This window comes from Temnothorax longispinosus, chromosome 8, assembly GCF_030848805.1.
Source record: "Temnothorax longispinosus isolate EJ_2023e chromosome 8, Tlon_JGU_v1, whole genome shotgun sequence".
Classification (NCBI taxonomy): Eukaryota; Metazoa; Arthropoda; class Insecta; order Hymenoptera; family Formicidae; genus Temnothorax; species Temnothorax longispinosus.
The window spans coordinates 5,062,811-5,133,628 of record NC_092365.1 but is presented as its reverse complement, the minus strand read 5'-3'; the positions used below and the strand labels follow the sequence as shown (position 1 = coordinate 5,133,628).

At 33.2% G+C, this 70,818-nt stretch overlaps 8 protein-coding genes and 1 long non-coding RNA gene across 17 annotated transcripts in view; 5 read left to right on the top strand and 4 right to left on the bottom strand.

Annotated features, from left to right (window-relative positions):
- Positions 1-1,032, bottom strand: part of LOC139817812 (uncharacterized) — a 1,914-nt gene extending 882 nt beyond the window's left edge. The window contains exon 1 of the mRNA XM_071786105.1: positions 1-1,032. This exon is cut by the window's left edge and continues 882 nt beyond it. Within this exon, the coding sequence (XP_071642206.1) occupies positions 1-1,032 (1,032 nt within the window).
- Positions 1,033-10,401: 9,369 nt separating this feature from the next.
- LOC139817437 (uncharacterized) lies at positions 10,402-13,518 on the top strand. 4 transcript variants are annotated; one of them, XM_071785531.1, is made up of 9 exons: positions 10,402-10,556; positions 10,645-10,845; positions 11,076-11,477; positions 11,707-11,788; positions 11,858-11,920; positions 12,008-12,116; positions 12,227-12,348; positions 12,606-12,881; positions 12,952-13,518. In XM_071785531.1, exons 1-9 carry the CDS (start codon positions 10,551-10,553, stop codon positions 13,371-13,373), a joined length of 1,683 nt encoding a protein of 560 aa, XP_071641632.1. In that variant the 5' UTR covers positions 10,402-10,550; the 3' UTR covers positions 13,374-13,518. The 4 variants fall into 4 exon arrangements, with proteins under 4 accessions (XP_071641632.1, XP_071641633.1, XP_071641631.1 ...); XM_071785532.1 differs by having other exon boundaries at positions 11,707-11,920; positions 12,606-12,647; positions 12,738-12,881; XM_071785530.1 differs by having other exon boundaries at positions 11,707-11,920.
- Positions 13,519-17,530: 4,012 nt separating this feature from the next.
- On the top strand, positions 17,531-21,263 carry LOC139817810 (atlastin-like). Its single transcript, XM_071786104.1, has 6 exons — positions 17,531-18,195; positions 18,906-19,174; positions 19,374-20,153; positions 20,279-20,500; positions 20,623-20,763; positions 21,204-21,263. The coding sequence occupies exons 2-6, from the start codon at positions 18,947-18,949 to the stop codon at positions 21,261-21,263; spliced, it is 1,431 nt and encodes a 476-aa protein (XP_071642205.1). The 5' UTR covers positions 17,531-18,195; positions 18,906-18,946.
- Positions 21,264-24,180: 2,917 nt separating this feature from the next.
- LOC139817439 (uncharacterized) lies at positions 24,181-25,933 on the bottom strand. Its single transcript, XR_011733236.1, has 2 exons — positions 24,514-25,933; positions 24,181-24,318 (listed from the first exon to the last, which is right to left on the bottom strand). It is a non-coding gene; the product is annotated as an uncharacterized lncRNA (long non-coding RNA).
- Positions 25,934-26,036: 103 nt separating this feature from the next.
- Positions 26,037-29,703, top strand: LOC139817438 (uncharacterized). The gene is made up of 9 exons (XM_071785535.1): positions 26,037-26,230; positions 26,300-26,330; positions 26,422-26,620; positions 26,862-27,254; positions 27,474-27,687; positions 27,778-27,886; positions 27,979-28,100; positions 28,352-28,561; positions 28,644-29,703. Exons 3-9 carry the CDS (start codon positions 26,423-26,425, stop codon positions 29,045-29,047), a joined length of 1,650 nt encoding a protein of 549 aa, XP_071641636.1. The 5' UTR covers positions 26,037-26,230; positions 26,300-26,330; position 26,422; the 3' UTR covers positions 29,048-29,703.
- A 7,829-nt stretch (positions 29,704-37,532) lies between these two features.
- Positions 37,533-43,045, top strand: LOC139817657 (uncharacterized). Of its 2 annotated transcripts, XM_071785901.1 has the most exons (7): positions 37,533-38,049; positions 38,178-38,317; positions 38,595-38,808; positions 38,898-39,006; positions 39,109-39,230; positions 41,267-41,491; positions 41,545-43,045. In XM_071785901.1, exons 2-7 carry the CDS (start codon positions 38,303-38,305, stop codon positions 41,919-41,921), a joined length of 1,062 nt encoding a protein of 353 aa, XP_071642002.1. In that variant the 5' UTR covers positions 37,533-38,049; positions 38,178-38,302; the 3' UTR covers positions 41,922-43,045. The 2 variants fall into 2 exon arrangements, with proteins under 2 accessions (XP_071642002.1, XP_071642001.1); XM_071785900.1 differs by lacking the exons at positions 37,533-38,049; positions 38,178-38,317 and having other exon boundaries at positions 38,499-38,808; positions 41,557-43,045.
- Positions 43,046-53,861: 10,816 nt separating this feature from the next.
- On the top strand, positions 53,862-57,194 carry LOC139817646 (uncharacterized). Of its 3 annotated transcripts, none has more exons than XM_071785892.1 (7): positions 53,862-54,255; positions 54,479-54,868; positions 55,095-55,305; positions 55,404-55,512; positions 55,609-55,730; positions 56,181-56,255; positions 56,326-57,194. In XM_071785892.1, the coding sequence occupies exons 1-7, from the start codon at positions 54,052-54,054 to the stop codon at positions 56,727-56,729; spliced, it is 1,515 nt and encodes a 504-aa protein (XP_071641993.1). In that variant the 5' UTR covers positions 53,862-54,051; the 3' UTR covers positions 56,730-57,194. The 3 variants fall into 3 exon arrangements, with proteins under 3 accessions (XP_071641993.1, XP_071641992.1, XP_071641994.1); XM_071785891.1 differs by having other exon boundaries at positions 53,864-54,255; positions 55,989-56,255; XM_071785893.1 differs by having other exon boundaries at positions 54,115-54,255; positions 54,622-54,868; positions 55,989-56,255.
- Positions 57,195-60,365: 3,171 nt separating this feature from the next.
- Positions 60,366-67,327, bottom strand: LOC139818134 (F-box/LRR-repeat protein 4-like). 2 transcript variants are annotated; one of them, XM_071786672.1, is made up of 8 exons: positions 66,114-67,327; positions 64,605-64,856; positions 64,393-64,498; positions 63,835-64,288; positions 63,554-63,752; positions 63,111-63,465; positions 62,715-63,033; positions 60,366-62,561 (listed from the first exon to the last, which is right to left on the bottom strand). In XM_071786672.1, the coding sequence occupies exons 2-8, from the start codon at positions 64,845-64,847 to the stop codon at positions 62,249-62,251; spliced, it is 1,989 nt and encodes a 662-aa protein (XP_071642773.1). In that variant the 5' UTR covers positions 64,848-64,856; positions 66,114-67,327; the 3' UTR covers positions 60,366-62,248. The 2 variants fall into 2 exon arrangements, with proteins under 2 accessions (XP_071642773.1, XP_071642774.1); XM_071786673.1 differs by lacking the exon at positions 66,114-67,327 and having other exon boundaries at positions 64,605-65,552.
- A 118-nt stretch (positions 67,328-67,445) lies between these two features.
- The window catches only part of LOC139818147 (uncharacterized), a 15,101-nt gene continuing 11,728 nt past the window's right edge, over positions 67,446-70,818 (bottom strand). For both annotated transcript variants that reach the window (XM_071786689.1, XM_071786688.1), the window contains 4 exons: positions 70,064-70,218; positions 69,459-69,606; positions 68,991-69,176; positions 67,446-68,647 (listed from right to left, as the gene is read on the bottom strand). In XM_071786689.1, the coding sequence (XP_071642790.1) occupies positions 68,487-68,647; positions 68,991-69,176; positions 69,459-69,606; positions 70,064-70,218 (650 nt within the window). In that variant the 3' untranslated portion in view covers positions 67,446-68,486. The remainder of the gene's footprint in view (positions 68,648-68,990; positions 69,177-69,458; positions 69,607-70,063; positions 70,219-70,818) is intronic.

Sequence of the window (70,818 nt, the reverse complement as noted above, 5' to 3'; positions counted from 1 at the left end):
AGATTGTGAGCGGGGTGTCCATTTTACCATTCTGCATTTTTCAAATGCTTGTAGGGAATGCAGACGATTGAACAAGAAGTTCTTGAATTGATCCCAAGTGGGGGGCTGTTTAGCCGATCCTAAGTGATTCTCCCAAGCCTTTACCGATTCCGAATCTAGACGTTGAACGGCAGTGAAAACAAATACATCATCCCAAGTTTCTACAGGGCGTTGTAAAGTTTCCAGCGTACGATATATCTGAGTGAGATTAGTATAAAGCGTTTCCATTTCCTTATGTGACTCCTTCGTCATGCGTTTCAAAGAAAATAAGGCTTGAAGAGCCTCGTTAACAAGTAATCTAGTGTTTTCGTAAAACGCAATTAAGGCATCCCAAGCCTTTTGAAAATTGTCAGAGGTGAGCGTAGTATTTTTAAGTAATAAGGCAGCTGATCCGGACAATCTCGTTTTTAAATACTGTAATTTCTCGACAGAGGTCAATGAAGGGCGTTTTATAACAATTGAACTAAATAGATCCTTAAAGGATAACCAATTAGACTGCACTCCGTCAAACTTGGGCAACTCGATTTCCGGCAAACGTGAATGATAATGGTAATCTGGATTATTCGAACGAAATTGCGTAGAAGTCGAAGGCGGTACTGACTCTTGTTCTCGCGAAAGAGGTTGAGTAAAAGTCGTAGGCGTTGCTGAAACTTGTTCCGGCGCGGGATGCTCAGGCGCGAGTAGAGAATTTAACTTATCTATTTCCCGAAGGTAGCTTTGATTCGTCTTTGAAAACAAGCCTTCCGAAAAATACGCGTGATTGATTACACTTAATCTTTCCTCTGCATTTAATCCGCGCACAGCCATTCCGATGGCATGGTGTCGTATCGAGAACTGATCCCAGTTATCTTGTAGATCTGCAAGACGCGTGTGCACCATATGCGGCATAACATTTTCCCGCCCAATAGTCAATAAATTATCAACCGTTTTTGCAATTATGCCCATCAGGGTGAGCTGTTGATCTATATGATTTTCAATATGACTGAGTCTCATCTTGCAACATACGATGCCGTACACCGTATCCGGCTCGAAGGACCAAAATGTTTAAAATATAATGTATACAAGCAGTGAAATGTTACTAAGGTGAACGAGCAACAGGGATTTAGTTATCTCAGTATATTTACAAAAGCTCTTCCTGATGAGCAGAGACACAATATTAATAAAGCATACAATAGTAATCAATATAAATGGCAAACACATAGAATAATAGCACATTTTAACTTAAAGTCGAAGGATAATCATCCTTATATCCTAAAAATAAAGAGCAAATTAAATATAATATAAAGGTTGGCAATAATTATGTTATTATTGCCTCTTAAAGACACTGTACGTGTCGTGATCGCAAATCACATTACTTTTCTATCTCGCAACGAAAACTTGAACTAATTCTTTGAATAATGCGCAACGTAATATCGAAACTAAGAAATATAAATGAATATTAATAGAACGCTATATAATTTGGTATAACATGTAATGCCTTTTCCGAGAATCTTTACTTTTGTTACTGGAACGTAAGAGACCCGCGTGACGGGCTAAACAATGAGGTATCAAATATCAAGGTTGTTTTACCGTACCGACATAACACAACGAAGCGTCTCGAGTCAAAAACAACGCGGAATTCGGTAGAAATACAATTAATGCGTGTACACGTGGCGTAAACCGATGCGCGGCTTATCTATATTGCGATCTATCTCGCGATAGAAACCGTCATTAGACAGCGTTATCCGATGTAATCGGAAGGGCTTGAAAGAGCCCGCAATGGCGTGGTCCACGCTTATCCGAAACCCGGACAAGAAAGAAACGAAGTACTTAACGTTGAAGAACTCAGCTCGATCGTCATAGGCTGCATTAACCAGGGATGTAATTCTCGAGCGCCAGCGGAATTCGTCCTTCTTATTAAGCACGCGTCCTTCGTCCTTCGGGCGTCGGCTGGAATGTTCTCGCTCTCTCTTTCTCTTTGTCTTAGGCAGTAATAACCACGGAAATCGCACGCACGCAGGAATCAATTTCGTCGTGATCTCGAGAATCACACCACGCGTGTTAACGCGGGCACGAGGCCGAAAGTACTTATTCAATGGCGCAGCTTTATGCGATACTTTCCGAACAGAATATTCTTCCGTATTTTCCGAATCACGCCTCGTACAATTAATGTATACGACCGAACGATCTAACTCGATCGTACTTTATCGGGATTACGCTGATTCGAACGAATCTTCCTAATCGAGCAAAAGAACCACGATCTCGAAACGTGCGTACTGTATCTTATACCTGAGCGAATGGCGCGGAACGCGGCTCGTCGCGTCGCAAGCTCGGACCGGTAACGACAAAAGAGAATCGGTAGCGCGCTCCTAGCTTCCGGCACCGTGGTCGCCGCTACGCTATCGATTTCACGAACGAGTCGATATTTTTGAGAACGCGCTAAATTCGAACATTTACATACTGAAGTGTTATTGTTCCGTCTCATTCATCATCTCGCTAAGTAAGACACAGCTTGAGACATTTGATATGACCCCGTAAAAAAAAATCTTCAGATCTTGTGCTGTTAAACTCGGGAAAATCTGTCAAATCGCTGAAGTTATAGTACTAAACGAACGTTTCGTCGTGCCCAACGATTTGTTTTCTACCTTCGACGCCAACGTAGTCTTGATCTTTTTTCGAATTCATCGCAGCAACAATTTTTTCAGAAAGATCAACATCAGAATCAAGTCTTGTACCAAATTCATTGTGCAAAAAAAACAAGAAACTCGACAAAAAAAACGAGCTTTAGGAAGTAACTTATTATCCAGTTTATGATCTAAAAGCTTAAACTTTTGCTTAATATCACCATGCACGGCTTCAACTACCCAACGAATTTTGGTAACGAAACGAGATTGATTTGACTCATTTGTAGTAAGCTGATTGCGTTTTCCTTTAAGAGCCGGCATTAACACTTTGAATCCCAGTTGTTCCAAATGTTCTACTACATCACGAAAGCCTCGATCGACTACAATAATATCATCTTTTTTTTCAGTAACTTAATTAGACCATTCGGATCATCAAGACGATTTTCATAATTTCAGCATCGTTCATATTAGCAGTGTATGGCCCAAGCATATCTATAACGAAACCATTTGTAGTGCATATCGTAAATGGCTTGCACAAAGGCACCTTTTTTTGGCCAGAGTAAGATTTTCTCTGGTATTCATTATTTGTGCTTTTTGATGGCGAATATACGTTCCATCACAAATAATTACTAATTGGTCATCTTTTAAGTCATACAATTTTCTTGCTGTATTTGATGAATTGGAGATTAATGTTTCCCTACTAATGGCATCAATTCCAAAATACAGAGGCAAAACATCTTTTTCAAATGAGGATATCACTTCGTTACAGTAGTCAGATACCATTTGTTCACGGACTAAACCGAAAATCGATGATATTATAGCATTCGAATTTCCGGTTCTTAGTTTAAATAAAAATATGACAAGAGCTTGAGTACATGCGATTTATTGAATTTTCATCGATGTTAACATCTCACGGAGTTTTATGAGTTTTTCCCATGTAAGACCCGTGAATATCTCTAATTGTTTCTCTGAGAACGAGTGATCTCCAATTTTATCAATGATAGATGAATCGCTACCAACAGCCAGTTGCCCAAGTAATTTTTCTAAGTCCCGAACTTCAATTGCACTAATATTGAATGGATTCGAAAGTTATTAATATCTTCATCGTAGAATCGCCGTTTTATAAGATGATCTTTACAGCACCGGTTCCCGTCAGGAATAAGATTCGTCGTTTAGCAAATACTTGTTTGCGTGCTTCAAATGGAACAACTGTGATATTTTCTGGAGACCCACAAATGCAACAATATTTATGAGTTGCGATAATTCTTGGAAAACCTAATTCTACAAATTCTAATTCTTCTTCCATTTTTTTCTTCAAAAAAAAATGAAGGATTTTCAGTTGATGATATGGTTGAAATAGTAGCTGAAGACGATTGAGAGAGCTGGCACTCAACACTCACTTGGTCTGCAGATGAATCTTCATTTTTTAATGTTGTTGGTTGATCTTGTTAAAATGGTCGACATTTATTACAAAAAAAATGTTGTTAATAACAACTTTCTTCCCCAATTTTATCGGTTGCCATATTAGCCTCATCGATTGTCATAATTTGTTTTTTACGACCAACAATCTTGCAAAGATGAACATTACAATTAACGCATCTTTCATTCGGTCGATCCATGTTAAGGACTGCATTAAAAAATAACGTATATATTAAAACTGCATGAATACATAAGAGTATAAAGAAATTACTTACTGCAACGATAGTAAATGAACGTAACACTGTTTAGATTACAGTCTTAAAATTGATTGAAAAAGAACAATACATACATAAGTTAAAAGTCCAATTAAACACAATAATGGTTGTATCATCATTTTTAGGTTAACTCTAAAGCCCCTTGCACAATGCCAGGCAACAGGCAATAGGAACAGGAAATAACCAAAAATCGTTAATTACAACCTAAAAAATTCAAATGCTATGATTGGTTGGCAATAGGCAATAGGCACAGAATTTCCAACGTGACGGGAAACTCTGTGTCTATTGCCTGTGTCACTGTTTATTCTGCATTTATACATGATTTCTGATTTCTATTCCTGTTCCTATTGCCTGTTGCTGGCATTGTGCAAGGGGCTTTAAGCTAGCGCTAACTTCAATGAAGTTCTGAAGACAATAAGAAATCAAAATGAGAGATACCAACATTAAAAACGTCAATTCAAAAATTTTTAATGTCCTTTATTTTTTGAAGTAATGCATTTCTTAATTTTTTAAATATTTTTGTAAGTAAGTTGTGTTTTTTTAGTTGAAAAATTATTTTCTATATATTTCTCTAGCAGTATAAGAGTTTTAATGCGTTCAAACGCAAGATTTTGAAAAAAAAAATAGTTTTTATTTTTTTTCATAATGTTCCACCATTTCAAAAAAAATGAAAAAATTCCTGAGTGTAAAGGAGTATAGAAGACATTTTCTGACAAAGTTTGGCGGTGGACACTTTTAAATAACACGGTAAAAAAAATGATTATAGTTTTATTTCTGTTCTTAAAAATCGGCTTTCCACCTGAGATTCATAATGAAAGTGTTTTTTCATCCCTTTTACTCCTAAGAATTAGAAAAAAAATCACCATTCATTAATTTTGAATTTTACTATTGAAAAAAAAGTCAAATTCCTCGTTTAAGAGAAGGAAAAGAATTTAAAAGAAAAAAAACAAAAATTGACGCTTAAAAGAAAATATATTAGAGTTTAATGTGACGTGCATTACCTTACTGCAAAAATCTCTTTGACTTGTTGAACCATTATACGGCAAAGCTTCTTTGACTAATTCAAGCTCAATACCAAAATTATTCTACCTGTTTATGACGTGTGTAGATGGCTATTCGCCACTCGGTGCTAATTAACTACTAAGAAAAAGAAGAGAGATTAGCGTTAGTAACTAAGGAACACATGGTGCAATGTAAGTAAAAGAAAAATAAATGAATAAAAGTAAGTAGTGCAATTGTTTCTGCGTTTACTTCAGCAAGCATGTTTAAATACTTAATTATTGCATTGATATTATTTTCGCATATACGGTTTTAGAATGGGAAATAATAACAATAAAAGTGTAAAACCGCGCGAAACCCTAGATACAGTGACAATGATTCTCAAAGAGGAGCAATTCGAGGTTGAAAAGCAAAAACTAATCGACAAGAGTCAGTATTTTGCTGCGCTTTTGTCCGCGAATTATCTAGATATTGACCAAATGGAACACACTATCAATTATGACATTTCCTCGATTTCATTGCAGGTGAGCAGATTTTAATACTTGTCTGTGTTCCCAAGTATAAAGTTGTTTTTTGACCGTACAAAACATTGTTTTTTTTGTGTGTAACAGATTTGTTACACAAAAAGTTTTAACAAAATGCACGTTGTTAATAGATAATTAAATGTATGTAGAAATATATATCGGATATTATATCGGCATGCATCATCTCATTGTGCAACCAAAATACAGAGATAATAATTTTGTAGAATTTTATTGGTTGGATTCACAATGACAAAATTGCATTAATATATCCAACAAGTTATAATTATGAAGAGCTTGATCGTCTCTTGGGTCTATTGGAATTAAGCTTTCTATTTACAGCAGATACCTTACTTATTAGTAGAAGATTTAACCCAGGTAGCAAGCACTCGTCATTTTGACGTCAATTGACGTCAAAAAACGTCAAAATGACAGACTTTTGACGTCAATTGACGTCAAAATGACGAGTGCTTGCTACCTGGGAACTGATAGGCTCAAGAGACATTCTATATCACCAAAATATGCCATTAAAATTTGGCTACTGGCATACAAATTGAATAATAATGTGCTGCTATCAGATCTTTCTTTGGCTCTTTTCTTAGATCGTTTCAACAAACTGCTACTTGATTCAATTTATGAGTTATCGAGGGAGAATTTTTTGACGTTAATCGGAACATAAGAATTACAAAGCTTTATTTATATCAAATTATACATAAGTGGATGAACCAACGTCATGTGAGTATGTTATTTTCAAAAATAACATTTAGTTATTTTTGATAATATAATGTTAGAAATAGACAGAGAGCTATATAAGCTCTTACTAATATATTTCAAATAAAATAATGATTTCTAACTCCAAGATCTATACTATATCTGCCACATATTTATTTTGTTTCCTTACCATACTATTATTTTCTATTATACATTAATGTTTAATGATTAATGTATTTTTCTGAATTACATTTTTCTAATTAATAAAATCTTTTCTTTTTTTTTACAGAATTTTACAGTTCCTTTAAAAATCATAGAGGATAAGAAAGCACAAATTTTACCTTGTATTATATCTTGTGAATATAATAACCGTGGGCAATATATTCATTGCTACAGGGATGTTACAGATTTTTTTGAATTAATCTTATTTGAATACCCCACAGATATTATCGAACATTGTTCTAGCACTGGCAAATTTCTTAAAGGAATGTAAATCACCGCAAGAAGTATGCAGTCTGTTTATTTTATATCGTCTATTTTAAAACAGTATTGTTTTGCTTACTTAATTATTACGTTTTATGATCTTTTTTTAAGGATACAATTTATATCTTTGTGGTGGAGAATATGGTATTGGGGTTCAGGAATCTTTAACAAAAATATATGGCGTTATTCTTTGATAAGAAATGGGTTCATGAGACAGTGTAAATATCTTAACAATTAGATAAATGATAAGAATAGCTAGATAAATGATAGAATAAATGAAATGTTATCTATTAAAATAATGTTTGCAGATATTTTAGTATGCCGGTTGAGAGAAGAGATATGATTACTGTGTTTCTGAAAAACAAATTGTATCTTGTAAGCAGTTTTGGACGACATGAAGATGCACTGGACACTATTGATATTTATGATATTTATACAGGTGATTTCAATTATGTAGCTACGTATAATGCGCATTTCGATAATATGTGCAAAGTATACATGTAACGATTTACCCAAGTATATGTATATAAACATATAATGGATTTTAGACAGAGATTATAATGTATACTTTTCATACAGAACATGTCATTGCTTTTCATAATTCTCATAATTATCATTTATGAATTTAGTATTAATCTCTTTAAAATTATTATCTTTAAAATTACACAGGCCGACAAAATTTTGCGAAACTTCAGACCCTGAGACCAGCTTAGAATATACTTTCTCAAAGGTTTTCGGTCCGCTGAATCCGAATCCGCCAGCGGAATTGCTGTATCACATCAGGTTTTCGAGATATCCTAACCTGAAAGTGCAAAAAACACAGTTTTTCGCTATATTCGGGGTTGTATTAAAACGCGAATTAATTTTTCTCCACAAAACTGGGTGCGGCATCTGAAAGTACTACTCTTCGCCTTCAAAATGCTTTTTGAATTTTTCAGATATCTTATTTCTTCTCGGAGATATCGTCCGTTGAAATTTAAGTGATGTCAAGTCTTCATGTGAATAAAAATATTCACTCTATACTACATTGAGTGAAAAGCGCAGACTGCAATTTCAAATTCATCAGCTACTCCAAAAACATAAGAATACATAACTGTGGTCTGCCTAATTGACAAAAAAAGGCGAATTCGAAAATCTTAATAGAAAGTTTAAAATAGAATTTTAAGATTTTTGAATTCGCTTTTTTTTGTCAATTAGGCAGACCACAGTTATGTATTCTTATGTTTTTGGAGTAGCTGAATTTGAAATTGCAGTCTGCGCCTTTCACTCTATGTAGTATAGAGTGAATATTTTTATTCACGTGAAGACTTGACATCACTTAAATTTCAACGGACGATATCTCCGAGAAGAAATAAGATATCTGAAAAATTCAAAAAGCATTTTGAAGGCGAAGAGTATAGTACTTTCAGATGCCGCACCCAGTTTTGTGGAAAAAAATTAATTCGCGGTTTAATATAACCCCGAATATAGCAAAAAACTGTGTTTTTTACACTTTCAGGTTAGGATATCTCGAAAACCTGATGTGATGGAGCAATTCCGCTGGCGGATTCGGATTCAGCGGATCGAAAACCTTTGGGAAAGTATAGTCTGGTCTCAGGGTTTTAAAAATGTCGGCCTGTGTTATCTTTCATCGATAAAACATATTATTTTGATATATTAATTTTTGCATTTGTGTTTAAAAAATTTACAGGTATATGGACTTCAGGTGCAAAAGTACCTTGGAACATTAATACTTACTCATTTGATTTGTGCAGGGATCATCAAGCAGCACATGTTACTTTTAACGACAAATTAATTATATATCTATTTATTATTCCTTATCATTTCTATGTTTATCTTCCTGATAAGAACGTATGGGCAATGAGAATTTTGTCAAATATTTTTAACGCGCATTTATTAGCCGATATACCAATACAGACGTTTCAAACTGTGCCATTTTACATTGGTAAATATTACAATTTGTGTACTAGATAGGTGTAAAAGTTTAAAGTTCACATTAGTATGTTTTTGCAGATCTTGTCCGAGATGAAATGGTTCTAAATGCTGTCACACGTTATGAGACATATGTAACATGGAAAGTTGTGATCATATAAAGCTCAACCATTACTTAATGAATAATATAGACAAGGAACTAGATCCTGCCGACTATTTACCGAAATGTTTTTATCATTATCATTATACTGCTTCACGCAACACAAGAAAAAATGCATATGTGTTCAATTTACATTCATACTATCCCGAATTTGGACCAGTTTTTCTCTGAATTCGTTCTCTGATCTTTGCCAAGAAGTCGGAGGCCAGAAGAGTTCTACTTCATCCAAAAAACTTGCACACCATTACGAACTTGTCTAAACTTTGATTTATGCAATTCAATAATTAATTATTTTAGTGATTCGATATTTATGAGAGAGAAAAAGACAGACAAATCTAAATAAAAATGTAGAAAATATAGTAAACATTGCAGGAAATATTGCAAAGAACGGACAGTAAATATATATGTCAACATATTCCGATAAATATCATGTTGACTTTATTTATATTCATCGTGATGTTTTATTGATTGTCATATCATTCAAATCATTACAAATACCAACACAGCAAACACCAAAAGTAATATGCAGAGAATACAATTCATAAAAGCTTTGCATCACTATATGTAAATACTTTTCGTATGTGTATGTATAATTTTTATATAAAATAAATTTTCAATTCTATACATATTTTTTCTCTTTTATTGGATTGAACCTGAATCGTGCCTTTTGGGAAAGGCAGTACTATGTGGACGTTTGCTTGATCTAGCCCTAACTTTAGAATCTTTCGATGACTGGTCATCGGTAATATCGGAATCTCTTTTGTACTTCTTCGAAGGATGTTGTATCGCAACGGGATTACAGATATTAAAATACAGTAGTGAACTTGATTAAATGAGCTCTAAACTGTATTAGAAGTTCATAGTCTACAGAGGACCGTGACTTTGAAGAGATGGACATATAATAATTTTAATTTTCTGTCTTTTTTTTTATGTTTGACTAATTGAGTTGAAAATGTATCCCATCTAACGTTTGAAAAACAAAGACGGCGTCAAATTTTAAGATCTTATCCCTTCATTCTATTTATCGATTTAAACATCAAACTGGAATAGAATGTAAATACTAGCTGTTAATTGTTTTGTGTATTTTCACAAAAGTGTAATAAAACGGTTTGATTCTCAAAGCATACATATATAAAGTTAATGGTTTTAATTATGACATTATAATAGCATTAATAAATTGAACCCCTCTTTTGATCCTATTACACGTGTATCCTTTTTTAAGGAAGAGAAAATTTACCCCCCCTTCCACCACTACCACTGCCGTCCAATCCTTCAGCTCAGTACAGTCACTATACTATTCCAGTGTATGCAAAACGACAGAAAGTAGCGTCAGTAGTCAGAAGTAGTCTGCAATAATTATCAGTAATTTATATGTGATGTCGTATAAATATAGACGAGAGACGCACGAATGACAGTAAGTTTTATAGTGCCAAACATTTCTGCGTTTATTTCAACGAGCGTATTCGAATGTATTATCACATTGATAACACATGCTTTTTCAGAATCTGGGAAGTAATAGTAATGACGGCGGGAAACCGCGCGAAACAGTGATATTGGTTCTCAAAGAGGAACGATTCGAGGTTGAGAAGCAAAAATTGATCGACAAGAGTCAGTATTTTGATGCACTTTTGTCCATGAACTATCTAGAATATGGCCAGACCGAACACATCATCAACTATGACATTTCCCCGATTGTGTTGAAGGTTAGCTTATTTCTAGTTCTTGTCTGTGTTCAAGAATACAGCTGCTTTTTGAACATACAAACCGTTAATTTGTTTTTATTTTTTGTGTAGTAGTTTTGTTATATCAAAATTCTTAACAAAATGCATGTTTTCAATAAACAAATAATGTATATTATAAGAATTGCATTGGGTTTTATCGGCATGAATAAATTTCACTGTATAACCGAAATAAAGAGATCATAATTTTGTAGGATTTTATTGATTGGATTCATCATGACAAAATCATATTTACATCTGCGACAAGTTATAATATCGAAGAGATAAGATCGCTCGATCGTCTCTTGATTCTATTAGAATTGAGCGTTCTATTTGCAACAGATAAATTAATAGAAGATATAACCGACAGGCTTGAGAGACACTTTATGTCACCAAAATATGTAATTGACATTTGGTTACTGGCACAAGAACTTAATATTAATGTGCTACGAGATCTTTCTTTGGCTGTTTGCTTAGATCGTTTCGATGAACTGCCACTCGATTCAATTTGTGAGTTGTCGAAAAAGCATTTTATAAGGTTAATTGGAAACATCAATTTAAGAGCTACAGAATCTCATTTGCTTGATATTACACGCGAGTGGATGAACCATCATCATGTGAGTATATTATGTTCAAAAATTACATTTAGTTATTTTTGATAATATAATGTTAGGAACACAGAGTTATAAGCCCTTTAATATATTTTAAATAAAATAATGATTTCTAACTCTAAGATCTATATATCTTCCACATATTTATTTTGTTTCTTTACCATACTATTATTTTTTATTATACATTAAATTAATGCATTAAAATTCTATGAATAATAAAACTTATTTTTTGCAGGATTTTACAGTTTCTTTAGATATCATTGAAAATAAGAAAGCAAAAATTTTACAGGGTGTTATGTCTTGTGAGAATATTAATGGTGAACAATATATTCATTGCTGGGATGGTAATGATTTTTTTGAGCTAACCTCATTCGAATATCCTACAGATGTTGTTGAGAAGAGTCACGTTACTGGTAGACCACTCGAAGGAGTGCAGATCACTGCCAGAAGTATGCAGTGTTTTTTTTGTTCTATTTTATCTAAAACAGTATTGTATTATTTACCTACTTAAATATTGTTTTATGTGATTTTTTTAGGATACGATTTATATCTTTGTGGTGGAGAATATGGTATTGGTTCAAAAAAGTTTAACAAAAATGTATGGCGTTATTCTTTGATATCTAAGAAATGGATTCTTGAGACAGTGTAAATATCCTAACGATTAGATAAATAATAAGAATAAATAGATGAGTAATAATAGAATAAATAAAATTGTAATCTGTTTACAAATTAAAATCTGTTTACAAATATTTTAGTATGCCAGTTGAGAGAAGACATATGATTACCGTGTTTTTGAAAGACAAATTATATCTTGTGGGCGGTGTGGGGCGGCTTCGACAAGACCGGCAGACTATTGATATCTACGATATTTATACAGGTAATTTTAATTGTGCAACTATACAATGTGCATTTTATTAATATCATGTGCAAAGTATTCATGTAACGATTTACCTAATTATATACATATATAATTTGAATAAAAATTAGTATACATTTTTTATAAAAATCATACCATAGGATTGCTACTCACTATTATCATTTATGAATTTAATGTTGATCCTTAAAATTATCTTTTATTGATTAAAAAACATTTTATTATATTAATTTTTGCTTTTGTATTTAAACAATGCATAGGTGTGTGGACATCATCACGTGCGAAGATAACATCTTTTACAGGTGTTCCTCAACATTTCATTTTTAATGATAAATTAATTATACAACAGAATAATACTAATATGATTTACCATATGTATTTTCCTGATGAAGATGTATGTGAAACTTTGAGTGCATTTATCTCATGTACACCTAACATAAATGCCAACATATCAGAATCATACGGAATACGGATCCTTAGACATACGACAGCCGACATACCAATACTGACCCTTAAACATATGTCATGTTACATTGGTAAATATTACAATTTATGCACTAAATAGATGCAAAAGAAACTTAAAGTTTACATTAATATGTATTGCAGATGTTGTTGACCAAGATGAAATGGCTTTAAAAGTTGTCACAGAGACATGCAACGTGGAAGGTTGTAATAATATAATAAATACCTTTTTGAAATCATACCATGAAAGGGTGGAGGGGAGAGATATATATAAAGAAGAAAACTCTGATTTATATTACTTATTGCATGCAAAGTGCGCTGAATGGTTTCTAACTCCATTCTTTCACTTCACTCATTCTTTCAATTATAAAGACCGACCAGCAATACTATTATGTAAAGGTACTGACGAGAGAGACCCCTTAAGGAAGTTACACCTGCATAGTATTCCTATTCAAGAACCAAGAAAGTTCCGTTCCTTGTTACTTACCAAGAAGAACTTAACTAAAAAACTTTTTAATATACATCATCCAGCTTACTTGCACACAACAAACTTGGATCATATTTGATTTATGTGATTAAGTATTTAAAAAATTAATAAACGGCGAATAAGAGAGAGTCAGGCGCGATATGTGGTGCGCAAATAAAGAAATTAATAGTTACAGAAGTAACAAATTACAATGTATATAAAAAATATACATATATTTCTACTTATACACTACGCGTCGATTTATTTGTCTGACTTGAAACACAGCTATCGTTGGAATATTAATACCCTTCCCTCCCCGAAATTAAATCAATGCAATTTAATTATCTAAAAACTGTAAAGAAATTATTGCGAAAAATATTACCTCAGCCAGGAGGGGTGACGGCTGGTCTAGTGAGTAGAGCGCCAGATTCGTAATCCGGAGAACCGGGTTCGAATCCCGCTAGGCCTCGGAGGAAAAAAAAACCCTGCCCCCCCCCCATCTAGCGGAGAGAAGTCTCTCTAGATGGAAAAACTGGGCTCCGTCTTTCGGAAAAAGACGTTAAACCGTTGGTCCACAGAAAAGTTCGGATAGAGTTGGGTACGTCCTTTCAAAACTCCCTTTAAGACCCCCTGTGGTATATAAAGTATCTTTTGATATAAAATATCTTTATTCTTTTTTTTATTACCTCAGCCAGGATTTGAACCTGGAACTTCAGGATTTGAATAATTAAATATTTAATTATTCGATATTTCTGTGAAAGAGAACGAGGGAGAGAGAGGTAAATCCAAATAAAAATTCAATATAAACGTTGAAGAAATTTCAAAGAGCACTTTAAAGAACGGACAGTACGTCTAGTCCGATATCATGTTGACTTTCTTTGTATTAACCGTGATATATATATTTTAGTGATTAATCATATATATCATTCAAAAATTATGACGAATTCCACAAATAATGTAGGGTAGACCGGGGCACGTTGTCACACATTTGGTTCAATATTTTTTGTATTTTTTACATTCAATATTTAAGAGTACTTTGATATGCCAAAATTTCGAGTGAACCCTCAGCTTCAATTGGACAGTATCGAATTTTGTGTGATTGTTACTCTACAGTTGTTACATAACAATAAAAACGACAGGTCGTTTGTGACAACGTGCCCCGGTCACGGGGCACGTTGTCACATCAAATGTAATTGCATGCAAAATGTTATCTAAACTGTATTCAACATAAATATCAATATATTATAGTGCGCTGCAATGTAAAAAAGTAAAATCCTTCACAGAAACATTTATTTTATTTCAAAAAAATACAAAAAGCACGAAGTTTTCGTCTTAATCTAAATACAAGAATTCCACTCGAATGCGCAACTTATTGATACACATTTTTTCTTTTATAATCATGTCGGTGATTAAACATAAAACATTTTTACTCGTTATCGTCATCCGAAGATTCGCAATAGATTCCCATCAAATTCGTGACAACGTGCCCCGAGGGCATTTTTTTACTTCAAACAGCCTCATGGCTGACACGTTTGAGATATTCATAAGGTTAGGTATTGCACGCGGTAGGTAAAAGTACATACTTTAAGATAATATAAAGGTCTATTCTGAAAAAACATAAGCTTCATGTCTAGTACGTTGAATATTAGACAATAAAATTTTACTTACGGTCACAAAAAACTTTCAAGTTGATTTTACGTCAACACGGCTGGAGCAATCTCAACACTGTAAACACACCAAAGATGGGCATACACTAACACGTTTTGGGAATGACGGGTGCTGCCCTGTGGTTATTAATTTTTTAAATAAAGCCGATGTGACAACGTGCCCCGTGTGACAACGTGCCCCGGTCTACCCTACTTAATAACTGTAATAGTTTTGAATCATTATGTGCAAATGGTTTATGTATGCCTGTGTATGTAATTTGTATATGAAATAAATTGTTTTTTGTATTTACATTTTTTCTTCTTTTTTTTCATTGGACCTCAGAGCTTGAATCGAGCCTTTTATAAGTCAATTAATGTGCCGTTTTTTCGTAAAAGACTACGAATTTTTAAGGTTTATGTTCGGGTTATGATTTAGTCATTATTTGTTCAAGTTGCATGTTGTAAAACATTTTACTTAATTTATAATAAGAAAATAACAATAAATTTGGTCAATTCTCAAAGTGAAAGGCGTTGTAAAAAAAAATTCAGAAGGGTAAAATTGGGATGAATGATCGACGTTCCGAACTCGATATTACACACACACACACACACACACACACACACACACACACACACACACACACACACACACACACACACACACACACACACACACACACACTGTACGCATGCACGCACGCACGCGCAAGCACGCGCGCGCGCGCGCACACACACACACACACACACACACACACACATACACACACACACGCGCGCGCGCGCGCGCACGCACACAAACAACACACACACACACACACATATAGGGTGAGTTTTGAGTATAATAGAGTATAATAAGAAATTTTATAATAAGAGTTCTTTTTTTACACTAGAAATTTAACAGTGTAGAAATGTTAAAATTGCGTGTTAGGAAATTGCGTGCACGTGATGTTACTGATACCATTATATGTAGGTAGATGAGAGACGAATAAATGGAAAAGCAAATAATTCAATTGTGTAAAAGTTTTTGTCTGTAAGCCTAGTTATGTATCAAAATAAAACAAGCGATCTTTAAAACATCGAAGTTACTTAGAGTTTTATTAAACGATTTAACGACGTATCGCACTCCGAGAAGAATACTGTCACAATTCAACAATTCAACATTTCAGGAGAGAGGAAAAACAAATTAAATTCAATTTTTTTGAATTGTGAGATAACTAACGCGATTACGATTTCGCATATAAACTTGTCACAATATTGTAGGACGTAAGTAACATCTTAGGTATACTTTTTATGGGGTTAACTCCAAAAATTGAAATTTTTTTAGTTGTGACGGTATTTTTCTCGAGATGCGATATATTCGTGGACAATCCTTATAATTATTGTGTATATAGTTGTAAAGGTCACACCGAAGGTTTTATCAGGTTAACCCGGAAATCAGGAAGGAAGGCGGGATTTGCTAGTGGAAAGCGGTCGTAAATGACGAGTCGTATTACTGTGAGAACGACTGTATTTAACAAGAGCGAACGCGATACACTGCAAACGATACACTTTAACTATATATCCGTATCGTTCTCGGTATCGTCTACGCACGTTCACGCTACCGCGAAGAAGAACGCAGGGGATCGACGTCCGGTCGACTCTCCTTGCCGCTAGGCTGAATACGACTCGTCATTTACTTACGACTGTTTTCCACTAGCGAATCCCGCCTTTCTTCCAGATTTCCGGGTTAACCTGATAAAACCCCGGTGACCCTTACAGCTGTCTCTATTTAATTATTATTTTATGTGATCATTTTTTTAAGGATACGATTTATATATATCTTTATGGCGGAGAATATGGTATTGGTTCAGGAATATTCAACAGAAAAGTATGGCGTTATTCTTTGATATCTAAGAAATGGACTCATGAGACAGTGTAAATATCCTATAATTATTAGATAAATAAGAATAAATAGATAAGTAATAAAATGAACAAAATGTTATATCTGTTAAAATCGTTTACAAATATTTTAGTATGTTGAGAGAAGAGATATGATTACTGTGTTTTTGAAAGACAAATTGCATCTTGTAGAAGGTGTGGGACGGGAGGATCAATAGTCTCCAACAAGAGCTGAAGACAATTGATATCTATGATGTATATACAAGTGATTTTAATTGTGCAGCTATCACAATGTGCACATTTCGTTAATATTATGTGCAAAGTATGTATTAAACAATTTATCTATATACTTACATAATTTAAGTAGAAATTAGTATATATTTTTCATAGAGATTATGTCATAGGATTGCTTTTCATTATTATCATTTATAAATTTAACGTACAGCAAAATTTAAAATTCCTTAACCAATTTTGTACCTGAAGGTACACTTTTTAAATGTGTACCATTAAATTTGTTTGAAAATTTTAATTAATTGTTGAAAATTGCCTTTGAAAAAATTGTGTCGAGTTGCCCCGGTCTCCCCTGAAGTACAGTATTTTTACAAATATTAATTGTCGTCGGGTGACAGATCTATGTATGTGCCCAAATTAAGTAATATTTATAATTCTTTTTTGTTTATGATACAAACTCGATTGATGCCCGGTAGATTTTTGTGTGTATTTTAATTGTGTAAAAGAATTTTGCAATTCTGTAAAGTCAATTCAAAGATTTCAGTATAAAACAAAACGTCGGTAAATTGCTGCCACTATAGGATCTCTTTAAGCGGCACAGCCATATTATTTTTAAAGCCACATATACTGTCGTTATCATCACAAAAATACCAGGAATACTGTCGGGCACACGGTGAGCAGAAAGTTACCACCACTCCCTATTAAGGACAAAGGATTATCGAAGACCGGCGTCGGAACCATCTCGGGCATTCCAATACGCGACTCCGTTACGCGTCTGATATTAGTGCGTTAACTTTGACAGCGTTTACAGCGTTTTTTAGTATTATTTACTGAGTTCTTTAATATTAATTAATCACTAAGGTTTTAATATTGTTCGCTGTGTTCTTAATATTGTTTACTACGTTATTTTATATTGTTTACCGCGTTTTTTTTTTAATATTATTCACCGCGTTCAATGAGTTTTAGTACGGTTATATTGTTACCTGTGTCGCAAAGTGCTAATAAAATTTGTGACTGTGCGTAATTCTGAAGGTGTGTGAAGGTGAAGTCCTAGAAAGCCAGCGAAACTTCACCCTGATTCAACCCCTCCAAGAAGAGGACATCCTGGAGCGACACATCCTACCTCCTTACTCCGACCATACAACCGAGGCTGGATTTCTTATTTCAGTAAGTCACCGTTTTATTTTTGATTGTTTAAAGCTATTAAAGGTTCGAACGAATCTGATCGTTCAGTTATGCCACTTCGAATATCCCCTGGTAAAGTCGGTGCAGGCAGACTGACCAAAATTAAACGGAGTAAAGCGCGTCTATTACCATTTCAAAGGAGCGAGAGCGAGAGAGCGTGAACAAAGAAGCAAAAGTGAGGAAACGAGGTGTGAGGGAGCGAGAGCGAGAGGACGTGAGTGATAGACAGAGAAGAGTTTTGGAAAAAGGAAGAGCGAAATTATTTCTCGTATTTATGGATGGAAAACTTAAGAATATTATGATCGCACGGGATGGATAATAACGCACTCTTAAAACAAATAAAATATTACAGAATACATAAAGGCATAAAAATATTATACTGTTTTTAAATCACATATTGCTTCGATTTGTAGACTGATAGCCAACTGTGTATAATTTCCTATCCATATCCGTCCATATCCACATACCCTTTTGAGAAACGGAGTATCGATGACACTGATTTAATTTTGTAATTTAAAACAAGTAAAATTTATTTTCCAGATGCTCCATTAATATTGAAGATAAAATAATGAAATAGATTTTTTTTCTTGATTCATTCTTCCAATGATTCAATCTTTTTTATCTGCATTATTATTATTAATTGTTATCTATTATTTGCAATAGAGATGTTTTAATCCAATTTTTTTTTGCAGATCACCTAGGAAAGCTTGATCGGATAAAAAGGCTTTTGCCGATGGATGCACAAATGCAAGACATGGACCTGGTGGATGGTGGGCGACCTGTGCAAGTGGTACTTGCCCATCCAGATCATACCTTCGAATTAGATGAAGCTGCATTGTCAGAAATTCTCCTACATGACGACGTGAAAGATAGAAATGTAGTTGTGGTATCTGTTGTGGGTGCCTTCAGAAAAGGCAAAAGTTTCCTTCTTGACTTTTTTCTTCGTTATATGACCAACAAAGTAAGTGTTATTCACATATTTGATAACTAGTGTTTTGTTACTTTAATCATCAATATCTAAATTAAAAAATAAAAAAGAACACATAAATAAATAATCAGATATTTATCAAGTTCGTATTATTTCATACTCGTGATCATCATTGATCGACACAATTCAATTATTGAATGACTACCAATAATTTATCACATATTAATCACAGTACACGTTACAAAACGATACTGATTCCTGGTTGGGTGCCGATGACGAGCCACTTAGTGGTTTTTCATGGAGGGGAGGTTCCGAGAGGGATACCACGGGAATATTGATGTGGTCGAAGGTTTATCCTGCTACTTTGGCGAACGGTGAAAAGATCGCTGTGATTCTTATGGACACTCAAGGCGCTTTCGACAGTCAATCGACAGTGCGGGACTGCGCGACCGTGTTCGCGTTGAGTACGATGCTGTCCTCTGTGCAAATATACAATCTGTCGCAAAATGTTCAGGAGGATGATCTTCAGCACCTACAGTTGTTCACCGAGTACGGTAGATTGGCACTGGAAAGCTCCGAGAGCACGCCCTTCCAAAAATTGCAATTTTTAGTCAGAGACTGGGCTTATCCGTACGAGGCCGATTACGGTGCAAACGGCGGGAAGAAATTGCTCGACAAGAGACTGGAAATTTCCGACAGGCAGCATCCGGAATTACAGAGCTTGCGAAAGCACATTAAGTCCTGCTTTTCGGACATATCGTGTTTCCTCATGCCGCATCCCGGTCTCGAGATTGCGACGAATCCGAGATTCGACGGTAGATTATCCGAGATACAGGCAGAGTTCAAAAAACAGTTGAAAGTGCTCATACCGATGATACTGGCGCCGGAAAATCTGGTGACCAAGAAGATCAACAGTCAAGTCGTGAAAGCGAAAGATCTGTTGGAATATTTGAAGAGTTACATCAATCTATACAAAAGAGATGAACTTCCCGAACCGAAAAGCGTGTTTATGGTATGTATAATTTTAGCGGTTTTTATAATTTGCGATTTTTATGGATCAATCTTTGGTACTTTGGTTTCATTCAACTCGAACAAGCAATCATCTAAACCGCAGTAATCCGTGTTTTGCATATACAGGCCACAGCAGAAGCTAACAATTTAACCGCTGTAGCAGAGGCTAAAGATTTATACCTTCAGATGATGGACAACGTGTGCGGTGGAGCGAAACTGTTTTTAGCGACCGCTGACTTAGAATCCGAACATCAACACTGTATGGACACAGCTCTTCGTCAATTCCAGAATAAACGAAAAATGGGCGGAAAAGAATTTAGTCAAATATATATGGAAAAATTGATTAAGGTAACTATGCACATTTAATTAACTGCCAGTTTCTTTTCCAAGTATTTGCAACTTGATTTATTTATTTCTTTCTTATATAGAATATCCATTTCATCACAAATAATTTTTCTTTTACAATGTAGAATATGGATAAGACTTTTTCGCAATTTAAGGCGCACAATGAGAGCAAATATAAACCAGCACTGCAGCCAACAGTGTTTTTAGAGCAAACATGCCGAAAAACTGCCAAAAAACTGCTGCCAATAGTGCTTGCAACCGCTACTGTATGTACAGCAACCGTTTCTGTATGTGCATCTTATTTATCCGTACCAGCGTACACAGCTGTAGTTGTGTGCACTGGTATATGGAGTTATACCAAGGGCGTCAGGTTTTTTTCCTGGGGGAAGCATAATTAAAAATGTTACTTCTAGATTTAGAATACTTATAATTTATTTTATTTCTTAACTTTTTTTACATATAACTTCAATCATTTTTATTTTTTCAATTTTGGTCAAACAAAGAAACTAATCTTCTATCATCTTGACCAAATTTGTCTATCACTTGGGTGATAAAGCTTTCTTCGTTATTTTCAATCCTTTGCCTATTATATGGACGCTTAACATACAAAGATCACTGAGTCTTGATTCAGACATTGTTGAGCGCAACCATGTCTTAACACGCCGTAAGGTACTAAATAATCTCTCTATTGTTGCTGTCGTAATAGGCAACGATAGCGATTTTAAAAGCACAGCTTGAATTGCAGGCACAAATTTGGCAGCAGTAAGCATATCGTCCAGAGTAGATATTTCAGAGTCATTTATTATTTTATGCCATACAAGACCTTCATTAAGTAAGTCACCACTTTCATCAATCTCTAATAACAACTGCTTGCTCTGCTCACGGGTCATGGTTTTGAAAGTGGAAGGATACAATCGAAAAAGATTGAAAATACTTGAATTTTCTTCAGAAAATCTAATACTTAACGAACTTATAAGCGAATCTATATACGGTAAAAACAGACTTAGTTTATAGTATTCTTTGGGATCTTCTGTAGACTAGTTCGCTCTTTTAGTTTGTCTTGAGACAATCCGTGGTATTTTAATCTCAACACCAATCGAGCGGCTGAACTTTTCGCATTTTATAAAAATACTGTTAAATTTGTTCCGTTCTTCATAAAGTATAGAGATTAAACGTTTTATATGATTTTGACATTCAAGCAAATTTATTTGTTTATTTTGTAGTAATACAGAAATAGGTCCTAATATTTCGGAATATTTTGATATTATAAATAGAAATAATAGAAATATTGGACTAGTTGCAACACAATATAAACAATTAGCTTTTTGCTTTCTACTAGTGGACCTTTCAGAAATTTCAAGCAATTTTTCCAATATTGTCCCAAAATGTTTTTTAAATAAGCCAATAGATTTGTGCTTCTCGTGGACCAGCGTGTTTCGCAAAGCATAGGAATTGAAGGAACCAGTTGTCTTCGAATATTACTTTCCCTAAAAAATTTTATTATTTCTTTTATTGTACTTATAGTATTCCTAACTTCGCCTAATTCATTTAAATCATGGAAAACCAAGTTCAATCTGTGTGACGAGCAATGGACATAATGAATATTCGGGTACTTTCGTTGTATTATACTCACGCCATTCTCTTTTTCCGCCATTGCAGAGCATCCATCATATCCCTGGCCTACACAATATGCCATGTTTAAATTTAAGCTTCGCTTAAATTTAAGCTATTTTAGCACTTCGCTAAAATAGCATCAGAAATAGACTGAACATCAAATTTTTTTGCCCGGGTCAATGCTTAATTTTTGCTGATTCCGCTCTTGAGTTATGTTATGAACGTTTTTCAGCGACGTAAATAAACATTAATACTTTTATGTTACCCAGTGAGAAATAAGTGGTAGAAATGATATCAAAATAATATCGAAAATATGTCCTCGAAATTCAACATCGATTCTCGAGATTCAGACGGTCCCAGTTTCGAGAAATTTTCGATATCGAAATCAGCTCAATTTCAAGTAATTTTCGACATCAAAAACAGCTAAAATTTGAATAATTTTTTACATCAAAAGCAGTGCGATTCAACATACCACATCGAAGCATTAGCTGGGTTTCGTAAAGCGCATTATATGCGTGCATATATCTATAACATACTATAGAAAAATGCGTGCATATAATAATGCACTTTACGGGATCCAGCTTATATTGCCTTATCTTTTACTAATATGTATATATGTAAACACGCGCGATTTACAAGAAATCTATTTATTGTTTATTAAATTAAATTAAATTCTAAAGAGCATGAGGATTAACGAGATTCCCACTGTCCCAATCTACTATCTAGCGAAACCACTGCCAAGGGAACGGGCTTGAAAAAATTAGCGGGAAAAGAAGACCCTGTTGAGCTTGACTCTAGTCTGGCACATCATCATCTATGATAGGGACAGTGGGAATCTCGTTAATACCTACACAGCACAGGGAGAGTCTGAGAACGATCTGAGATTATCGCAAAAGTATATTGCGATAATCTCAGAACAATCGCATACGTACTGCGATTGACGAAGTACTTTCTACGAACGTTCGAATGTTCGGGGTACCTTCTCCCATAGAATTTCGCAGCGAATGTCCCCATAAAATTTCGCAGCAAATGTCTACAGCTTGAGGGCAGTTTCAGGAAAAGATGAAAACGGGAAGGTTTATTCAGTCGATCACTTATACACGCACACATACGGAGTCAGGCGCACGCGCTCAGATGTAGATTAGGTGAGGTTAGGTTATTAATTTCATAATTTTACTTTATCATAAATTTATGTTTTTATTTATTAGTATTTATTACAATATAAATTGATGTTTTCATTAATATAAATTAATAATATGTGTAGTATATATGGAGGGGTTACAGCCATAATACATTTCATAATTGTAAAAGCTTTGCATTACTATATGCAAATATTTTCTGTATGTATATATATGTATGTAATTTTTATATAAAATAAATTTTCAGTTGTATACATCTTTTCTTTTCTTTTATTGGATCAAGAACCTGAAGCGTGCCTTTTGAAAAAGACAGTACTATATGTGAACGTTTGTTTGCTTGGTCTAGCTCTATAACTGTAGAATCTCTCGATGACTGGTCATCGATAATATCGGAATCTCTTTTGTACTTCTTGGAATAAAGATGTTGTATCGCTACGGAATTACGGATATTAAAATACAACAGCTTATAATTAAATGAGCTGTACGGTATAGAATTTTTTCGATATTAGCCTACAGAAGACCGTGACTTTGAAGAGAAGGACACATATGATGGTTTTGATTTTCTGTCTTTTTTTTATGTTTGACTAACTGAGTTGAAAACGTATTCCATCTAATGTTCAATAATAAAAACGGCGTCAAATTTTAAAATCATCTGCCTTTATTCTATTTATCGACTTAAATATCAAACTGGAATAGAATGTAAAACTGTTAATTGTTTTGTGTATTTTCACAAGAGTGTATAAAACTGTGTATTAAACTTCGATTCACAAAGCATACATAAGTAAAGTCAATGGCTTTAACTATGATATTATAATAGCACTAATAAATTAAATATCCCTCATTTGATCCTATTATATGTGTGCGACCCAAAAGTAAGGTGATTTTCTCGAATTTTTTTTTATAGAAGGAAGTAAATGAACAACTGAAGGTTTTTGACACTTATTTATGGAGTCTAAGAGTACATAGAAAAAATTTTTTTAATAGAAATTACTGCCGTGGAATGGTGTTACACGTGGTGCATCGTGACCGCGTCAAAAAAAGATGTTCAATTGGCAATCACTCTAGCATCTGTAAAAATTATCAGAAATCAAAAATCCAAAAATTTTCATGAAATATATAATATTTGTTGGAGCTTGAACCTATAATATAAATAAAAAATCGAAAATTAAAAAAATGACGGACATTTGAATTTTGAGTACCGTTGTTTCACGTTTTTTCGCTCTTTAATGTGCTATATATATAAAAAAAAACAACAAATATCACCTGCATTTAGATTCAGGCTCCAATAAATTTAATCTCTCGATTTCAATTTGTATGGGACCCAATTTCCTTGCTTTTGGATGTATCCCGCGGCTTTGAGTCGTTTCGAAATAGCTTGTTGAGTAACTTCCAATGTTTTTGCGAGCTCTTCTTGCGTTTGACACGAATCTTGATCGAATAATGTTTTTAATTCTTCATCTTCAAACTTTTTCGGTTGACCCGAACGCTCTTTGTCTTCAACACTAAAATCACCACTTTTAAATCGTCGAAACCATTCTCTGCAAGATTTATCCGATGGTGCAAATTCACCATACACTTCCACAAGCATTCGATGCGCTTCAGCTGCACTTTTCTTCCAATTGAAACAGAAAATCAAAACTTCCCGCAAATGGTGCTTATTTGGAACGAAACTCGACATTTTCAACGCAGTAAAAATTAAACTTGTTGTGCAAAACTCAAAGGCTTGTAAACAATATTTGGTTGACAGATGTTGACACTTCACGATACAACAAAAATCAGCTGTCGCCGTCAACCATTTATAGCACCTAGAGCCATCTTTTGAAAACGGACCGAACTAAGTTGTACATCCAATACTTTAAAACAAAACAAAAAAAGGCGATCCGTCAATTAGTTTTTAAGTAATCGTGATTGCCAATTTGAAAAACATGATTTTTTAGGAAACGCGTTTAAAGATTTTGCGATTTTTTTAAATATAGAGGCATGCCTCAAATATTTCACAGTCTTAGCATATCTTACGACATCTGGTGGCACTTTAGGTAACTATGCTTACCATAGGCACGCATTTCTAAAATATTGATGTAAGATATGCGCAAACTCAAATTTCGCGTAAAAGGTGGGTCCTCTTCTTATGTTATATCTTTTTTATGAAATTGTTTTTGGCCAAACCATGTTGGGAATATATTTTACATATGATAAGCTATCAAAAAATGCAAAAAAAATTTGATTTTTTGGTCGAGCTAGATGAGAATCTCCCCTTAAGGGGATCCTAAAGCCGTTTGTATTACCGACCAAATTCTATATCTGTCCTTGTATAGACAATGATGATAGACAAGGATAGACATGGTTATAGGTTATAATTTCTTCGAACGTCTCATTTTTATTCCAGGCTTTCAATCTCAATTTCAAAGGTACGTTATTGTTTGTGCACGTCTTCTGAAGGGTGGGAACATTTCATTTCGTACATATTACTTATACAACTGTTTATATTAAAAAATGAGGTAACAGCATTTTTAATTTTTTTCAATTATTACTAATTATTTTACATTCCCACCCTTATACCTATACTTTACTCCTGTAAAAGGATTTTGCGATTTATAAAGCCGTTTCAAAATTAGACCTTTGACTGTAATTGTCGGTAATTGAGTCACTTTAGCATCCCCTTAAGGAAGAGACCCCTACCACCACCACCACTGTCGTCCAATCCTTCAGCTCACTACTGTCACTACTATTCAGTGTATGTAACATACATTGTACATACATACTTTACACAATGACAGAAAGTGTGCGTTTTCTAACAAAAGACACAGATAGCATAGTGTAACACAGTGAATCAGTTTATCCTTATTGTTTGTGAATGTTAAACAAAAATGAAATAATTCACTGTGGCATCCGTGTCCCTTGCAGAAAAACGCCCAATAGCGTGTAGCCGGTAGCGTCAGTTCAGTGTGGTTCAGTGGTCCGGTAGTCAGCATGCAGCATGGTAGGAGGAAATATGGCATGCAGTATAGTCTGCAATAGTTATCAGTAATTTTTATGTTATCCCGTATAGATATACATAGACGAGAGAGACACGAATAAAAGTAAGTTATAGTGCCGAATAATTCTGCGTTTATTTCAACGAGTGTATTTGAATGTATATGTTTATCACATTGATGACACGTTCTTTTTCAGAATGGGAAGTAATGGCAATGACGGCGGAAAACCGCGCGAAACAGTTACATTGGCTCTCAAAAAGGAACGATTCGAGGTTGACAAGCAAAAATTGATCGACAAGAGTCAGTATTTTGCTGCGCTTTTGTCCGCGAACTATCTAGAATATGGCCAGACGGATCACGTTATCAACTACGATATTTCCCTGATTTTGTTGCAGGTTAGCTTATTTCTAATTCTTGTCTGTGTTCAAGAATACAGTTGTTTTTCGAACTTACAAACCGTTAATTTATTATTATTTTTTGTGTAATGGTTTTGTTATATCAAAATTTGTTATATCAAAATTCTTAACAAAATGCATGTTTTCAATAAACAAATGTATATTATAAAGATTCCACGGGTTTTATCGGCATGAATAATTTCATTGTGCAACCGAAATAAAGAGATAAATAATTTTGTAGGATTTTATTGATTGGATTCATCATGACAATATCGTATTTACATCTGCGACAAGTTATGATTTCGAAGAGCTCGATCGTCTCTTGATCCTATTGGAGTTAAGCGTTCTATTTGCAGCAGATAAATTAATAGAAGATATAACCGACAGGCTTGAGAGACACTTTATGTCACCAAAATATGCAATTGACATTTGGTTATTGGCTCAAGAAATGAATATTAATGTGCTACGAGATCTTTCTTTGGCTGTTTGCTTAGATCGTTTCGATGAACTGCCACTCGATTCAATTTGTGAGTTGTCGAAAAAGCATTTTATAAGGTTAATTGGAAACATCAATTTAAGAGCTACAGAATCTTATTTGCTTGATATTACACGCGAGTGGATGAACCATCATCATGTGAGTATATTATTTTTAAAAAAGATATTTAGAATAATATAGTGTTAGAAACAGACACAGAACTACAAACCTTTACCTGCAATATATTTCAAATAAAATTCTAACTCCAAGATATATATCTCCCATATATCTATTTTGTTTTCTTACCATGCTATTATATTCTATTATACAGTAATGCATTGATTTTATGAATAATAAAACCTTTTCTTTTTTTTGTAGGATTTTACAATTCCTTTATATATCTTGAAGAAGAAAAAACAAAAAATTTTGCAGGGTGTTATATCTTGGGAATATAAAAATGGTAAACAATATATTCATTGCTGGGATGGTAATGATTTTTTTGAGCTGACTTCATTCGAATATCCTGCAGATATTGTCGAGTATTGTTGCATTACTGGTAGATCACTCGAAGGAATGCAGATCACTGCCAAAAGTACGTAGTGCTTTGTTTTGTTTTATCTTATCTAAAACAGTATTGTATTATTTACCTACTTAATTTATTGTTGTATGTGATTTTTTTAAGGATACAATTTATATCTTTGTGGTGGAGAATATGGTATTGGTTCAGGAAAGTTTAACAAAAATGTATGGCGTTATTCTTTGATATCTAAGAAATGGATTCTTGAGACAGTGTAAATATCCTAACGATTAGATAAATAATAAGAATAAATAGATAAGTAATAATAGAATACATAGAATTGATATCTGTTTACAAATATTTTAGTATGCCAGTTGAGAGAAGACATATGATTACCGTGTTTTTAAAAGACAAATTATATCTTGTGGGCGGTGTGGGACGGTATCGACAAAAACTGCAGACTATTGATATCTACGATATTTATACAGGTAATTTTAATTGTGCAACTATATACAATGTGCATTTTATTAATATTATGTGCAAAGCATTCATGTAACAATTTACCTAAGTACAGTCATATATAATTTAAATAGAAATTAGCATACATTTTTTATAGAGATCATGTCATAAGATTGCTACTCACTATTATTATTTAATGTTGATCCTTGAAATTATCTTTTATTGATTAAAAAACATTTTATTACATTAATTTTTGCTTTTGTATTTGAACAATGCATAGGTGTGTGGACATCATCAGGTGCGAAGATATCTTTGCAGTTTACCAGTGTTCCTGACTATTTCATTTTTAATGATAAATTAATTATATATCAGTATCTGCCTACTTACTATATCTATTTTCCTGATTTGGATGTATGGGAAACGAAATTTTGGCGTAATTTTATCCCTGACAAACCAATACTCACCCTTGAACCTATGTCATGTTACATTGGTAAATATTATAATTTGTGCACTAGGTGGGTGTCAACTTAAAGTTCACTTAAACTTAAAGTTCACATTAATGTGTGTTGCAGATTTTGTTGATCGAGATGAAATGGTTTTAAAAGCTATCGCAGAGACATGCAACGTGAAAGGTTGTAATGATATAATAAAGACCTATTATGAAATAACCCATAAAAGGAAGAAGGAGAGGGATATATATAAAGAACATACATTATTTTACTTATTGCCTGTAAAGTGCGATGAAAGTTCCATCGTATTAACTCCATTCTTTCACGAGTATATAGAACCACCAGATGTACTATTGTGTACAGGTTTTAAGAGAGACGATTTAAGGAAGTTACACTTGCATAATATTCCTATTCAAGAACCACGAAAGTTCCGTTCCTTGTTCCTTACCAAGAAGAACTCATATAGGAGGTTTTTTAATCTGTTTCATCCAGCTCACTTGCACACGACAAACTTGGATCATATTTGACTTATGTGGTTAGATTAAATATTTAACAAATTAATAAACGGCGAAGGAGAGTCAGGCGCGGTACGTGGTGCGCAAATAAAGAAATTAATAGTTACAGAAGTAACGAATTACAAAATGTATATAATTATACATATATTTCAACTTATACACTGCGCGCCGATTATTTGTCGGACTTGAAATACAATTATCGTTGGAATATTAATACCCTTGCCTCCCCGGAATTAAATCGATGCGATTTAACTATCTAAAAACTGTAAAGAAATTATTGCGAAAAATATTACCTCAGCTAGGATTCGAACCTGGAACTTAAGGATTTGAATAATTAAATATTTAATTATTTGATATTTCTGTGAAAGAAAAACAGGGAGAGAGAGGTAAATCCAAATAAAAATTCAGGATATAAACGTTGCAGAAATTTCAAAGAGCACTTTAAAGAACGGACAGTACGTCTAGTCCGATATCATGTTGACTTTCTTTGTATTAACCGTGATATATATATATTTTAGTGATTAATCATATATATCATTCAAAAATTATGACAAATTCCACAAATAATGTACTTAATAATTGTAATAGTTTTGAATCACTATGTGCAAATGGTTTGTGTAAGACTGTGTATGTAATTTATGTATATAAAATAAATTTCCTATTGTCTACATTTTTTCTTTTTTTTCATTGGACCACAAAGCTTGAATCGAGCCTTTTAGGGAAGACAGTGCTAAATGTACCGTGGCTTTCTCTTTGTTACAAATTGCAATTTTTATGGAACGAAAGCCTTTATGTAAAGCCTTTAATTCAATCTTTACTTTGCAAAAACCAAGTTTTATTTTGAAGCTGATTTATCGTTATTATTTGAGTTTTTCGATCGCCGTCAAGAAATGATCATTATCGAGATTCCTATTTGAGAATTTTTGGATTAAGTTTATATTTTAAACATTTTTTTTTCTAATGCAATAGAATATTTTCCTACTAAAAAATTCTTGTATCCATACATGTGGGGTGATATGTTCGAAAATCGAATCTTTTTCTCCACGCAGAAAAAGAAATTAGACTCAGCGACATGTCTTTCATATTTATCTTTTAATTAAATAAATAAGTACAATTAAATAAAAAACAAAGTAAAAGTTAACATAAAATAAAATATTAAATCCTTGCTTAAAACAGATTAAATTATATTAAACTCAATTAATATTTTTAACTTTTAAATCTAAACGTTGATAAGAAAATGCGGATGCTCTTATCTTTTACAGTCAACTTGCAAGATGTAGCGTCGCTATCAATGTTGTTTGTCGCGAGGTATGCGTATTCGTCTTCGTCCTCGGGAAATACCTCGTTGATCGTAAGAGTGACCCGTTTGTAATTTGAGATTGACGATTTTCGACGAACTCTACATCTACATAAGAATTTTATCGTATAAATATAGTTGTTTATTAAACGCGTTTTTTCACACGCAATTTTAAAATCAGTTACAACCATCTTTTTATACTTTTGCTTGGATTGAACAATAATTTTATAAATCAATTTAATTTATATTTGATTATAATTATAGCAAATAGGTTTCGAACTTATGCATCTACACTGTTAAATTTCTAGTGTCAAATTATACTCAATTTCTTATTATACTCTCTATACTTCTATAGAGAATAGATATAATATCGAGTTTGGAACGTCAATTATTTATCCCAATTTCACCCTTCTGAATTGTTTACAACGCCATTCACTCTGAGAATTGTTTAAATTTATTTTTATTTTCTTATTAAAAATTAAGTAAGATGTTTCACAACATTATGCAACCCGAAGAAATAATGATTAAATCATAATCCGTACATAAACCTTCAAATTTCGGAGTCTTTTACGAAAAAAAAACGGTACGTTAATTGGCTACCGCTCCTTGCTGAGCCCGAGCGGCAAGCGATTCCGCATGCTGTATGCACTGTGTGTAGAAATGCTGAAGAGTTGAGAGAGTGCAAGAGCCCAAGAGAGTATATAGAGTCAGTAGTTGAACACGTGGTGCAATATAGGTAGATGAAAGAGGAATGAATAATAAGCAAATAATTCAATTGTGTAAAGTTTTTAAGTCTGTAAGTCTGGTTATGTGTCAGAATAAAACAAGCAACGATCTTTAAAGTAACGATCAAGTTACTAGAGTTTTATTAAAAGATCGATTTAACGACATATCACACACCGAGAAGAATACTGTCACAATTCAAAAATTCACAGTTTTCAGGAGAAAGGAAAACCAAATTGAATTCAATTTTTTTTAATTGTGAGATAACTAACGCAATTACGATTTCGCATATAGACTTGTGACAATATTGTAGGACGTATAGGTAACATCTTGGGTATACTTTTTATAAGCTTAACTCCAAAAATTGAAATTTTTTGAGTTGTGACAGTATTTATCTCGGAATGCGATATATTCGTGGACAGTCCTTTGTCCTTACAATTAACTATTGAAAGGAAGTCTTAACTCCTTTTTCGCCGATTGATTATCTTCGATTTTTTGTAAGACCGTAAGAAAATAGACCAATCACACTCGATTATTTTTCAAGCGCGAGGAGAATAATCGACTGTGATTGATCTATTTTCTTATGGCCTTATTACGATTACGACTTAAGCCCCTTGCACAATGCCAGGCAATAGGCAATAGGAACAGGGAATAGAAATCAGAAATCATGTATAAATGCAGAATAAACAGTGACACAGGCAATAGACACAGAGTTTCCGTCACGTTGGAAATTTTGTGCCTATGGCCTGTTGCCAACCAATCATAGCATTCAAACTTTTTAGGTTGTAATTAACGATTTTTTGGTTATTTCCTGTTCCTATTGCCTGTTGTTTGGCATTGTGCAAGGGGCTTAAAACGTTGTTACGTGCAATGGTCTTAAGGTACCAATGCCGGGACACTTAAGACCTATGTCTAAACATCTTTATCATTTTAGTTTTTAAATAATTATATAACGCAAATTAAAATAAAAAATATAATACAAGAAAAATATTTTTATCCAAAGATTCTTTGATTTGCGGACTTATTTAAGGACTAAAATGTTAAAAATGTCCAGACATAGGTACGTGTCCAGGCATCGATACATTTACCTTACATAGTGTAAAGAATTAGTGTATTTGAGAACAAATTTTAAAGCACAGGCTCACGATTATTGTTAACAGTAAATTCAAGTACATTATTACTCTGACTCTTATTGATTTCTCTTTTCTTGCTCCGTTTGCCATTGGACTCAATTTGTGAGTTGTCGAAGGAAAATTTTCTGAAGTTAATCGGAAGCATTAATGTAAAAGCTATAAAGACTGATTTGCGAATAATTACAAACATTTGGATGAAACATCATCAAGTGAGTATATTATATTCAAAAATAACATTTGAAGTGATATATTAGAAGTAGATAGAACTGTAAATCTTTACCTCCAATATATTTCAAATATAATGGAGATTTCTAACGCCAAGATATACATATCATACTTCTATATGTAATACTTCTATATTGCTGGCAGACTTCGAGAAGATTCGCCAACATTACGATGACGCAGACTATATTTCGTGTCTCACTCTAGAGCAGACAAGAGTCTGCCCAAAACATCTACTCTAGTTAATGGTGGACATTCTCAATAACTTTAAATAAAAACAAAGTTTTTTTTCTTTTTATGGTCTTAATTTTATTTTTCTGAATCAGGTATTAGTAATTAAATGAATCGTAATTCCTGCGGGATACATTTTTGGACTAACGTTTATGGGAATTCTCTTTATCTTTATGACGAGCCCAATCCAATCCCTGATTTTGACAAACTATTTCAAGACTACTCTATATACAATATATATCTCCCACACATCTCTACTTTATTTTCTTATTATGCTATTATATTCTATTATACATTAATGCATTACAATTCTACGAATAATAAAATTTCTTTTTTTTTGCAGGATTTTACAGTTTCTTTAAATACTTATCATTGAGAATAAGAAAGCAAAAATTTTACACTGTATTATAACATAACCATGAACAATATATATTCATTGCTGGGATGGTTCATGCAACCCGGAGAAATAATGACTAAATCATAACCTGGACATAAGCCTTCAAAATTCGGAAATTTTCCGGAAAAACAACACGTTAATATTGGCTATTGCATCGTTCCTTGCCGAGCGGCAAATGATTCCTGTGTGCATTGTGTGCAGAAGTGCTGATGAGTTGAAGAATGCAGTAGAAGCCCAAGAGTCGAGAGAGTAGCGTCAGTATTTGAACACGCGGTGCAATATAGGTAGATGAGAGAGAAATGAATGAAAAGCAAATGATTCAATTGTGTAAATTAAGTCTGCAAGCCTGGTTATGTGTCAGAATAAAACGAGCGATCTTTAAAGTAACGAAGTTTTAAAGTTTTATTAAACGATTTAACAACATATTGTATCCCGAGAAGAATACTGTCACAACTCAAAAATGCACAGATTTCAGGAGAGAGAAAAAAACAAATTTAATTTAATTTGTTTGAATTGTAGAGATAATAACTAACGCAATTACGATATTTTGTTATAATAAACTTATATTACTGTTTCTTGAAGAAGTCTGTTGTGATTCACTTGTTAATTTATTTATAACACTATATCATCCTGGAAACTACATCCAGGAAACCACAACAAAACTAGTTTAAAAGAATAACGACACTTCCGACCCGTGCAAGCGGATTTCGCATGTAGACTTGTAACAATATTATATTATATGACGAATACTCTTTATGGGCTTAACTCAAAATTAAAATTTTTTAGTTGTGATATTAGTATTTGATTATTCGTAGATTCGCTCAATACCTCAATAAAAAAATTTCTCATTGACTCACCGATCCGATGCGCAACGGGCGGAGTTATGCAGCCACGTAGCTACGGTGATACTGTAACATACAAACATAAGATTTAAGTTAAAGAAACGCTCAAAATTATCAACATTTCAAAAGTTAATTCTTACGCGTCTCTAATTCGTCTTTCAATGAAATATTTAGCAATGCAATTATCTATTAACCGAAAAAAATCTTTAGTAAAGTAAAATTTTAAATAATTTCTCTTTCTCTAATTACTTCTAATTTATCGAGGTAAAACAATTTAAATAAATAAAAACAAATTATTAATTTTATAAGAGATATGATACACAGTAAAAAATCGTGCGTCCAAATGTTAAAATTTTCTTGTGTTACCAAGATTTGACTATTATTTCAATGTAAAATTAACATACAACAGCTATGTTATTATTTTCGTAACATTTTCATGTGTTATATTAATGTCAACGTGATAACTTAACACTTTATGTATGTCATTTAGAAATTGAATATTATTTTGAGTTCTTTTAACATAATTATTTCAAAAAATCAACACGCCTTAAAGTTATTTTAACATAAACAAAAGTTAAAGTAAATCTTCAAATAATCGTAAACTTTGACATACAAAATAATCAAATTTACTACAATCAAATGTTCAAAACAACATTTCTCTTAAGTTGAAATAACTATCGTTTATTCAAATATGTTATATCGACATTTTTTACAAATTATTTTTACATTATACTTAAAGTTAAAAGAACAAATATAAATGTAAAATATAGTGTCAATAAATTAACATTTCTAATTTATCAACAAGTAACACACGATGAATGAGTTATTTTAACTCAAAATTTAGAGTGGACTTTCTGGGACATTTGAAAAATGTTACGATTAACATTTTATTTTTTACTGTATACTTACCTCAAGGTTGCTCCGCCGGGGCCCGATGTCTCTTCTAGACCTCCAGCTCGTCTCAGGCCTCCTCCTCTCACCGCACAGGACACTCGCGAAAAACACTCGCGGATAACAAACTACAATCGCGCGCGGACTAATTTCAGTAAAAGTCTTTCTCGCGCGATACTGTACGGCACTCCCGTTTAAAAAAGTTCTTCAGTCCGATTACTTGAACGGCACTCCCGAAGCAAACGCGACGAACCGGCTGCGGTTCGTTCATTCAATTAAATCGGCGGACGAGGGTACGTTATAGCTTTGCCCGTCTTTGGATTTTTATCCAAGCAGAATAAGAATTTTGCTTGGGTAAAATCCTCGTACTGGGTACTGGGCCTTCCCACCTCGCCAAGGTCGTACCCATAGGAAGGAAGTAGTTTATTCTGTAATATAAAAGCAGGTAACATAGATTTTTCGCGCAAATTTGAAGGAGTCGCGACGCCGATTGCCGCGATTTGTTCCGCGTTTCACTGCGTTGCAGTCGCGTTAATGGCGATGAAATGTTGGAAGATCTTGACGCGAAATACTACGCGAATTGCGAGATACTACGCAAATCAAGTGGACGATTAGTAAAAGCACACAGTTGATTAAAAACCACAATTAAGATTAAATATAATATCCATATTATACACAATTAAGATTAACACAATTAAGATTAAATATAAGATCTATAAGCGTTTAGTGTTAAAAGTGCTACCAGAAACCATCGTCAAATTAAGGCCCTAAAGTTATCGGAATCTTGCCATTGTTAAGTACATATCAAGTTCGAAACGTCGATTATTTTTCCCAATTTCATCCTTCTCAGTTTTGCCCAACGCTATTCATCCTGAAAATTGTCCAAATTTATCTTTATTTTTTTTAATTAAAAATTAAGTAAGATGTTTTACAATTTCATGCAACCCGGAGAAATAATGTCCAAATTGGAAACCGGACAAAAGCCTTCAAAATCCAGAGTTTTTACGGAAAAACGGCACGTTGATTGGCTACCGCATGATTTCTCGCCACGTGACCAGCGTTTCCGCGTTTTGTGCGCAGTAGTTCTGAAGAGTTGAAGAATGCAGGAGCCCATCAACAGTCGAGAGAGTAGCGTCAGAACTTGAACACGTGGTGTTACTGGTGCTATATATGTAGGTTAGATGAGAAACGAATGAACGGGAAAGCAAGTAGTGTATTTCTGTAACTATTTCTGCGTTTATTTCAGCGAACATGACATACATATTTTAATTCCTATATTTGATAACTACGTTTTTACAATAGAAAATAACAGCAATAAAATGTGCGGAATAGCGACATTAATTCTTAGAGAGGAGCGATTCGAGGTTGAAAAGCAAAAATTGATGAACAAGTGTCAGTATTTTGCTGCGCTTTGGTCCGCGAACTTCAGTGAACATGGACAAACAGAACACGATATAAATAACTATAATATTTCCCGGATTTCGCTACAGGTAAGCAAATTTTAATTCTTGCCTGTGTTTACAACTGTGAAGTCGTTTCTTGAACGTATAAAACATTGTTTTTTTTTATTTCTTGTGTAAAAAATTGTTATATCAAAATTCTTAACAAAATGCATGTTTTTAATAAACAAATAGGCTGTTCTTCCGAAAACGTTTATATGCTTCGATTTAGATAAAACTTTGTGAACAGGTTTTTTTTAGATAAAAAAGACATACCAAAAGGATTTTTTGCGACTCCAAAGTTTAGCAACTTTTTTAACATTTTTAATTTGCTGCCTCCGCGCATACACTTTCTACGCGAAACGAGATGCCACATGGGTTTACAACTTTCCACGCGTGGAAAGTTCACGCATGTATTTTGAAGGCACACCACGTGTCTGGTTTAACAATAGTGGAGCCCCTTGCAGAGGGCGGAACCTACTGTCTCCACGCATACACTTTCCACGCGAAACGAGGTGCCACATGGATTTACAACTTTCCACGCGTAGAAAGCCCACGCATGTACTTTGAAGGCACACTATGTGTCTAGTTTAACAATAGCGGAGCACCCCGCAGGGGGCGGAACCTACTGCCTCCACGCATACACTTATCACGCGAGACGAGTTGTCATATGGGTTTACAACGTTTCTGATTTTTTGAAGTTTCGCCAATGATGTTTATGTTATGACTTTGACGGGTATGACTTTACACTGTTGGAAAATTTGTGTTAAATATAACATAAATCACATGTCCAAAACGGTCCACTCAAATTTTTGTGTTAATTTAACATAATATGGATGTGTTAAGTGGTAACACTGATATTATGTTAAAATATTTCAACAGAAAGGAAATGTAATTCTGATCGTAATTTGAAGTTAATTATGTGTACAATTAACATAACTTTTATGTTGAAGTTGAGATTGTAAGATAAAATCAACACTCTATTTCTGTAAATTTTTATTCCTACTTCTTTTATAGAGTAAAATCAACATTCTTTTTCTCTAAGATAAAATCAACACTCTATTTCTGTAAATTTTTATTCCTACTTCTTTTATAGAGTAAAATCAACATTCTTTTTCTGTAAATTTTAACACATTTAATAGATACGTTCAAATTGTGTTACTTTAACATATTTTTTAAGTTATATTAATTATTTTACATTTTGAATTTGTAAAATTCAATTAACATAGCAGGCATATGTTAAATCTACACACGTATGTGTTGATTATTTTACACAAAAATTTTAACAAGGACTTTTTTAAACACACAGGACCTCTGTTTTCAACAGTGTATGGTTGTTTACATTACTTAAGAGCTGTTTTGATTTGTGATATACTGATTGTGAGTTAGTTCGCTCACGACAAGAGCTGTGTGCAAACGTGTTTCTCGGATAAGCATTTAAAATGACTGTACAATAATACATAGGACATAAGAAAAAAAATGTGAAATAATATTTAAAAAGCTAAACTTTGGAGTCGCAAAAAATCCTTTGATATATGTCTTTTTTATCTAAAAAAAACTTGTTTACTAAAGTTTGACCTAAATCTGAGCATGGACGTTTTCGGAAGTTTCGTCAACAAATATATATAAAAATTGCATTAGATTTTATCAGCATAAATAATCTTATTGTATACATTGTACACAAAATAAAGACATAATAATTTTGTAGGATTTCATTAATTGGATTCACGACATTCACGAGGATAGAATTGTATTTTATCTTGCGCCAATTTGTAACATTGAAGAGCTTCATCGTCTCTTGGGTCTGTTGAAATTAAGCGTTCTATTTGGAGCAGATAAGTTAGTAAATCATACAACCTACAGGATTGAGAGAGACTTCTTGTCACCAAATTTTGCCATTAAAATTTGGTTACTGGCACAAGAATTGAATATTGTGCTACGAGATCTTTTTTTGGCTGTTTGTTTAGATCGTTTTGATGAACTGCCACTCGATTCAATTTGTAAGTTGTCGAGAGAAAATTTTTTGAAGTTAATTGGAAACATTAATGTAAAAGCTACAAAGTCTTATTTGCGAAAAATCACACACCAGTGGATGAACCATCATCAAGTGAGTATGTTATATTCAAAAATAACATTTAGAATAATATACTGTTAGAAATAGACAGAATTGTAAACCTTTACCTCTAATATATTGCAACTAAAATGGAGGTTTCTAGCTCCAAGGTATACATATACATATATCTCCCACATATTTATTTTAGTATTTATGCATAAAAGGGCCCCTTTTATGCATAAATACCTTCATGTTGTTTTCTCATCATGGTATTATATTTTATTATACATTAATGCATTACAATTCTAATAATAAAATTTCTCTTTTACAGGGTTTTACAGTATCTTTAGAAAATATAAAGAGCAAAGAAGCAAAAATTTTACACGGTATTGCATCTTGTGAACATAATAACCGTGAACAATATGTTCATTGCTGGGATGGTAATAATTTTTTTGAGCTAACTTCATTCGAATATCCTCCAGAAATTATTAAACGTTGTTCCCGCCTTGGTAGAACTCTTGAAGGAATGCAAATCACTGCCAGAAGTATGCATAGTCTGTTTTTTATTATATCCTATCTAAAATAGTTTTGTCGTATTTACTTAATTATTATTTTATGTGATCATTTTTTTAAGGATACGATTTATATCTTTGTGGCGGAGAATATGGTATTGGTTCAGGAAAAATGAACAAAAATATATGGCGTTATTCTTTGATATCTAAGAGATGGTTTCGTGAGACAGAGTAAATATGTTAACGATTAGATAAATGATAAGAATAATAAGTGGATAAGTAATTGAATACATAAAATGTTATGTCTGTTAAAATTGTTTACAAACATTTTAGAATGCCAGTTGAGAGAAGACATATGATTGTTGTGTTTTTGAAAAACAAATTGCTGCTTGTAGGCGGTGTGGGACGGGATAAACAAAAACTGAAGACTGTTGATATCTATAATATCCATACAGGTGATTTTAATTGTGCAACCTACACATACAATGTGCATTTCATTAACATCATGTGCAATACATATATGTACCAATTTACCTATAAGTATATATGTATACACAGTAAAAAATTTTGTGTATTTTTGTCAAAAAAGGTCCATTACAATTTTTGTGTAAATAATTAACACATACATGTGTAGATTTAACGTATGCTTGCTACGTTAATTAAACTTAACAAATTTAAAATATAAAATTATTAAAATAATTTAAAAAATATGTTAAAGTAACACAATTTAAACGTATTTACTAAATGTGTTAAAATTTTCAGAAAAAAGTGTTGATTTTACTCTATAACAGAAGTGGGAATAAAAATTTACAGAAAAAGAGTGTTGATTTTATCTTATAATCTTAACTTCAACATAAAAGTTGTGTTAACTGTACACATAATTAACCTCAAATTACAATCAGACTCACATTTCCTTTCTGTTAAAATATTTTAACATATAGTATCGGTGTTATCATTTAACTTAACACATTTATGTTAAATTAACACAAAAATTTGAGTGGACCGTTTGGGACAGGAATTTATGTTATGTTTAACACAAATTTTCAAACTGTGTATAATAATTTTTTAACAGAGATTAGTATATAGTTCGTTTCCAAGAGTTTCAGAATTGCCAATTATTTAGAAAAGTATTGGTTTATTACGAAAATGTTTTAAACAAAAATGATATCGTTTATAAAGATCTGTTAGCTGGTGATATGTATTTGACCTTTGGATTACTTGAATAGCCCCGTCAAGATTAACATGAAAATTTTAAATAAGAATCTCTATTTCTTATTGTTCATTTATGTAGCTGAAGTCGTAACATTTTAAAAGAAACCTTTTTTTGATAAAAACTTCCGAGCTATAAGTCTTCAAAGTTTAAGTATCGCCAGCTTTAACATTACACAAAGTGTACCACGTGGAGGTTTCTTTGTTGGATTTTTACACCCCTTGGGTATGTGCGTATGTGTATGTACGCGTGTTTGCACGTGTACGTGCATGCGTGTGTGCGCGCTTTTGCTCGTGTTTGTAAATGGTTATGGATATCCATTCATTATTTTATAAAATGTACAAATTGATGCTGTTCTGCTACTTGACATTGGAAGGTAGGGTAAAACGGAACCTACCAACAGGGACGATTAAAAAAAAAGTAATTAAATATTTTAAATTTTATTGTACTAGAAATTTTGAAAAACGTTTTAAATACATTTTACGTTCGCTTGGAAAACAGTCAAATAGGACATCAATTTGAACATTTAATAAAATAATGAGCATTTATAACTATCTACAAATACAGGCGAGAGTGTGCACGCGCGCGCACGCCCACACACACACACACACACACACACAAGGGGTGTAAACCCACTAAAGCAATCTGCACGTGGTATATCTTGGGTAATGCTAATGTCGCCTGTAATTTAACTTAGAAGACTCTTAACTCGAAAAGTTCTCATTTAGATTCAGCGACTCAAAAAACTCTCAGAAATCATCTTTGTAATAATTTTATTAACTCTTTTGTCAAAAGCATTTTTAACCCATAAGCATTCTTTTTTGCCTAACAGCTAAAGGGTTAAAAATATTGTTTGGTCTATTTAACTAACTTAGTTGATATTACTTAATATTTATTTAATACTTAAACTAAAAAGTTTATTTTTTAAGTTTGTTTAAACATTAAGACTGCATTTAAAAATGTAAATTTTACAATATTTAATTAACCCAACTCACTGCAACTCTATAATTACTTAAATAAACTCAAGAGTATTTATAAATATAAAAAATATGTTTCAAAACTAGTTATCATTGTTAATAATATAAACTCAAAATTTATTATTTAAGAGCTTTAAAATAAGTACCATCCTTGTTTATTCAATGTACAAGAGTCAGCCCTGCCAATTTTTTCCCTGCTTTATCAGTTTTCTTGCCTCCTCCAACATTTTAACCCCTGGGCCTGCGTTATCTTTATCGGTTAAAAAAGATTTTATTATATTTTTTGTATTTGCACAATGCATAGGTACGTGGAACTCAGGTGCGGAGTTACCTTATGGCTTTACCAGTGTTCCTGAACATATTATTTTTAATGATATGTTAATTATATATCAATTTCATCAGTCATCTTATATCGATATTTATTTTCCTGATGAAAATGTATGGAAAATCGAATATACTGGAATGTTTGTATCTGAACCATCTGCCAATGTGCCAGTTTTGACGCTTCAAACTATGCCATGTTACATTGGTAAATATTACAATTTATCAGTTGATATGGAGGAAACTTAAAGTTCACATTAGTATATTTTGCAGATATTGTTGACCGAGAGAAGTTGGTTTTAAGAACTATCACAGACACGTGCAACATGAAAGGTTGTAATCATATAATGAAGACTTTACCTTACTCAATCAATAGATGGATCCGGAGTTACCACACATTTACAGTCTGTAAATATTCCTTCGCTCTAAGTTCATTCTTTCGCGAGTATGGCAAACCAACTGCACTATTATGTATGGATCACGTAATACGCGACTCAAGTCCGTTACATTTGCATAGTATTCCTATTCGGGATCCAAAAAAGTTCAGTTCTTTGATCTTAACCAAGAACTCAGGTAGAAGATTTTTTAATCTACTACATCCAGCTCACTTGCACTCGACAAACGTGAATTATATTTGATTTGTATGATTGATTAAATATCTATTTAAAGATTTGATATGTTTGTAAGATAGAAAAAGGAGGAGAGACATTGATCTAAATAAAAATCCAGTAAATCTGTTTTTCAACGTGGAAGCTACTTTCAATTTTATAAATGGAACATCCCCATTTTTGACGATAAAATTTTGTAGCTGATGTTGAGACATTTCCAAAGACCTATAACAATATTTTTGTTGAGAACTTGCGAAGATGTGATCGTATGACATCACAAAATACGCGATATCATATCTCCTCAAGTTCTCAACAATACTATCAATTATCATAAACCTTTGGAAACGTCTCAACAACAACTACAAAATTTTGTAAAAATGGAGTATTTCATTAAAGAATTTTAAAGGTGACTTTTACGTGACAATAGACAATGGACAATAGACAATAGAACAATAGATTTTTTTGGAAATCGATTTCATCATTATTTGTCCCTCTCTACACCATACACATTTTGTCATTTTCTTCTAAAATTGAAAAGAATATAAATGTTGGGAATAAGTGTTTAGAAATAAGAGTAGGATATTCTAAACCTTGTAGGTATATTCAGATAAATATCATTTTTGATGATATTTATCTAAATTTTTATTTTTATTCATCGTGATGTTCTATTGGTTGTCATATCATTCAAATTTTTACAAATACTAAATAATTACAAATAAAGAGTACAAGGGAAAAACGATCACAGTCTACTTCTTGTCGAAATTGATCTGGTCATGCTATCTTGTGACATTTTCAACGAACTTTTATCATTTTTATCTGTTTTGTTTAAGAACAGTTACAATTCATTGGAAATAAGGCCGAAAGATATACCGTGCTGGGAAAAAAATCTTCATAATTCACGCGCTTGTGGGAAAGAACCATCAGAGTCCACGCAATGTAAACACTAAGGCTTCGTTCCGATATTCACTAAATTCTGTACTAATTTTTTCAATAGTATCTTAAGATATCTGATGTCTTGAAACTTAAATTTGCGTTTTTCTCGAAATGAAAATCTCGGATGGATATTGATCGTTTTTCCCCTGTATCGTTCAAATGCTTTCTGTATGTAATATTTATATAAAATAAATATTCTATTATCTACATGTTTTCTTCTTCTTTTTCATTGGACCACAGAACCTGAATCGGGTTTTTTGGATAAGGCAATATTATATGTACTGTGGCTTTCTGTTCGTTACAATTGCAATTTTTATGAGAAGAGAATGTGTGGCCCTTAATTCAATTTCCACTTTGCGAGACTAATTTTTGTTTTGAAACTGATTTATCGTTATTGTTTGATAGTTATCTGCCTTCAAAAAATGATCAGTGATTGCGTTCCTCAGTTGGGAATCTTGCGATATATTTCACACGCAAATGTCCAACCCTATTCTATACTGTAGTATCCGAAGTAAGAATATCGAGGAGCAATGTTATCTTTTGTTTATATGACCGCGAGCGGAGCATGCGGCGGCGAGCATAGCTTTAGACAGAGTCGAGTCCGAACAGCGAGCGAGTTACGACGTGCGACTGTCGATGCGATTATCAATCTCTGCTGTACTATACATAATAATATCAAATATATTATTCAAATCCTACATAATTTGCGGGCTCGTCCGGGATACTGCCAGAGAGCGATACGTATCGGGCAGTGAAGTGTTCGGAGCGACGCGCAAAGACAAAAAGACGAGGTGTAAAAACCTGTACGGTGTTCAAGACGTTTCACGACGAATCAAGGCGTTCCACGACGAATAAAAGACGATTCACGACGAGGCAGGACGTACCACGGCGACGATGGCAGAACCAGGTACCACTGCGATAGAAGACGAGCTGAGTGCCAAGTTAGCGGGCATGACGATAGTTCAGCTAAAGGAAGAATTGAAAAGACGAAAGCTGAAGACGTCCGGACTGAAGAATGAGCTACTTTTAAGACTGACGGCGATCATGCGTCTAGAACGTGAGCATGGCGATCCAGCATATGATGTTGAGAGTAAGGACGAAGACGTGAGCGAAGATGATACGGATGATACAGACTCGAGCGACGAAGAAGTGCCGGCAGAAAGAAGACGAGACAGAAGAGGCTCCCGAAGAAATCTGTTAACATTCAGAGATGTCGAGGAATCGCTGGAGACGTTCAGCGGAGACGACAAAGTCGACGTAAGAAGATGGGTTAAAGATTTCGAGGAACTGGCGGAGCTGTGTGAATGGTCCGATATCCAGAGAGTAGCCTACGCAAAACGACTTCTTCGTGGTTCGGCGAAGGTATTCGTCAAATACGAAAAACGCGCGAAAACGTGGAAGAAGCTGCGGAAAGCGATAACAGAAAAGTTTGCCGACACAGTGGACAGTTACGTAGTGCATCAAGAATTAGCGCGACGAAAGAAAGCTTCCGATGAATCGTATCAAGCGTACATATATAAGATGCTTGATATTGCCGCGCAGGCGGATGTCGACACCACATCGGTAATTCAATACATTATCGAAGGTATTCAAGACGAAGCAGTGAACAAGCAAGTGTTACACGGGGCAAAGTCAATACGCGAGCTAAAGGAAAAGTTCAGCCAATACGAAGCGATCAAAAAGGAGGAAAATTCAATAGGAAAATTTAAGAAATTTTAATAAGAAAAGAAAGAAAGCGCAGAAATATAAAGAAGGAGATCTTGTTGCGATTAGGCGAACGCAGTTAGGTCCAGGCCGTAAGTTTTGTAATAAATTTTTAGGTCCATATCGTATAACTAAAACAATGCGGAACGATCGGTATGTCGTTACTAAAATAGGTGACCACGAGGGTCCTCAGGAGACTTCAACAGCAGCTGACTCTATGAAGCTATGGCTACACGATGTAGAATCAGAAAGCGAGGAAGAAGATAATGAAACTGACTGTCAAGCAGACGTAATAAGTGAAGCGTAGTCAGTAAGAGCGAATTGTCAATTAGAGAGTAAGCATCCGAGGACGAATGCCATACAGAATAGCCGAGATGTAGTATCCGAAGTAAGAATATCGAGGAGCAATGTTATCTTTTGTTTATATGACCGCGAGCGGAACATGCGGCGGCGAGCATGGCTTTAGACAGAGTCGAGTCCGAACAGCGAGCGAGTTACGACGTGCGACTGTCGATGCGATTATCAATCTCTGCTGTACTATACATAATAATATCAAATATATTATTCAAATCCTACAATACTGTATTAGAATCTTCTCTTTATTAGCTTACAGAGGACCGTGACTCCAAAGAAGGACACTCTTTGAAATCGAACTCTAAAATTCGGTACCGATACATGAGAACTTATAAATAATTTATAGCCGCGCAATTCGTATTTCGTTAACGCTGAATTGCGGAAGCTTTCCATCGAATTGCGGCATATTTTCTTAGATTCCGCGCTAAAGCTCGAAAAAACCAAGCCTTGGAAGACAACATTTTCTAACATCGGCAAACACTCTCCTTTGTCTCGGGTTCCTCAGCCAAAAAGCGCGTGAGGTAAAGTACTCGTGACAAAGCGACAGCCGGTCGCAATTAACAGATGACCGGCGCGACCTCGAAATCAGCTGAGTCTTCTTAGGCCTTAGACAAAGGAGCCAAAACAGCTTATCTTTGCCTTTGATTCATTTATTATTAGCAGGACGTGAATGTTCAGAAATATTCGCGAACTTTGCGAGTATATTCCCAGTTCTTCGCGCGCGCGATGCATTCGATCTTACAAAAGAGCACTCTGCCAAAGTATAACGTAGCACACAAAATATAAGAAAGTCATAAAATGAATTACAAATTACAATTGCTTTTACATTTTAGACATTTATATAATTTATATCGACGAAAAGAGCGCATTTCTTGATAAAAAGCGAAATCATTTTTGAGATATTATTTGTTCGACACAAATGTTCCAAAATATTATTAGTACTGTGTCGAGTTTCTCTGAGCAGAGAGAATCCTGAGAGAAGCTATCCCGGTCTTTTTCGTGGGACCGTCGAAAGCGGTCAAAAGCCCCTATACACTACCGCCAGTATACATCCATTTTCGAAACTGGTATTAAGTAGCCACGTTCATTTTCCGACACTGCTGATAAAACGTCATTTTTTGGTGCACGTCCGCGCTACATCTGTAAATGTATTGGTGTTATACGTATAATACTTATACATTTGCAAATGTAGCACGGACGAGCAACAAAATAATGTTTTATAGGCAGTGTCGGAAAATAAACGTGGCTACGTAGCACCAATTTTGAAAATAGATCAATGGTACTGGCGGTAGCGTAAAGGGGCTTTCGACGGTCCCACGAAAAAGGCCGAGACGCCAAGACACCGGGATGGCCTCTCTACATATGCTTCTTTCTGATGTAAGCTAAAGACGATGCACGCACAGAGAAGCGTAATCAACCAAATCAACCAAAATCACCATCGAGAGTTTTACAATGGCGGTATATTCGTTTTCGAAGATTCTCGATTGTAATTGGCTGAGAATCAATTTAATATTTATATCTTACATGTATCGATAAATATTAACTAATTTTATATATTTATATTTGTTAAATATCTAATAGCCCTCTCTCCCTCTCTCTCTTTTTATCTTTCTCTTTCACACTTCCAGCACAATGTCCAAAATCGGAACATAAGACGTCTTTTAGCTATTTTTTCGTAAAACATCTAAAAAAATTGTTAAAAAAATGTCTTTTAGACGTCTTATGTCCCGCTTTTGTACGTGCTGTCTGAGTTATTTTAAATAAAAGATATGTATCTCCTATCAATTTAAAAATCTGAATACGAGATAATAGGCCTTTATAAAAAATTTTTTAAGCAAAACGAATAATATTTGGGAAATAAGCAATAGAGAATGTTTTATAATTTTTAAGTATCTAATTGACGACGACGGTTTATCGTCTTTTATGGTGTGCTCGATCACCGCGCTGCAAGAACGATCGCGACGAAATTTTTACAAACGATACAATTTAATGTTAATTTTCTACAAAGTTAGATTAGGAGCACATACAAATAAATTTAAAACATTTGTAAACGTAATTACGTGAACGAGCAAATTACGTGTTTGTTTTTGGACGAAAAACAGAATTGTGTTCATACACACACGTTTGAGCTTGTTAATACGCACTATCGACGTTCATACGTTCATACGCATTTTGGGGCAAGCTCGCTCCCGCGTTCGCGATCGCGACAAGTAAAGTGAGAACGCCAAACGCGCAATTATTCTCTTTAATTACTCAATAGATAATTAATTCTCGTGCTTAATGAGAGGTTCGAGCTATTCACCGAAACGTCTTTCCACGCGATTCACTCATTCGAAGTAGAAATCGAAACGGAGGCAAGAGACACGAATCCCGAGGTTATCGCCTACTCACTGCGCGACACGTGGGACAAGGATTCTATTAAAGATGTATCGCGCTTCGAATCATTTGTCTCTCATGCACAATTCACTTACTGATCACGGCACATTGCAGGAGACCCGTCAAATCACAGCCGGGAGGAGCGGGAGGGTGCTACGTACGGGCCGTATACGGGCGTCCAGCACGGCACTCGGCGTTGCATTTCCTCCATCCCACTCGTAGTCGACACAGAAGAAACAGAATACAAAATATTCAGCGTACTACATTCAGCTTGCAACACACACACACACACACACTTTGTAACCGGAGGATTTCTTTTCGTTCACGAGAAAGAAATTACTTACACGAGCGACAACGTCTCACCGCGACCCGCGACTCGTACCGACGTTCAACGAGTAACGTATTACTTGCGCGCGCGCCGCGCGAGGCCGGCGAGTCGAGCCGGGAGCTTCCGAATCTGGTCGAATCACGTTCGGCCGCTCTCGCCGCCCGCCGCCGCGCGCCGACGCGGCACGCGGCACTCGGCACTCTCGGCAGTCACGTCGTCACGATGCCGCGACCGTTGAATGAATCCGCCAATTTCGGAGCAGCGTACGTTCAAAGTCGGCGCGCGGACGATTGTTTCCATCGGCGAGACGGCTTTGCTACTTGTTTTCGCCGACGCTTGGGATACTGTTACCCGCGGATGTTACTCAATCATTCTCCCGATGAATTTCGGACAGGTGTGAAGTGTTTGTGCTACGTGCCGTGGGTGCTGTTATTCGGAACGCACGCTCGTTCGTGCGATTGGCATTTCTGATGTATCAAGTGTCGTGAATGAATTAGGCTGGATTCGGGGAGCGCGCTATTAGCGCTATTTGCTTTTTCTATCCTTGTTTTACACATGATGAGCGATAAAGACAGAATGATGCAATAGCGCTAATAGCGCGCTCCTCGAATGCAGCCTAATGTGTCGCGCGAATCGCTCGCTCGAGGCGGAGATTTCGAGGCGAAGCAGGTACCTCTGGTACGGCAATTGTGAGTTGTGAGTGATTTGCAGTTTGTCATGACATTCGCGGGCGATAATCGCTCGTCCCCCGCCCCGGGCCGCCATATGTCTGGACTATCGAATGTGTGCATGGCATTCATTAACGCGACAGCGGCATATCTCGAATCGTGTCGTGTTTGGAACGTGCTGTGCCGGAATTGTCGTGCGATTATTCCCGATTCTTTTCGAAGAGCGGAAAGAGGGCCGAGTGACAACGTGAAATCGTATCGTGATTCAAGTAATAAGTGATTAGTAAAATAGCACTCTGTGATACAACATACAACGCTCGTTGATGAATATTTCTTATTTTCATAACTCGTGTATTTCGTGCCGCGTAATCGCGACTCGCCTCGTTGTGCAAAGCATGCATTAATAGTATTTACACTACTTACATTCGCGAGATTTACGTGCTCGATAGTCTCGATACCGTAATGTGCGTACGATATTTAATCTTATTAATTGTGGTTTTGTTTAATCAACTGCGTGTCTTTACTAACCGTCCACTCGCGTAGTATATTTCGCGTCAAAATCTTCCAATCCCAACATTTCATCGCCATTAACGCGACTGCAACGCAGTGAAACGCGGCAATCGGCGTTGCGACTCCTTCAAATTAACGCGAAAAATCTATGTTATCTGCTTTTATATATTACAGAGTAAAGTACTTCCTTCCCATGAGTACGACCTTGGTGAGGTGGGAAGGCCCAGTACCCAGTACGAAAATTTTACTCAAGCAAAACTCTTGTTCTGCTTGGATAAAAATCCAAAGACGGGGAAGCTAACGTACTCTCGTCCGCCAATTTAATTGAATGAACGAACTGCAGCCGGTTCGTCGCGTTTGCTTCGGGAGTGCCGTTCAAGTAATCGGACTGAAGGACTTTTTTAAACGAGAGTGCCGTACAGTATCGCGCGAGAAAGACTTTTACTGAAATTAGTCCGCGCGCGATTGTAGTTTGTTATCTGCGAGTGTTTCTCGCGAGTGTCCTGTGCGGTGAGAGGAGAAGGCCTGAGAGGAGCAGGAGGTCTGGGAGAGACATCGGGCCCCGGCGGAGCAACCTTGGGGTAAGTATCATATCTCTTATAAAATTAATAATTTGTTTTTATTTATTCGAATTGTTTTATCTTGATAAATTAGAAGTAATTAGAGACAGATAAATTATTTAATATTTTACTCTACTAAAGATCTTTTTCGGTAAATAGATAATTGCATTGCTAAATATTTCATTGAAAGACGAATTAGAGACGCGTAAGAATTAACTTTTGAAATGATTATATAATTTTGAGCGTTTCTTTAACTTAAATCTTATGTTTGTATGTTACAGTATCACCGTATAGCTATAATACGTAGCTGCATAACTCCGCCCGTTGCGCATCAGATCGGTGAGTCAATGAGAAATTTTTTTATTGAGGTATTGAGCGAATCTACGAATAATCAAATATATAGAGAAAAAATATATCTTGGTCATGTCAAATTACAATAATTTATACTATAAAAATATTACATATATCTCGTAGATCCGTTGCCTTAAAATGGATGGGTTAAAACTGATTATGGCATATATTTAATCTTGATATCACTTATTTATCAATATATTGTGCGATTGTGCTCGAGGAAATACTCGCACACTTTGCATGCACGGAGCTCGCAAAGAGCTCATAATCGTTTATTGAGTTATGTTGGCGAACTGCCGCGTTCTATTATAAATAACTTTTGAATACAATTTTTAAGTACAAAAGAAAATAAATTTTTGAAATTTTGTTACGTAGATCAATTGTATTTACAGTTAGAGTAACAAATATTTGAGAAATGCAAGAAAGAGAAACAAGAAATGAAATAATAATCTAATAATTAAAGTCATGATTTTTTGAATATATTGTAGTCAATAAATGTTTATTTAGATTTTTTTAAAGAATTTTTTTTGCGACATTATTTTCTTAAACAAAAAAGATATCGTGTTAGATGTAAGAAAAGAATTTGTAGATAGGGAAAAATTGTGAATTAGTTAGGATGTTTTATTTATACCTATTTATTCTTTCCATATGTTTATCCAAGATTAAATATAATATAAATTGATGCAAGAAAACAAAATATAGATAATTAGTATTGCATAAAGAAAAGCGTGCAATATGCATAAATTATACATAAATAAAAAGGGTAAAAAATATTTTGGTTTTATTATGCAATTTGTTTGATAGAAAACTTGATAATTGTTATTAATTGCTTAAATTTATTTTAACAAAGCATCGATTTTTTGTAACCTATCCATCTACTTTTGATTGAGAAAATGGCTTTACGCCAGTCAAGTAATATATGACACGAAATTCTAAATATTCTATCGAGAAACACTTAGTCCCACGAAAAAGACCGGGATAGTCTCTCTCAGGCTTCTCTCTGCTCTGACAAGCAGAATTTCAAAAGAAACCTGCGTATCTTCGTTAGTTTAAATTTTTAAGCCTTGTAAATCACTGAAAGCTCTGAATCTACTTATATAAGAAACCGCTTTGGAAGTCAACTTCAAAAATATTACTTCTGTGTTAATTTTTATCGAAAGACAAAGTTTTATAAGTACTATGGGCTTAGCCCTTCATTATCTTTGAAAGGGCAAATTGCAAAATGTAAAGCTTATCTAAAGAGCTTTGCCAATTCGAAAGAAAGCGCTCGATCTACAATCAAGATTGCGAAATTAAATATAAATCACGATTTTATTGAGTGACAAAGCTCGGACACGCCAAATGCATGATGCTCTATCAGGCCCCTCTTACTATAAAAACCAACAGAACTTGCGGCTAGTTGCCTTTTGTCAGTTATCATTCAAGAGTGAATCGTCGATTCGGCAATGGTCACTTCGGAAGCGGATAGTCAGACATGGCGAGCACGCGAAAGAGTATCAATAGCGATATTTAAAACGTCCGCGTGTCCGCAGTTTCGGTCAAAATTGAAATGTGTTGTAAATTATGTTGTTCTTTAATTTGGTTATTATTTTGGTTGTTTAAATAAAGTGTCGTGTTGCTTCAGTGCTTCGGTGTCAGAGGTCTCTCACCCACTTTCGTCTTTCTCACTCACACGCGCGAACATCATTCTTTTCTAGCGTTGTGTTTTGTTCGCGCTCATTTGCTTGTTCTGACTTCACCTGTAGAATCTCTCGATATGATGGTCATCAATATAGGATTACCACCAGACTACTAGACAATCGTTTTGACCCTGAGACAAAAAAAGAAACAAATTAATGTGTATCAAAAGTGTTTTATTATAAAAATTGTCAAAAAAGTTGGAAAAAGTAAAAAATATTACAAGATAAAAAATGACAAAATAATTAAAAAATAAAATAAAATTCTTGCAAGTAACAAATAAAAATATATAAATTGTATAAATAAATAATAATTATAATTAAACAATAATTATGAAACGCTCTTGACTGATTATATTCTCCTGGATCTATTAAGAATTTTGTAGTCATCACAGAACCACTAAACACTCACTAAACTACTTTCTCTATTAAATGTAACTATTGCAAAGTATATAATATCGAGTTCTCGAGTACGAGAACGTCGAGTATTTATTCCAATTTCATCCTTCTTAGTTTTTTCCAACGCCATTTACTTTGAAAATTGTCCAAATTTTTTTATATTTTTTAAATTAAAAATTAAGTAAAACGTTTTACAATTTCATGCAATTAACCCATGGAGAAATATTGACTAAATCATAACCCGGACATAAGCCTTCAAAATTCAGAGTCTTTTACGAAAAAACGACACGTTAATTGGCTACCGCATCGCTCCTTGCCGAGCTGCAAGCGATTCCGCATCCTGTGTGCACTGTGTCCAGAAGTGCTGAGGATCGAGTTGACAGTGCAAGATCCCAAGAGTCGAGAGAGTAGAGTCAGTAGTTGAACACGTGGTGCAATGTAGGTTATAGATGAGAGACGAATGAATGAAAAGCAAGTAATTCAATTGTGTAAGATTTCTCAAGTCTGGTAGCCTGGTATTATCACAAGTATAATTATACATACTGTGTTATAACTGATAAAGTGAGCAAGAGAAAAAATAAAAGTGTAAGTATTGTACTTAATTAATAAATCCAATTTTATTAAAATTGAATGTGAATTTATATTATCATTTAATACTGAAATGAGAATATATATAGAGAATACATATATAACCTCCACTATAAATCATCAAATTAATATTGATAAATATATCTAAATTATTTAGAAAATGCGATATTGTGAAGCTTTGAATTGTCGCAATTCAAGTCAGAAAGGCTTCAAAATGTGCCATTAATTTATATAAAAACCTTTAAATTTATTAAGAAAAATTACTTATTGCATTATTTACTGGATTTATTAACTTCTTGTGATAAATTATATTTATCAGTATTTATTGTTTGTTACTATTTACACACTCAATTTCTTAATTTACAAAATTTATTTTATTTAATTAAGTTTTATTTATTTACTTCAATTTAATTGAAATAATTTCTCAATTAGAATTGAATTTATGTAGACATATTTTCGATACAGTTATTTTGTTCTATTAAAAAATGGCGTATAATGCCTGCCGTCACTTCCGCTATCCCATTATAATGGCGGATTTGTCCCATCCCTCACTGGCTGGATTCGGGGAGCGCGCTATTAGCGCTATTTGCTTATTCTATCTTTGTTTTACACCTGATAAGCAATAAAGATAGAATGATGCAATAGCGCTAATAGCGCGTTCCCCGAACGCAGCCACTAGAGGATCCCTACACTTAAGACGGTCACTGCGTCGCAACTCTGTCTGTAATATAAAGTAGAGATATTTTAATAAGAAATGGGACAAAGCCGCCATTAGTGGGAGCGGAAGTGACGGCAGGCATTACGCGTCATTTTTGAATAAAACAAAATAACTGTATCAAAAATATGTCTACATAAATTCAATTCTAATTGGAGAATTATTTCAATTAAATTGAAGTAAATAAATAAAACTTAATTAAATAAAATAAATTCCGTAAATTAAGAAATTAAGTAAATAGTAACAAACAATTAATACTGATAAATTTAATTTATCACAAAAAGTTAATAAATGCAGTAAATAATCCAATAAATATAATATTTTGATAAATTTAAGTTTTTATATAAATTTAGCAAATTTGTAAATTAATAAATTTGTAATTTAATAAATTAAAAAAAAACAGAACAATTTTGAAAATCATTTTTATACTAAAAATGTGTTGAAGCGATAGTCTGAGCTTATATTTATCAATATAGTTAATTTGATGATTTACAGTTGAGGTTATGTATTCTCTATATATATTCTCATTTCAGTATTAAATAATAATATAAAATCACATTCAATTTTAATGAAATTAGATTTATTAAGTACAATGCTTACACTTATATTTTTTCTCTTGCTCACTTTATCAGTTATGACACAGTATGTACAGTTATACCGTGGTCATATGTCATAAATTGACACATACTATACACTATATTTACTAAAATATACTCAAAGCGGAAATATCCCATTAATGGCGGACGACCAATCCGCATCCTACAGCCTCGGTGTCCTGTTTCTCATTAAAGGATCCCTAGTCCAAAGCGTGAAGGCTTGCCGCCTACTCAGTCTAATAATCCTTGCTTATTTATTTTTGTGTACGTCGACTCACTACATCGCAACTTAACCGACTTCTATTTAATGCTATTCTAAATCTTACAATTGTTTCTGCGTTTACATCAGCGAGCATATTTAAATGCATATTTATCTAATTGATAACACGTGCGGTTTTGACAATGGAAAGTAACAGCAAAGAGGGAAACAGTGGAAAACCACGCGAAACAGTGACGTTGGTTCTCAAAGAGGAGCGATTCGAAGTTGAGAAGCAAAAATTGATCGACAAGAGTCAGTACTTTGCTGCGCTTTTATCCGCGAATTTTCTAGAATATGGACAGACAGAACACATTGTCAACTATGATATTTCCTCGATTTTGCTGCAGGTTAGAACATTCTAATTCTTGGCTGATGTATTTACAGAAAAAAGTCGCTTTTAAGTGTACAAAACATTGGTTTTTTTTATGTGTAACGGATTTGTTATATCAAAATACTTAATATAAAACGCAAGTTTTTAATAAATAAATGTATATATTAAAATTGTATCGGGTTTTATTAGCACGAATAATCTCATTGTGCAACCAAAATAGATACATAATAATTTTATAGGATTTTATTGGTTGGACTCATGACAAAATTGCATTTACATCTGCAACAAGTTATGACTTTGAAGAGCTTGATCGTCTCTTGAGTCTATTGGAATTAGGCATTCTATTTGCAGCAGATAAATTAATAGAAGATATAACCGACAGGCTTGAGAGACACTTTATGTTACCAATATATGCGATTAAAATTTGGTTACTGGCACAAAAATTAAATATTAATGTGCTACGAGATCTTTCTTTGGCTGTTTGCTTAGATCGTTTCGATGAACTGCCACTCGATTCAATTTATGAGTTGTCGAAAGAGCATTTTATGAAGTTAATTGGAAACATCAATTTAAGAGCTACAGAATCTCATTTGCTTGATATTACACGCGAGTGGATGAACCATCGTCATGTGAGTATATTATGTTCAAAAATTACATTTAGAATAATTTAATTTTAGAAAAAATACAGCAATTATAGATCTTTATTTCTAATGTATTTTGAATAAAATGGAGATTTCTAATTCCAATACATATATTCCCCATATTTATTTTGTTTTTATTTCTATTTATATATTCTACTATACATTAATGATTAATGCATTACTATTCTATGAATATAAAATCTTCTTTTTGCAGGATTTTACAATTCCTTTATATATCTTGGAGAAGAAGAAACAAAAAATTTTACAGGGTATTATATCTTGTGAAGATAATAATGGTGAACAATATATTCATTGCTGGGATGGTAATGATTTTTTTGAGTTAACTTCATTCAAATATCCTCCAGATATTGTCGAACATTCCAGCACTAGTAGTTCTCTTGAAGGAATGCAAATCACTGCGAGAAGTATGCAGACTGTCTTTTTTTTATTACGTCTTATCTAAAACAGTATTGTATTATTTACTTATTAATATTAATTAGTATTTTATGCGATTTTTTTTTAGAATACCAATTATATCTTTGTGGTGGAGAATATGGTATTGGTTCAGGAATATTCAACAAAAATGTATGGCGTTATTCTTTGATATCTAAGAAATGGATTCTTGAGACAGTGTAAATATCCTAACGATTAGATAAATAAGAATAAATAGATAAGTAATAGAATAAACAGAATGTTATATCTGTTAAAATTGTTTACAAATATTTTAGTATGCCAGTTGAAAGAAGAAATATGATTACTGTGTTTTTGAAAGACAAATTGCATCTTGTAGGAGGTGTGGGACGGTATCAACAAGAACTGAAGACTATTGATATCTACGATATTTATACAGGTAATTTTAATTGTGCAGCTATACGATGTGCATTTTATTAATATCATGTGCAAAGCATTCATGTAACGATTTACCTAAGTATGTACATATATAATTTAAATAGAAATTAGTATACATTTTTTCATAGAGATCATGTCATAGGATTGCATCTCATCATTATCATTTATGAATTTAATGTTGATCCTTAAAATTATCTTTTATTGATTAAAAAACATTTTATTATATGAATTTTTGCTTTTGTATTTAAACAATGCATAGGTGTGTGCACATCATCACGTGCGAAGATACCTTATACGTTTACCAGTGTTCCTGATCATTTCATTTTTAATGATAAATTAATTATATATGGTATATATGATATATATGATGATATCTTGATGAATATTCTCTATATTTATCTCCCTGATGAGGATGTATGGAAAACAACATTATTGGAACGTATAAATTCAGATTTAGGATTATTAACTTTCATCCCATCTGATACACCGCCAATATTGACGCTTAAAACTATGTCGTGCTACATTGGTAAATATCATAATTTATGCACTGGGTGGGTTTCAAAGAATCGTAAAGTTTATATTAATATGTATTGCAGATGTTGTTGATCGAGATAAAATGGTTTTAAAAACTATTGCACAGACATGCAACGTGGAAGGTTGTAATAACATAATAAAAACCTTTTCTCGCTCAACCCTTGAAACGGAAAAAAAGAGTGATATGTACGAAGAAGATCATTTATATCCTTTATTGCCTGTAGAGTGCTATGGATGTTCCTTCCTTATAACTCCATTCTTTCACGAGTATTGCAAACCACCAGCTATACTATTATGTACGCGTACTGAGAGGCATAACTTATGGAAATTACACTTACATAGTATTCCTATTCGAGAGCCAAGAAAGTTCCGTTCCTTGTTCTTTACCAAGAAAAACCGATCTAGAAGATTTTTTAATCTACTTCATCCAGCTGACTTGCAAACCACGATTTTAGATCGTATTTGATTTGTTTAACGTAATTCATTAATTAAATATTTATTGACCCCGTATATTTATTGTAAGAGAGAAGGAGTAAGAGATAAATCTGAATAAAAATCGAGAAAATGCAGTATAATAAACGTTTGTAGAAACATTGCAGAAAACGAACAGTATTATGTCTACATATTTAGATAAATATCGCGTTGACTTGAGATTTATAAATCGTGATGTTCTATTGCTTGTCATATTATTTGGAAATCGTTATAAATACTAAATAAAATACTTAACAATTGTAATAGCTTTACGCCATAATATGCAAATCCAGTAAGCAAGAAATATTAAGAAACATTTTAACTACATTGCAGCAACGTTATAATAACGTTAATGCAATATAGTTAAAATGTTTTTTGACGTTTCTTGCTTACTGGGAATGCTTTCTGTATGTATGTATGTAATTTGTATATACTCGTAAAATAAATGTTCTATGGTCTACATTTTTTCTTCTTTTTCATTGGACCACAACAGGGCTTGAATCGAACCTTTTAGGAAAGGTATATGTATATAGTGCTGTATGTACCGTGGCTTTTTCTTCGTTACAATTGCAATTTTTATGGGAAGAGAGTGTATGGCCCTTAATTCAATTTTTACTGTGCGAGACCAAGCTTTGTTTTGAAAGTAATTTAGCATTACTGTTTGATAATTTTCTTACTTTATTAAAAAATGATCAGTATCGTATTCCTCAGTTGAGAATCTTCGTCACCACTAGCAAAAGCTTCTAAAAGACATTTTAAAAACGTTTAAAAGACATCTTAAGGACTTCAGACGTTCTATTTCTTTTATGCGTCTTTTAAACGTTTTTAAGACGTCTTTTAAAAGTTTTTGCTAGCTGGTATTAAGATATACTTTACAAACACCCAACCATACTCTATACTAGCTGTATCAGAATCTTCTTGATATTATAGCCTACAGAGGACAGTGACTCCGAAAAAAGGACAGTCTTTGAAATCGAATTCTAAAATTCGGCATCGATACACATGAGAATTTATAGATTATTAGCCACGCATTTCGTATTTCATTAATACTAAATTGCGGAAGCGTTTTCCATCGAATTGTGGCACATTTCTCAAGCCGGTTCTACAATACGTCGCAAACGATGGCAACTGCTAGTTGAAAAGTGTTATTTCTGATTGCTGATTGCCAGTTACTGTCGCCAAAAAAGTTAAAAGTTTGCCAACTTTCTTTTGACAACCGCAATTGACAAACGCAACGTGGAAATAACACTTTTCAACTAGCACTTGTCATGGTTTGTGACTTATTGTAGAACTGGCTTTAGACTCGAAAAACTGAGCTTTCGTAGAATTTTTTCTAACGTCGCGCGTCGGCTAACGCTCTTTTTTGTCTTGGGTGCCTCAACGAAAAAGCGCGTGAGAGCACCCGAGACAAAGCAGGACCCAGACAGCACCAGGATGTCCAAAATCGGGACGTAAGACGTCTTTTAGCAATTATTTCGTAAAATGTCTTAAAGATGTCTTTAATGTCCCGATTCTGGACATGCGTGCTGTCTGGGGAGCTTGTCACCGACAGGATGAGCTGATCGGCTATCTGAGCGACCTGGAAATCAGCTGAGTAGACTTAGATAAAAGGGCCAAAACAGTTGATCACCCGGTCGATGGTCAGTTTTTCCTTTGATTTACTTATTATTACCGAGGCGCGAAGGTTCGGCAACATTCGGGAACTTTGCGAATGTAACCCCGTATCTTTTTGTGTTCACAGCGCACTCAATCTTATACAAAAGAGGACAATTAATCCTTGACCATCCCTTGAATTTTGCTAAATATTTAACATGTTACAGTACACCCCATTCACTAATACGAAGTACAGTAAATCTGTTTAATGCGCAGTAATTTATAAAATATTAATGTTTAAATTATTTTTCCATATCAATGATATATCAACCATGTTAATGCAAAGAAGTTGCATTCATAAAATGAGTTTAATGCAAATTAAAAATGTGCTTTAAATGTTTTTATGATAGATACTATTCAAAAACGTGTACACATTGTAACTATAATATTGATAGTGCACAAATTGAAAGTTCCTAGACCAAAAATTAATTGTCATGTGATGTATTTTCATTAGTTATGATGTACCAAAGTATCACAATTCTATTTCTTTTATTTATAATACATATAATAATTATAGTAAATAAAAGAACTTTATTCTGTTGAGTTAAACAATTACACACACGAAAATTTTTAAACATTAATATTTTATAAATTATGGCGTATTGAACATAGATACTGTATCTTGTATTACTTTCTTTATTTTAATAAATTTTAAAATAATTTTAAAAATAAAGTCCTCTCGTACAAATATTTTTTTAATAATTATAGATAGAAACTGATCTGGCTTACGCCGATCTAAACTCAAATCATGTAGAATTTTGAAAGTCGAACACAATAATATGTATTTTAAAAGAAAATGTAGCACACACACTTACAGAAAAAGGTTCAATTTTCATAAATTCTTACAATTAGCGAGGGCATTAATACCCTGAGATGTCAGACCACGTATGTGCAGTGAATTTATTACTTCCAAGTCACGACACGAATTTCCCAACTCTATTAGAACTGCGTCTTTGTATATAAAGTCTATATTTAACTGACGCATCCGTTGAATTTTTACAGTATTTTGCAAAAACGTTCAATTTTTATACGTGTATCACAAAAATTTAAACGTCCCAAACCATTCAGCTTCTCGAGGTACGAAAATCCTTCGTCATCTATGAGATGACAATGACTTAGATCCAATTCTAAGAAGAATTTGTATTAGATATATGCACTTTACTTATAATCTTGATAATTATATACTATTATATGCATATATATATACATATCTTTCAAATTTTTGCATATCTCTGAAATTTTAAGTAGGACACGATTGTCAACATATGAGCAGTAACTTAATCTTAAGTACGTTAAACGCCTGCCGCAATTACCAAAAAAGTTTGCGAAATCCTTAACATCAAAGTTGCTTGCTGTAAGATCTAACTATTGCAAATATTTACATCTATATAGGTGTAAAATAACAAAATATGTCGTGCATATATTTCTCAGATTCGATACATCGCATGTTCAAACGTGTATAAAGTAGAAGTCCGTGTTAAGTTATTTTGAAGCGCCTATTATTTATTTCATTCATGCGGCATAACGTTATCAAATCTAAATATTTAAATTTTTTTAGCAGTATTTTATCCTGTAAAGATAATATATAATATAAAATAAATACTTTAATACTCGAAGTGTACGAAATGACATTGCAATAAATATTATGATGGGAAATAGACTTCTTAGGATACTTTAGAGAAAACTCAGACAAACTGCGTGGTAGCTCCTTGGATTCATCCGAAGAAAGTTTTATACTCGAATCTTTACACAATTCGAATGACTTTTTAAGAAAATATGACGCGAGTTTTTCTCTCCGTTAGATTGCATACACAGTAAAAAATAAAATGTTAATCGTAACATTTTTCAAATGTCCCAGAAAGTTCACTCTAAATTTTATGTTAAAATAACTCATTTATCGTGTGTTACTTGTTGACAAATTAGAAATGTTAATTTATTGACACTATATTTTACATTTATATGTCTTCGTCTGATTTAATGTAATTCTTACGAAATGTATATTATACATTTTATTTTGAGTTATATTAACACATATTTTAGTAAATTTGATTATTTTATATGTCAAAGTTTACGATTATTTGAAAATTTACTTTAACTTTTGTTTATGTTAAAATAACTTTAAGACGTGTTGATTTTTTGAAATAATTATGTTAAAAGAACTCAAAATAATATTCAATTTCTAAATGACATACATAAAGTGTTAGTTATCACGTTGACATAAATATAACACATGAAAATGTTACGAAAATAATAACATAGCTGTTGTATGTTAATTTTACATTGAAATAATAGTCAAATCTTGGTAACACAATAAAATTTTAACATTTGGACGCACGATTTTTTACTGTGTATAAACAGAGATTACCTCCCTAGATATTTCTTTGTGCTTCAAATTACTCTTATAAGAAGTCTTCCTTCTTATATTGTTGCAAATAACATTGGAACAAATTAATTTTTATTATTAAAAAAATAAAAAAATCTTGTTTTACATCAGAGAATAATGTATTAGGTATCTATTTTTAAAAACATTAATTTTTACTAAAATTAACTTCTTAACTTTTTTATTAACAAATTTTACTTTTATAATGAATAAATGTTACGTACATGGGCAATTCCACGTCAAACCGGACGACAAATAATAATCTTGTATTTTAAATTAGTCGAAACTTTTTTTACACAAAATATACATAAAATAAGAAGATACATATTTTTTTTGTTCGTTCAAAAAAAATTTTTTTTTTCAGAAATTATAAGCAATATAATTTTCGAAAAATAAAGAACACGTTTAGTTTAAAATTTAATATCTTTGGTCGTACTTACCGTAGAAAAATTTTCAAAAAAACATTTTAAAGCTAAGGAGACTTATTCTTTAATTTATTCTAAAAATACTTATTTTTTATTTTATGGAAAAACAATGAATTCTATTTTTTATATATTTTTAATGACATGCGTCGGCGCCGCGCCGTGCTCGTGTCTCTGGCTCGACCAAGTAGCACAGCACGTCGAATTCTTCATAAATCTTTTGTAGGAAGAATGTACAGTATGAATGGCATATAATGTTGAATATAATCAATATACAGAGTGTGGAATTTTAAATGCTCCAGACAAATATCTTAAATAATATGGAACATACGAAAAAACATTTTAGAGTTGTAGGATATCAAGGGGGACTAATAATGGTAAAACCAATTTTCGAAAATACAGATGAATTAGATAATCGCACTAAATGCTCTGCGACGATCACATCAAGGTTGAGTATTTAAAAATTAATTGTACAAAAATTATATTGCAATTTTTTAGAGGAAATGGCAGACAAATTCTGCGAATATTCATAGTAGCTTTCATGAGTTTAGTTTCAGAACAGTATAAAAATAAATTTTACAACGAACTGTTAAATAAATAAATAATAAAAAAATAAATTTTACACAGAAAGCTGTTTTAGAAACTGTTATATTTTAGTAACTGCGGCTAGAAAAAGTATCACAGGAGATATATTTCTAAACGAAAGAGATATATACGGTTGCGGAAAAAAAATATCAAGAATTTACTGACGATGTTATTAATGTAGCTTTTGTAGTATTTCGCTGAACAATTATTTCAAACAAAGGAATGACACTATCGCCCGAAAAAATTTAAATATAAAAAAGAAAAGAAAAATAAAATAAAATTGTTTAAAAATAACAAAATTATAAATAAATATAAATATTTTGTTTTTATTAGATATTAACTTATTTTACAACATAATTTACCATGATAATTTTTACAAAGTAAGTTTGTAAGTACAAAAAATTAAAAAGTAAACGTAACTAAAAACTAAATTGATATGTCCTAAACTATAGTAAACAAAAACTATTCAAATTATCAGTTTCTGTCGTATGTATAGACAGACACATGCGGATACCTCTCTTTCCACTGATTAATTAATTGATCGCTTATATCACAGTGCATAAAATAAAACTCTTGCAGGTTAAGACACTGTTCAAAAATAACGGAATATTTATCAGGTGTATGAAATTTCACAACACGAAAATATAACTTTTTCAAGTTTTTGCACTGCGCTAGTAATTCCAACCAGTGATCAGTGAGGACAGTACATAAAAAATAAACTTCTTGCAAGTTTTGATAAGAGGAAAGTAATTTAAATAAGCTATCATAAATAACTGAATAACCGAATCTGTAACAAAAATCATATAATATTATTACACAGTAATTAATTGCAAAGAGGAAATTAATGTAACTTTTTCAAGATGCACGCAACCTCAGTAAACAAATTTTAATAAAGAATACAATAATATATTTTAAAAGAAAATGTAGCACATATACTTACGGACCATCAAAGTGCACTTTTCGTAAATTCTTACAGTTAGCTAAAGCACTAATACTCTGAGGTGTAAGATGATGTGCAGAAAACTTTATTACTTCCAAGTCACGACACGAATTTCCCAACTCCATTGCAACTGCTTCTAATATAATATGCTTTGATGCCCAATCTACCTCACGGATCCGTTGATTTTTTTGCAGTATTTTGCAAAGACGTTCAGTTCTTACACGTGTTTGAACAAGGTTTAAATATTCCAAACCTTCCAGATTCTCGAGGTACGAAAATCCTTCGTCGTCTATGAGTCGACAGTGACTTAGATCCAATTCTAAGAAAAATTTGTATTAGTTATATGCAATTTACCCATAATCTTGATAATTATATACTATATGCATATATACATACCTTTCAAATTTTTGCATATCTCTGAAGTTTTAAGTAGAACAGGATTTATATTGACATCGCAACGACATTGACTTAATCTTAAGTGCGTTAAATTTCTGCCACAATTATCAAGAAAGTTTACGAAATCATTAACATAAAAGTTGCTTCCTGTAAGATCTAATTGTTGCAAATTTTTACATCTAGGTATAAAGTAACAAAATATATCGTGCATATCTGTACGAGATACATTTCGAATGATCAAACGTGTATAGAGTTCATAGTCTTGTATTAAATTATTAAAGCGTTCATCTACATATTTCATGCGGCATAACGTCGTCAAATCCAAGTATTTTAATATTATTAGTAGCATTTCATTCTGCAAAGATAAAATATAAAACTTTAATACTCGAAGTGACATTGCAATAAATATTATTATAAAAAATAGACTTCTTAGGATACTTTACAGGAAGCGCAGATAAACTGCAACGTGATAGGTCCGTGGATTTATCCGAAGAGAGTTTTATCCGCCTTGCATAATTTGAATGAATTTTTAATAAAACACGAGGTGAATATCTCCGTCCAAGAAGTTGCTCATAACAAGGAATTACCTCCTGGGATACCTTTTGCTTCAAATTACTCTTATAAGAAACCCTTCTTATATCGCTGCAAATATTATCGGAACAAACTTATTTTCATTATTAACAGAAAAAAATTAAATATTATCTAACGTCGACGATAATAATACCTTTTACGAATAATACCATATTCGAGAAAATTCTGTTGCAGATCAACTATATCCAAGTGTGCACTTTTTAAATCTGCTGTTAAATTATGAACGTCATGGCATGAAGAGTATACGCAATTAATTCTTTTTAACAGATTAGGTAAGTTCTCGTTAAGATGTCTAGAAAAGCTCAATTTTGATGTTCCGATGAGCATCACAGCATCTAGCTTTGTGTAAAAGACAGGTGAACTGTTTTTAAATGTTAGTTTGAGCATTTTGGTTTTAAAGTTACACGAATGCGATAACGGTGGAGAAAATAATCTTGATGTCGGCGGTACAAAATGAGACGATTTATCCCACAACTTAAACCACTTATTATTAGAATCTTGAGCCGAAATTTCAATTACGCTTCCAGGATGATGTATTTCGTAAATACAGACTCTGATTGGATATACAGCTTCATGAAACTCGACACCTTTAAAATAGAAAATATATAATTATACTCTCTTCTTAATAAAAGCATATCTTTTCAGCAACAATATCTTCTTAGCAATATCTTATAAATCAAGTATTACATACAAATATAATTATTTTTGTTCGTCTTCGATTGCCAAATACAATTAGTCCCATCTTCATGTTCGTTTTGCCATGGAGATATTGAAATATCGACATCTCCATTGTATATCTGTATTAAAAAGTCAAAAAGTGTCAAATACCACAAACTCTTATAAGTTTGAATTGCGATTACTTTTTACGAGACAATAATGTATAATACCAGGAAATATACATACCAACAATTTTTCAAAAAACAATGGTAAATGAAATAGTTGTCCATAGTTTTGAAATTTGGGTGGTCCAATTATGTCAGGAGCAGTGTGATATATGCTAATATTCTCATGGTTCTTGGGAACAAATCTCTTCTTCGCAAATTGATAGATGAAGTCAACACTACCCTCTTCTCCTACGGATACTCTGCCGACATAAGGATATCGACTACAACTCTCGCAATAAAAAGGTGGATAATGGGATGTCATATTTTTTCTCTGAAAAAACACAAAAAATATGGAGAATAATAATCCTTGCTTTTATAGTATATGCTAAATATCATGTATTTATAATTATATTGGTAAGATTATATAATTAGATTAGATCATGTAATCTAAATTTATCCTGTTTCCATTCACATGGCTAGTACTGACATTATTATTACAATGTCTGCATAATGTACATTATTATTAAATATTAAATAATTAATTATTCTAAAGAAAATAAACATTTTTTTAATATAGAAAAATGTTTTTCCTAACGCGAGCGTGAAATGGGCCGCTTTTCGCGCTTGTTTTGAGTGAGCAAAACGATCCATTTCGCAATGATGACGTAAGCGTTGAAAAATGGAGCCATTTCTCAACTAGTGAAAAAATGAAATTGTAAAACAAGCGCGAAAAGCGGCCTGTTTCACGCTCTTGTTAGGAAAAATAGTATGAACAACTCGTGGGAAGAGTGGTCGAGCCCAAATGAGTGTGATGGTCGCACTCGTTTCGCTCGTGCGACCAACTTCACACTCATTTGAAATCGACCACTTTTTCCACTAGTTGTACAATATACTATTTTTATAAATCTGAGATATTGCGAGCTCTGTGTTCTTCTACCACCACGCGTGGTACACGTGTACGAGCACAAAGAAAAAAACAAAAAAATTGCAAAATTTAAATTACTTAAATTCGACACAATCAGGTACGCTTAATTTCTAAGTAAGGTCCATTCCATAATATATAAGAGTAGATGTAAAACGTAAGCCACTGTAAGCAGTAAGCTATTGACTAATAAAATTTTTACAATTCAAGAATAATCGACTGTAGTTGGTCAATTTTTACCGCTTACGTCTTACCGCATACTCTTACAGCTATTGTAGAACGGGCTTAAGATTTTCCGAAATGTATTATATTTATCTTACTTAAAAAAAATGTATCTTCTATTTCATTTTCCGATACACGTTGTAGTGTGTTCCACCACGTGGGAGAAGAACATACGGCATACACGCATGCACGAGCACCAGAGAAAAAAAATTTTAAAGTTTAAATTGCTTACATTCGGTATACTTACGCTTCTAAGTGACTAACATTTTCAACATGTATTTTTTATCTTATTTAATATATCTTTTATCTCATTGTTTGATACAGGTTATAGCGATCTGACAATAAGTTGCACACAGAGAATAAAGAGAATTACCGAAAATTTAACTTAAAACTAAATTAAGAAATTAATCAGAATAACTAATTTCTATCGATTTTCATACTTACTGTTTATCAACAAGGCAGATTTAATTTTTTTCGTATAAAATGAAAAAAATTATGAGAGAAATAAAATGTTGGAACACGTGGTTAGTGAGCGCACACCACTTCTGTGTAGGTCCACATCTATCCTATACTGCCAACTCTCACAATATACATGGTCCTGAAAAGTGTTACATTCAAACCCTAATAGGATTCGGGTAAATTACTGGAAAGCAAAAAAAACTAGCTAGAGGGTGGGGGTGTGGAAGGGCGCAAGCAGATAGGTACATGTAGTGTTTTCTACTGGGAGAATTACCCAGACAACACACATAACACTAAAAGATAACGAAAACGGTGTCTTTCTTAAGTTATTTTTTTGACACAGCTAAAAGAATACGTGAAAGACATCTTTTAATCTTATTGACAAAATTATCATAAAAAAGATACCGTTTCGTTATCTTTTATGTCTTTCAATAAAAACAAAAGATTTAATAAAAACATAATGTTAAAAACATTTTTCCGACCAATCAAAATTAGTGATTATTTTGTATTATTATATTATATTTATATTAAACATTAAAATGTCGGTGAAAAAAGTAAAAACTGTTTTATTCAGTTTTATTGTGTTGCAAAATAATCCGTAGACCGTTAATAATTACTAGCTGCGTTCAGCAGATAAAATTGCTTTGCAACTGTTGTAAAATTTAGGAATCCGATTGGGGAGTGTTTTTAATTTCGGCCGAAGCTAAGAGCATCAATCAAATTTACGAATTTTACATCCGTTAAACAACATCCGTAAAACAACTTGTTATGCTGAACGCAACCAGTGACCATTGTGACCATGTCAGAAGCGAGAAATGATACACTGAGAATTATTGCGTGTCATTTTTAAATAATAAGATATTTGAGTGAAAAAAACACTTCTGATCGCTTATATTTTATTTTATCCAGAGATGAATATTAAAGTAATAAATATTAAGTTTTAACAATACACGCACTACCGAGTATTTGGCTGATTTGTCATATTACACACACACATACGATAATGTATGTTGATCCATATTTGAAAGTTTTCACAAAATAAGATATTTTGTAGTATGGATCAGTGCGCATTTAAAGAATTAAAAGATATTATTTAACATGTTTATTTTAAAATGCCATTTTGTTTTACAAAATTTATAATTTAATTACTAATATAATATAAGCAAATTATTTCTGCTAAATGTATTTCCTGTATTGTTTGTCCCATCAGTTAAATAAATTACCAATGCCATGCAAATAACAAAATAATAATCGTTTTTGTTGTTTTGATTTAGAAACTAATGTTTTCATTTGCTTCTCATTTCCGTTGCATAATATCAAATTAATTATGTTACTTACATTATAAAATTAATAAGTGTGCGTAATAATGTTATAAATACATTTGACAAATTTAGCAAAGAAAAATCCTTTGTAATGTAAATTGAAAGTAGGACGAGAATGGAAAGGACAAGAATATAAAGGAAGAGGATGGAGAGGAAGATGGAGAGGAAGAGGATGGAGAGAAGGATGGAGAGGAAGAGAATGGTAAAATATGGGGCGCACCGATTCGGTTTTCATTTTTAATTATTGTGTGAACCCAAATTTTAAAGAAAATAAAAACATATTTATGTATAATATTTTATTGTATACATTTTAAAGTAAAATCAAAGAGAGAGAGAGGGAGAGAGAGAGAGGGAGAGAGCGAGGGAGAGAGAGAGTGGGGGCAAGACAATCATCTTTCTTTAACAAATCATAATATAGATCGAGGATAAATTTGTTAATTATTGTATTTATTTAAATTTAATAAAGAATTATGTTACATTGAGACAAAAAAGAACATTTAAATGTATATAAATTAATAATAGACAGAAGCAAAGAATAAAAAATGTAAAAAAATTTTAGCATTAAGGTACTGTAAACCTAGAAACATGGAAAAAGACTTTTAAAAACTTATACGTATGGAGCACAGCATTGCATTGTACGATTACGAAATGTGGCGGAAGCGGATGGGAAAAGATTCGAAACGTTCAAAATGTGGTGTTATAGGCGCATGATGAGAATACCGTGGACTGATAGGGTTAACAAAATGAAATATTAGAAAGAATTAAAAAAAAGAAATATATATCAAAACAATAAAAAGTAGAAGTGATAAGGTGGTAGGATACTTGCTGAAACACGAAATTCGCGACATATGGGAGACGAAGATAGGAATAAGAAAAGGTAAAGGTGGACACAGATTAGATTATTGTTCATAACTAGTCAAAAACGATGTTCTACTTCCAGAGAAATGTTATAGATTGAGGACTGGAAAAAAAGCTCGTCCAACCTGCCTTCGGATTGAGGATTTGATGTTGTTGATGAGTAAATGCGTGTTAACGCCTAACTAAAATGCGTGATTACGCACTTGTCATCGTTATTGTAGTTATCCATCGAGTTCTTGGCAAAACTTGTGACGCCAAAGGATGACAGTCTCTTCACAAATTCAGCGTCTTTGTTTACATCAAGCAGATAGGTCGCGAGATGTTCGTTCAGTTTGTCCGCTGAATAAAATGCACAGAAAATATATTAACAAAGAGCAATATGAAATGAAGAATAATTAAAAGCAAAATTTTTTTTTTTTTATATTTTCCTCTTTTCTTTGTTCTTTCCGATTTTAACGTTAAGAAAATCTTTTATTTTTATCTCACAACACTTATTTCAACTTTATTTTGTTTATAGATTTTTGAAATATTTATTTCAATTATTCTTGAAGTCCGTTTTCTTTTTTATATAAAGTATTATTTTTGTATTATTTTTTTTTAACTGTAGAAGCAAGAGATCATTCCACGAAGTCTTTTTAGCGTTAATCTTTAATAATATCTATTCTAACGTAGTTATATATACCTAGCGGTTTTTTAACCATAATGCGGTAGGGCGGCAAAGTTCCAAAATAGTTGAGAATAAGAAGATTGTTTATACTACTCGAGTAGGCACCGTTCTTTTGGCATCTAATTACCGGTGATTCCAGAACTCCCACTTCCGCCCGACGACTTAGGACGCTTTTCAATACATCCAACTGCGTTCTAACATCTAATAATCGGAAAAGAAATTACGGAAAGTAATAATCGGAAAAATTCAAATCATTATATCTACTATCCAAAAATATATATACTCATCGAGAAAATTCAAGGTAAAGGAACATTATTTAACATTTTCGCTTAACAATATTTCCTTCACTATTGTCATTTCTTTAATTTGTCATTTTTTTCTTTATATTTCTGATGCAGCCACAGTGTGAATCATAATAAGAACAGACATACAACTAATATATATATAATTAATAATCATATAGATAAAATATTTTAAACCTACCAAGTATATTGCCAGATTTAAGGTTTACGTCTTTCAAACGTAAATGATCAAAGAGCAAATCGCGGACGCTGAATGGGTGGGACTCAATTTGTGCACTTGGAATGGCCCACTTGTATTGTTGCAAATCCGTGATACTCTGCGGTGATTGCTAATTATGTGAAAATTATGTTTAAGAAAATTTAGATCTTATAATTATTGTTGTTAATTAAATGCAAATCAATTATTATATAATATATATCATATATTATATAATATATATTATATTTTTAAACAATTAAATCGTGTAGATTTAATTCCGAGTAGGGAAAGGTATTAATGTTTCCAAGATAGCTGTGTTTCAAGTCCGACAAATTTGCGGCGCGCAGTCTATTAAGTTGGAATATATGTATATGTACAGTATGTACATTACAATTCGTTAATTCTTTACGTAAGTATAGAATATATGAACACCAACACCTTGTTACGGTTCCATGCTCTATCTTTCTTTGATTAATTGATTTCTATTCTTGTGAGCCTATACTATTATTATATCATATATTATTTAATAATTTAACTATAAACTAGAAAGAACTAGAGAAATTATTAAGGATGCTAAATATATTTACGTGATTATGTAAATTTATGCGTGAAGTACAATCCGATGTGGTGACTATATCGACGTACACGTTTGCCGAATTGGTCTTATTTAGAGGATGATCGAAAACAAAACTTGCGGGTAAGAGCACACCATCCTTCCAGGTTTCGGACGCTGGCAGGACAACTGCGAAAATAAATTAATTAAATAATTAATTTATTTAAATTAAATTAAATAAATAAAAATAATAAAAATTAAATAAATAATTAATTAAAAGGTAATATTCTATCTTTTTTAGTACTATTTTATATCCTGTTAATAGGATGATGTACTGTGCTGTTTTCTCCGTCGTGAGTGTAAACAATTATGGCAGTAATTGCAAATTTTTCATCTGCCTTGAAATAAGAGGTTATTATAATAAAACAAACGAAGGGGCTTAAGGATAAAATAATATCAAATTGACCTTCAGATGTCTTTATAACATTTTTTGCTTGTTTATATGCGAGGATATATGTATAGCCGTATTCATAGAGTTCTTCCTTGGAATAAGGTTTCCTTATTGTTTCTCATTCTACATTTCATAAATCTTAAGGTTCCTTGATCGATCAAAGAAAGTTTATGAAATGTAAAATAAGGAACAAAGAATCCTTATTCCAAGGAAGGACTATGAAAACGGCTAATAGTGAAATCTTTCTCGAGGATTTGACTCACGATGCATACGCGGAGAACGCTATCAGCGCTATTGCATCATTTGTCTTCATTGCTCATTCTATCTTTATCTCATTA

What these genes read in the sequence shown, in the direction of transcription:
- LOC139817437 (XM_071785530.1), top strand. An exon ending in AGTGGATGAACCATCATCAT is followed by an intron (nt 11,478 to 11,706) that starts GTGAGTATATTA and finishes TATTTTTTGCAG; the next exon opens with GATTTTACAGTTTCTTTAGA. An exon ending in ACATATGTCATGTTACATTG is followed by an intron (nt 12,882 to 12,951) that starts GTAAATATTACA and finishes TATGTATTGCAG; the next exon opens with ATGTTGTTGACCAAGATGAA.
- LOC139817810 (XM_071786104.1), top strand. Translation starts at nt 18,947, where the DNA reads ATGGATGCACAAATGCAAGACATGGACCTGGTGGATGGTGGGCGACCT. An exon ending in ATATGGAAAAATTGATTAAG is followed by an intron (nt 20,501 to 20,622) that starts GTAACTATGCAC and finishes TTTACAATGTAG; the next exon opens with AATATGGATAAGACTTTTTC. An exon ending in TAGTGCTTGCAACCGCTACT is followed by an intron (nt 20,764 to 21,203) that starts GTATGTACAGCA and finishes CTGTCGTAATAG; the next exon opens with GCAACGATAGCGATTTTAAA.
- LOC139817438 (XM_071785535.1), top strand. Translation starts at nt 26,423, where the DNA reads ATGGGAAGTAATGGCAATGACGGCGGAAAACCGCGCGAAACAGTTACA. An exon ending in AAATGGATTCTTGAGACAGT is followed by an intron (nt 27,887 to 27,978) that starts GTAAATATCCTA and finishes CAAATATTTTAG; the next exon opens with TATGCCAGTTGAGAGAAGAC. An exon ending in TATCTACGATATTTATACAG is followed by an intron (nt 28,101 to 28,351) that starts GTAATTTTAATT and finishes AACAATGCATAG; the next exon opens with GTGTGTGGACATCATCAGGT.
- LOC139817657 (XM_071785900.1), top strand. Translation starts at nt 38,514, where the DNA reads ATGTTGTTTTCTCATCATGGTATTATATTTTATTATACATTAATGCAT. An exon ending in AATGCAAATCACTGCCAGAA is followed by an intron (nt 38,809 to 38,897) that starts GTATGCATAGTC and finishes CATTTTTTTAAG; the next exon opens with GATACGATTTATATCTTTGT. An exon ending in AACTATGCCATGTTACATTG is followed by an intron (nt 41,492 to 41,556) that starts GTAAATATTACA and finishes TATATTTTGCAG; the next exon opens with ATATTGTTGACCGAGAGAAG.
- LOC139817646 (XM_071785891.1), top strand. Translation starts at nt 54,052, where the DNA reads ATGGAAAGTAACAGCAAAGAGGGAAACAGTGGAAAACCACGCGAAACA. An exon ending in AATGCAAATCACTGCGAGAA is followed by an intron (nt 55,306 to 55,403) that starts GTATGCAGACTG and finishes ATTTTTTTTTAG; the next exon opens with AATACCAATTATATCTTTGT. An exon ending in AACTATGTCGTGCTACATTG is followed by an intron (nt 56,256 to 56,325) that starts GTAAATATCATA and finishes TATGTATTGCAG; the next exon opens with ATGTTGTTGATCGAGATAAA.
- LOC139818134 (XM_071786672.1), bottom strand. Translation starts at nt 64,847, where the DNA reads ATGACATCCCATTATCCACCTTTTTATTGCGAGAGTTGTAGTCGATAT. An exon ending in TGTTTTTTGAAAAATTGTTG is followed by an intron (nt 64,499 to 64,604) that starts GTATGTATATTT and finishes TTTTTAATACAG; the next exon opens with ATATACAATGGAGATGTCGA. An exon ending in GCAGTTTATCTGCGCTTCCT is followed by an intron (nt 63,466 to 63,553) that starts GTAAAGTATCCT and finishes TTATCTTTGCAG; the next exon opens with AATGAAATGCTACTAATAAT.